Raw genomic sequence first — 72089 nt, forward strand, 5'->3', positions numbered from 1 at the left:
TATATATAAAAAAAAAGACCACCATCACCACTAGACCATCACCACTAAGTGCTAAGATTCTAAATATAATCCCTATAACAGACACTAACCTTTAGGGTTCTAAATAGAAACTGTTCTTAATGAGATACTTAAATCCGTCTTCTAAACTACTATTGTGTCAGGTGAAAAATCCATAAACACTAATAGCCTATCATTCCTCACATATATCTGAAAGAAATTATTGAACAACAAATTCTTTAAGTCTTACAGTTTATTAGATTGAGAACCACTCAATCCGTGGCTCTTTCAAAATACATGTAAGTTCAATTGGTTTACCTCTCGAAATATTTTCCCCCGTATCATGCTGTAATTGCAGTCTGCTTTTCAGTTCATTCCAACATAAGTATAGAGTATAATTAAACTAAATTTCAAGTCTTAATAATTGTTGGTGCCCTTCCCCTTCAGTCTGTAATTATAAGAAATAGAAATATGTTAGCTTCCTTCTTTGTAGTCTGAAGAAGCATTGCCTATGAGATCAGAAGTAAAAGGTCACAAACACAGGTGAAATAAATGGATTCTGGCGCAGTAGAGGAAGACTGAAATAGTTTTATCTGTTTTCACATTCAATAACCACAGAAAAACACCGTAAAGGGATATAATCAGTTGTGGATTCCATTCATACGGAAAAACTTTGGGGGAGTGGCACATTTGTAAACATCCTCCATTGAGTTCTAGTCTGGAAAAATGAGGTAATGGGAAATCTGTTTCGGTAGTAAAAGAAAGAAATGTTCAGACAGAGAGAGTGCAATCAAAGGATAACTACAGGCAGCCTGTGAAAGAATAATGCTACTTTTGTTCTGACTGTATGTTCCTTTGGGTTTTCTAAAGCCATTTCTCATTTGTGTCCTGATCTCTCCAACTGCTAGAGACTACACCTCGGCAGCTCTCTGGCAAGCTCAGCACTCAACACTGCTGTGATGGGAATGTTAGAACCTGAAATTATTTGCTGAGGGTTCAGCTTCTCACATTTGCAAGTCTGTCAAATGTTTTCATTCTTCTTAGCACTTCATCTTTTTTTAAGGAACGATATGACTATAATAGTTATTTTCATTATACAGAATATTATTTCCCAAAATTTCATTAATTCTTTAATCTTTCCTATTCAACATGGTTCTCTTAGTCTTCACTATGATTATGCCTCACTTTACAAGTTACTTTCTCTAATTTTTTAATATTAATTCACCCAGATTACTGAACACTTTAAAAGTCAGCACTGTGCTAAGCACTTAGAGGTGTCAATTCAATTATATGCAACTGATGAAGCACTAAATTCTACCTCTGAAAATAATAATACAGTATATATTAACTAAATTAAATTTAAATGAAGACTGAAAAAATATGAAAATAAGTACAAAAAACAAACAAACAAAAACCAACCAACCCTATTCATGTAAGCCTCGGGTAGCCATTACTTAACATCAAGAATAAAAAAAAACAAGTTTAAATAACTCAACATTTAAATTATGGAGGGGTGCCTCGTGGCTCAGTCATTTGAGCATCTGACTTTTGATCTCAGCTCAGGTTTTGATCTCAGGGTCATGAGTTCAAGTCCCTCATTGGGCTCCATGCTGGATATGGGGCTTACTTAAATACATGGAAAAGTTGAGAGTACTAAGAAAATGTTAGCATTGGGAACACAATATTTGTCATCTATGAGGTATACATATTCTTAAAAATAATATTTGAAAAATATTATTTTTTTCAAAATAGTCTTTATGCCTTATTTTTCTGATTATAAAAATTAAGAATCAGTTTTATATTTTCTGACTTCCTTTATACACTAAATACACTGCAAGCTTATTTTCCTTTCTGTCCCATGTAGTATTTAAATAATAATCGGTTATAGCCATTAGTAGTAAATATTTTGCTCTCTGAAGAAAGAAATATTAGTACTTTGTAAGTAGAGTTAAAAATTTTTAACAATAACCACTCAATAAAACATTTAAATATTAGGCAAACAGAAAGAACTTTGTTATGATTTTTTGCAAAATAAGTGACAGACTTTATGTCTTCTATTTTCTTCAAATGACTAATAGTACTGTTACATATTTTTGTGCAAGAATATTCCTTAAATGTGATGAAAAATAACTTGTTATTTTATAATAATCTTATTTATTTCTTTTTATTTTTAAAGATTTTATTTACTTATTTGACAGAAAGAGACACAGCCAGAAAGGGAACACAAGCATGGGGAATGGGAGAGGGAGAAGCAAGCTTCCTGCTGAGCAGGGAGCCTGATGTGGGACTCCATCCCAGGACCCTGGGTTCATGACCTGAGCTGAAGGCAGATGCTTAATGACTGAGCCACCCAGACGCCCCTATTTTATAATAACTTTAGGTTTTACAGAAAAGTTGGTGAATAGTACAATTTCCTTACATTCCTCACCTAGTTTCCTTTAATGTAATCATATGTTACCACAGTCAAAACCCAAATTACTGAACATTGATATATTGCTAATAAAGAATCTCCACATAGTATTAGAATTTCATCACTTCCTTAGTTAATATTCCTTTAAAAAAAGGTTTAATTGAGAATACGTCATGACATTTAGTCATCACATTTTCTTTGATCTGTGACACTTGCAGTCTTTTCTTGCAGCCAGATTGTATGTAAAATGCCTCTCAATTTTTGTTTTTCTAATGTTTCTCTAGTTTTCAGAATGGAGTTACCGGTTACTAGAATGGCAGTTCCAAAGGTGGAATCAAATCTCATCAGGGATACATGTTATCCACATGACATCACTGGGCTTATTAACGTTATTGCTTGGTTAATTTAGCATTTGCCTATTTCTACGGTAGAGTTAACCATTTTCTGCCTTCCATTCTGTGTTCTTTGTACAAAGTCACCAAGTCTTATCCACTCTAGGTGGCGTTAAGTCTCTTGGAAAGGTAGTATTTGAAATATGAAATTTTTCTGTAAAGATTTGTCTTTCTCCCTCCCATTTATTTCTCTTTCAATTATTAAATCATTTATAATAGCATAGGCTCATGGATATTAATTTTATACTTCCTTTATGATCGAATGCTCCTTTATTTGTTTTGCTGTAAATTGTTCCAGTTTTGGTCATTGGGAGGGTTTTCAGGTTAGCTCCTATGTGCCTTTGACATGCCCAAATCTGTTTATTTTTGGAATGCTTTCTTACTTTCTGGCATTATAAGATGCTCTGTGCTTACCCTGTTTTTCCTTTGCTCCATCCTTAGAATCAGTCATTTCTCCAAGGATCTGTAATTCCTTTTACTGATGGATAGTGTTTAGAAACCGATATCTGGTGCTGGGTGCCCTACTTGTGGGATTTCATTGCTTGTAGGTTCTTAGGTGGGCAGAGCTCCATGATAAACACACATATGTATATTTGTTTCTGTATCAAACCATCTTTATATATCCTAAGCTAAACATGAGTACATACTGACGTCTCTGACTGTGCTCTAGTGGCCAGCATTCACTTTCACCTTCTCTTGTTGCTTCTCTGTAAGTGTGCCTCTGAAAGTATGGAACTTGTTTTCCACCAGCCACCATTTACGTATTTGTTGAAACCTAATCTGTCATCAATACCACACTCTCTTGAATATAACTTTATATTAAATCTGAAGTTAGGTCATGTGCACTTCCCAACACTGTTCCTTCCCTTCAAAAATTAATTTGGTTATTTTAGTTCCACTGCATTTCCATACAAACTTTAGAATCAGTTTGTCAACTCCTACAAAAAATATGGCTGAGATTTTTACTGGGATTATGTTGAATTACAGATAAGATTGCAGAAAATCGACATTTTACTATCTTAAGTCTTCTAGTTCATCATCACTACCTTAAAATTGCATTTCAGCAGTGTATATCTCTTCAGTTTCTTTCTCATTTCTTAAAATCCAGAGTCAAGGTCACGTATAAATTACACATTTGCAATTCAAAGTAAAACTTTCCTCTGTCTTTTGTAATTCTCTTCCTCTCCAGATCCATCTTGTATTTTCAGGTCACACGTGGAGAAAATCCACTTAGTGGCACATTCTAGATTCTCAAGCACTAAGTTTAATCAAAAATATGTAGCACATACAGGGGCGCCTGGGTGGCTCAGTGGGTTAAGCCGCTGCCTTCGGCTCGGGTCATGATCTCGGAGTCCTGGGATCAAGCCCCGCATTGGGCTCTCTGCTCTCTCGGGGAGCCTGCTTCCTCCTCTCTCTCTGCCTGCCTCTCTGCCTGCTTGTGATCTCTCTGTCAAATTAAAAAAAAAATATGTAGCACATACAAACTTCGTATTGCTTATTAGGCTTTAGGTCTAGTTGATACTACATTGCACTAATGCTTGTTTTGGTAGGAAACAAGGAAAAATATGAAACACTGTATTCTCCAGAGTTACAGTTTGCTTTTCAAGTCAGAAATTCACCATACCTGGATCTTAAGGATAAATTATATTATTTAGGGATTCCTTAAGTATAAGTCTTTAAGAATACAATTTGAGAGAAGAACAATAGCTGGGTAATGTAGCTTATTAATTAGAACATATTTTTGATATTACTATTAGTCAAGTCTCACTGCTTAGCACATTATTCTCAAATACTTGATAGTACCATGCAAAATGTATTAATTAAAATATTAGTAATTTCTTTTTTTAAGATTTTATTTATTTATTTGACAGACAGAGAGAGATCACAAGTAGGCAGAGAGGCAGGCAGAGAGAGAGGGGGAAGCAGGCTCCCTGCTGAGCAGAGAGCCCGATGCAGGGCTTGATCCCAGAACCCTAAGATTATGATCTGAGCCGAAGGTAGAGGCTTAACCCACTAAGCCACACAGGCACCTCAAAATATTAGTAATCTCTTTAATAATTTCAATCAAACTATCCTTAGAAATTGATTTTTAATATTTTAAACCCTTCAAAAAACTTCCCTGGTGTATTTATAGGAGACATTGATTGGCTTCTAGGTCACTTTATGGACAATGGAAAATTATACTTTACTTTTCTTAATAATGATATTAAATAAAATCTAAAGGCCAAATGTCCTTTTCTTGCTGTCCATATGTAATATATCTAATAAAGTGTGATGTGAGGGGCACCTGGGTGGCTCAGTGGGTTAAGCCATTCGGCTCAGGTCAAGGTCCTAGGGTCCTGGGATCGAGCCCTGCATCAGGCTCCTGCTCTGCAGGAAGCTTGCTTCTCCCTCTCCCACTCCTCATGCTTGTATTCCCTCTTTCACTGCATCTTTCTTTGTCAAATAAATAAATAAAATCTTTAAAAAAAATGAAGTGTGATGTGAAACACTGAATATGCTTTTACCTCTTTCCCATGTATTTTTTCTTTTCTCTTGAATGCAAACTTTCCATTTTAGAATTAATCCCAGTTCTGTTTCACAGACCAAAATTTTCTGTGGTAAAACATGAATAAATGATTAAAAGATAATGATCAGGTACAAGAACAGTAACAAAACATTGGCATCAGAATTATTCCCAAGAAGGGAGCTTGACCTTGGGTGAGGAGATTCTCCTCAGAGAAGGATTTCCTGATAGGGTGACACCCACTGAATAAGGGCTTTAGTCCTGAAATGTAGAGCCAGATGGTGCGGTACAAAATCTGTGCCAGGAAGCTAGCCTATTCCATTTAATGAACACTTTGTAGGCCAACATTTTGCTAAATTTTATGGTTACATGTTGAAGGTGAAAAAGCTCTTTCCCCAAGAATCTGAAAATCTAGTAGGAAAAACCAATAATCATAAGTAATATAATGAGCTTCATTATCTATATCTATATTTATCCACGCATCATATAGATGCATTGCTTCCACATAAAGGATGACATTAATTTAATGTTTTTTAAATTTCCTTCAAGATTTCATCTTCTATTGATTATCATCATAGGGATTGGATTGTCACAGGAAATAACTGGACATTCTTGTACTTGGTATTTTTACTAACTGAATTTTTTTTTTTTAAGATTTTATTTATTTATTTGACAGAGAGAGATCACAAGTAGATGGAGAGGCAGGGAGAGAGAGAGAGAGGGAAGCAGGCCCCCCGCCGAGCAGAGAGCCCGATGCGGGACTCGATCCCAGGACCCCGAGATCATGACCCGAGCCGAAGGCAGTGGCCCAACCCACTGAGCCACCCAGGCGCCCCTACTAACTGAATTTTGAGAAAAATATACAGAATCTTCCCTGGGTTTCTGATGTAGATGGAGAAATAACTGATGGTGGGTGTAACTGAACTGAATGAGTCTGCTCTGTGGTGAGTCCTAGGTAGAGACTACACCGGGTGGCGGTGTTTCACAAAGGAAGCTATTTGCAACAAATAAGGAGATCATGGGGGAATATCTTCCAAAACTGGGACTCTCCAAGTGTGAGAAAGTGGGTTTCTTTTATTTAGAGTTAGGATGAATATTGAGAGAAGGGAGTTTTGTCATTGCATATTAAGGCTGGCAGAAGGTTGCCCCTGTGTACACAGAAAACATCCTATACATGCATCCTATATTGTGTTAATTAATGAAGCTTATGCTCCTCTTTGGGTGAAACTTCTAATATAACAAGGTAGAAATAACTGTGGACACTCCATGGTCCACCTGCATAGGTGTGAGTTGGTGATCAGGCTCAAAAGATTTAGGCCAGCTGGAGCTCTTGTTGTTTGCCTCTGAAAAATAAGGTTAACAGTCTTGTGAAGGGGTGGGGGGGTCAGTGGGTGTCTTGCTAGTGACACTTTTAACCACATTAACCCTATGGGTCATGGTTTCATTGGTAAGTGAGGGTGGAGATTAGAAGGTAGGCAAGAGAAAAAAACTTAATATTTACTCCAAAATGGCATCTTTTGTAAAGCATAAGTCATATAATTTTATGTGCTCAGGAGCAACAGATTTTATTAAAGAAAACATTTCAAAATTCCTCTTCTGAAGAAGTGTTAACTTCCTCATTTTATTAAAGAAAACATTTCAAAATTCCCTCTTCTGAAGATGTGTTAACTTTATTTTTTAATGTGTGTTTTTTTACCTATTCTTAGTCATTTATACATTCCTAAACTATCAATAAAGCATTGCTGTATTTTATTGAGCATAATAGAAAGAACATATAAATTAGAAGGAAGATAATTTTAAATTTTCTGATCCATTAGAATTTTAGACATTATGAATAGATTGTATAGTGGAATTTTTAAATATTTTCGTCAGATTGAAAAAGTATTCTTTTTATCCCACAGAAGCTTTTCAGACTGAGTGAAGGATGTGTAAGACATGGTCACACATTGAAATGTATTGATGCAGATTTCAAGTAAATGTGATAGCATTTTTAAACTGTAAAGTGAAAATAAGGCTGATAATTCTTATTTTTATTTACCTGTATTATAACTTCACATTACTTATATCCTAAGCAATTACAGAACATTGGCAAAAAAGTATTATATCAGAAGGGGACACAACTCATTAGAATGAGCAGTAATTTCAATTTATTTGTTCCATTTTTATCAGTACTAAACAATACCTTTTAAGCACCCTATTGGGATTAGGGTAGGATGTCAGATAATATTCAGGATTCCCAGTGAAATTTGTATTTCAAATAAACTATGAACATTTTTATGGTGTAAATAGTCCTCTAAAATTTTTTTATCTATCTAAAATTCAAATTTGTGTCCTTTATTTTTATTTGCTAAATTTGAAAATGCTATACCTATACTATACTGGTCATTATAGAAATTAATGTGAAATGTTACAGTCTTTGCCCTTAAGAGGTGTATTTACAACATAGTCACATATGATAAGCATTATATAGGGATATGTGGGAAACTACCATCTTTGCCTTCACTTGGTTTATAATTCAGAACATTAACTGATGAAAAAGAACTTTAAGATATATATAGAAATTCCATTAACATCTAATAAATATTGAAAAAAAAAACAAATCTCAACTAAATTATGTGTTATTAATATTTGTTTTGTGAAAAATGATGAAATGGTATAATTCAAATGTCAAGCCAAGTTGTTGTTTTTTTTTAAATTTTATTTTTTATAAATATATATTTTTATCCCCAGGGGTACAGGTCTGTGAATCGCCAGGTTTACACACTTCACAGCACTCACCATAGCACATACCCTCCCCAATATCCATAACCCCACTCCCCCTCTCCCAACCCCCCTCCCCCCATCAACCCTCAGTTTGTTTTGTGAGATTAAGAGTCACTTATGGTTTGTCTCCCTCCCAATCCCATCTTGTTACATTTATTCTTCTCCTACCCCCTTAACCCCCCATATTGCATCTCCTCTCCCTCATATCAGGGAGATCATATGATAGTTGTCTTTCTCCGATTGACTTATTTCGCTAAGCATGATACCCTCTAGTTCCATCCACGTCGTCACAAATGGCAAGATTTCATTTCTTTTGATGGCTGCATAGTATTCCATTGTGTATATATACCACTTCTTCTTTATCCATTCGTCTGTTGATGGACATCTAGGTTCTTTCCATAGTTTGGCTATTGTAGACATTGCTGCTATAAACATTCGGGTGCACGTGCCCCTTCGGATCACTACGTTTGTATCTTTAGGGTAAATACCCATCAGTGCAATTGCTGGGTCATAGGGTAGTTCTATTTTCAACATTTTGAGGAACCTCCATGCTGTTTTCCAGAGTGATTGCACCAACTTGCATTCCTACCAACAGTGTAGGAGGGTTCCCCTTTCTCCGCATCCTCGCCAGCATCTGTCATTTCCTGACTTGTGAATTTTAGCCATTCTGACTGGTGTGAGGTGATATCTCATTGTGGTTTTGATTTTATTTCCCTGATGCCGAGTGATATGGAGCACTTTTTCATGTGTCTGTTGGCCATCTGGATGTCTTCTTTGCAGAAATGTCTGTTCATGTCCTCTGCCCATTTCTTGATTGGATTATTTGTTCTTTGGGTGTTGAGTTTGCTAAGTTCTTTATAGATTTTGGACACTAGCCCTTTATCTGATATGTCATTTGCAAATATCTTCTCCCATTCTGTCAGTTGTCTTTTGGTTTTGTTCACTGTTTCCTTTGCTGTGCAAAAGCTTTTGATCTTGATAAAATCCCAATAGTTCATTTTTGCCCTTGCTTCCCTTGCCTTTGGTGATGTTCCTAGGAAGATGTTGCTGCGGCTGAGGTCGAAGAGGTTGCTGCCTGTGTTCTCCTCAAGGATTTTGATGGATTCCTTTCTCACATTGAGATCCTTCATCCACTTTGAGTCTATTTTCGTGTGTGGTGTAAGGAAATGATCCAATTTCATTTTTCTGCATGTGGCTGTCCAATTTTCCCAACACCATTTATTGAAGAGGCTGTCTTTTTTCCATTGGACATTCTTTCCTGCTTTGTCGAAGATGAGTTGACCATAGAGTTGAGGGTCTATTTCTGGGCTCTCTATTCTGTTCCATTGATCTATGTGTCTGTTTTTGTGCCAGTACCATGCTGTCTTGATGATGACAGCTTTGTAATAGAGCTTGAAGTCCGGAATTGTGATGCCACCAACTTTGGCTTTCTTTTTCAATGTTGCTTTGGCTATTCAAGGTCTTTTCTGGTTCCATATGAATTTTAGGATTATTTGTTCCATTTCTTTGAAAAAAATGGATGGTACTTTGATAGGAATTGCATTAAATGTGTAGATTGCTTTAGGTAGCATAGACATTTTCACAATATTTATTCTTCCAATCCAGGAGCATGGAACATTTTTCCATTTCTTTGTGTCTTCCTCAATTTCTTTCATGAGTATTTTATAGATTTCTGTGTATAGATTCTTAGTCTCTTTGGTTAGGTTTATTCCTAGGTATCTTATAGTTTTGGGTGCAATTGTAAATGGGATGGACTCCTTAATTTCTCTTTCTTCTGTATTGTTGTTGGTGTAGAGAAATGCAACTGATTTCTGTGCATTGATTTTATATCCTGACACTTTACTGAATTCCTGTACAAGTTCTAGCAGTTTTGGAGTGGAGTCTTTTGGGTTTTCCACATAGAGTATCATATCATCTGCAAAGAGTGATAGTTTGACTTCTTCTTTGCCGATTTGGATGCCTTTAATTTCCTTTTGTTGTCTGATTGCTGAGGCTAGGACTTCTAGTACTATGTTGAATAGCAGTGGTGATAACGGACATCCCTGCCGTGTTCCTGACCTTAGCGGAAAAGCTTTCAGTTTTTCTCCATTGAGAATGATATTTGCGGTGGGTTTTTCATAGATGGCTTTGAGAATATTGAGGTATGTGCCCTCTATCCCTACACTTTGAAGAGTTTTGATCAGGAAGGGATGCTGTACTTTGTCAAATGCTTTTTCAGCATCTATGGAGAGTATCATATGGTTCTTGTTCTTTCTTTTATTAATGTGTTGTATCACATTGATTGATTTGCGGATGTTGAACGAAACTTGCAGCCCTGGAATAAATCCCACTTGGTCGTGGTGAATAATCCTTTTAATGTACTGTTGAATCCTATTGGCTAGTATTTTGGCGAGAATTTTTGCATCTGTGTTCATCAAGGATATTGGTCTGTAGTTCTCTTTTTTGATGGGATCTTTGTCTGGTTTTGGGATCAAGGTGATGCTGGCCTCATAAAATGAGTTTGGAAGTTTTCCTTCTATTTCTATTTTTTGGAACAGTTTCAGGAGAATAGGAATTAGTTCTTCTTTAAATGTTTGGTAGAATTCCCCCGGGAAGCCATCTGGCCCTGGGCTTTTGTTTGTTTGGAGATTTTTGATGACTGTTTCAATCTCCTTACTGGTTATGGGTCTGTTCAGGCTTTCCATTTCTTCCTGGTTCAGTTGTGGTAGTTCATAGGTCTCTAGGAATGCATCCATTTCTTCCAGATTGTCAAATTTGTTGGCGTAGAGTTGCTCATAGTATGTTCTTATAATTGTCTGTATTTCTTTGGTGTTCGTTGTGATCTCTCCTCTTTCATTCATGATTTTATTTATTTGGGTCCTCTCTCTTTTCTTTTTGATAAGTCTGGCCAGGGGTTTATCAATCTTATTAATTCTTTCAAAGAACCAGCTCCTAGTTTCATTGATTTGTTCTATTGTTTTTTTTGGTTTCTATTTCATTGATTTCTTCTCTGATCTTTATGATTTCTCTTCTTCTGCTGGGTTTAGGGTTTCTTTCTTGTTCTGTCTCCAGCTCCTTTAGGTGTAGGGTTAGGTTGTGTATCTGAGACCTTTCTTGTTTCTTGAGAAAGGCTTGTACCGCTATATATTTTCCTCTCAGGACTGCCTTTGTTGTGTCCCACAGATTCTGAACCGTTGTGTTTTCATTATCATTTTTTTCCAGAAATTTTTTCAATTCTTCTTTGATTTCCTGGTTGACCCATTCATTCTTTAGAAGGATGCTGTTTAGTCTCCATGTATTTGGGTTCTTTCCAAATTTCCTCTTGCGATTGAGTTCTAGCTTTAGAGCATTGTGGTCTGAAAATACGCAGGGAATGATCCCAATCTTTTGATACTGGTTGAGACTTGATTTAGGACCAAGAATGTGATCTATTCTGGAGAATGTTCCATGTGCACTAGAGAAGAATGTGTATTCTGTTGCTTTGGGATGAAATGTTCTGAATATATCTGTGATTTCCATCTGGTCCAGTGTGTCATTTAAGGCCTTGATTTCCTTGTTGATCTTTTGCTTGGATGATCTGTCCATTTCAGTGAGGGGAGTGTTAAAATCCCCTACTATTATTGTATTATTGTCGATGTGTTTCTTTGATTTTGTTATTAATTGGTTTATATAGTTGGCTGCTCCCACGTTGGGGCATAGATATTTAAAATTGTTAGATCTTCTTGTTGGACAGTTCCTTTGAGTATGATATAGTGTCCTTCCTCATCTCTTATTATAGTCTTTGGCTTAAAATCTAATTGATCTGCTATAAGGATTGCGACTCCTGCTTTCTTCTGATGTCCATTAGCATCGTAAATTCTTTTCCACCCCCTCACTTTAAACCTGGAGGTGTCTTCGGGTTTAAGATGAGTTTCTTGTAGGCAACATATAGATGGGTTTTGTTTTTTTATCCATTCTGATACCCTGTGTCTCTTGATTGGGGCATTTAGCCCATTAACATTCAGGGTAAGTATTGAGAGATATGAATTTAGTGCCATTGTATTGCCTGTAAGGTGACTGTTATTGTATATTGTCTCTGTTCCTTTCTGATCTACTACTTTTAGGGTCTCTCTTTGCTTAGAGGACCCCTTTCAATATTTCCTGTAGAGCTGGTTTGGTATTTGCAAATTCTTTCAGTTTTTGTTTGTCCTGGAAGCTTTTAATCTCTCCTTCTATTTTCAATGATAGCCTAGCTGGATATAGTATTCTTGACTGCATGTTTTTCTCATTTAGTACTCTGAATATATCATCCAGCTCTTTCTGGCCTGCCAGGTCTCTGTGGATAAGTCTGCTGCCAATCGAATATTTTTACCATTGTACGTTACAGACTTCTTTTCCCGGGCTGCTTTCAGGATCTTTTCTTTGTCACTAAGACTTATAAATTTTACTATTGGGTGACAGGGTGTGGACCTATTCTTATTGATTTTGAGGGGGGTTCTCTGCACCTCCTAGATTTTGATGCTTGTTCCCTTTGCCATAATAGGGAAATTCTCTCCAATAATTCTCTCCAATATACCTTCTGCTCCCCTCTCCGTTTCCTCTTCTTCTGGAATCCCAATTATTCTAATGTTGTTTCGTCTTATGGTGTCACTTATCTCTCGAATTCTCCCCTCGTGGTCCAGTAGCTGTTTGTCCCTCTTTTGCTCAGCTTCTTTATTCTCTGTCATTTGGTCTTCTATATCGCTAATTCTTTCTTTTGCCTCATTTATCCTAGTAGTGAGAGCCTCCGTTTTTGATTGCACCTCATTAATAGCTGTTTTGATTTCAACTTGGTTAGATTTTAGTTCTTTTATTTCTCCAGAAAGGGCTTTTATATCTCCCGAGAGGGTTTCTTTAATATCTTCCATGCCTTTTTCGAGCCCAGCTAGAACCTTGAGAATTGTCATTCTGAACTCTGGATCTGACATATTACCAATGTCTGTATTGATTAGGTCTCTAGCCTTTGTTACTGCCTCTTGTTCTTTTTTTTGTTGTGAATTTTTCCGCCTTGTCATTTTGTCCAGATAAGAGTATATGAAGGAGCAAGTAAAATACTAAAAGGGTGGCAACAACCCCAGGAAAATATGCTTTAGCCAAATCAGAAGAGATCCCAAATCGTGAGGGGGGAGAAAGGGGATAAAAAGGGGCTCAGAAGAAATTAAAAAAAAAAAAGAAACTATTAAAAAAAGTAAGCCGATAAAGAATATAAAAAGGAAAAAAAATATATATATTAGATAAACTATTTAAAAAACGTTAAAAAAAGAAAACGGTAAAAGTTAAAAAAAATTAGCAGAAGAAGGGAAGAAAATTGAAAAAGAATAAAAAATTAAATTAACTGCAAGGCTAAAGAATCATGGGGAGAAAGCCATGAGTTCCATGCTTTGCTTTCTTCTCCTCTGGAATTCTGCCGCTCTCCTTGGTATTGAAACTGCACTCCTTGGTAGGTGAACTTGGTCCTGGCTGGGTTGTTCGTTGATCTTCTGGGGGAGGGGCCTGTTGCAGTGATTCTCAAGCGTCTTTGCCCCAGGCGGAGTCTGGGGCCAGGCTGAGTAATCCGCTTGGGTTTGCTGGGTTTGCTTTTGGGAGCTTTTGTTCCCTGAGCGCTTTCTGTAGAGTTCCGGAGGACGGGAGTGAAGATGGCGGCCTCCCGGTCTCCGGCCCGGAGGAGCCGAGAGCCCGGGGCCCCACTCCTCAGTGCGCCCTCAGAGAACAGCGCCCAATGACTCCCATCACCCTGCCTCCAGCCGCGCTCCGAGCTGACCGAGCCTGCGACCGGTTCAAGGTAACCCCGAGTTTAGAGCTCACTCCTCGGCTCTGTCTCTGTAGCCGGCTTCCCTGTTCTAATACCGGTAAGCTCTGCGACACTCAGACACCCCCGATCCTTCTGTGACCCTGTGGGACCTGAGGCCGCGCTGACCCCGCCTGGGCTTCACCCCAGTTAAGCCTCTGGAGCGATGTCCCTCAGTGGAACAGACTTTTAAAAGTCCTGATTTTGTGCTCCGTTGCTCCGCCGCTCGCTGGGTGCAGGCCCCTCCCCCCGCGGTCTATCTTCCCATCGCTTTGGATTCACTTCTCCGCCAGTCCTACCTTGCAGAAAGTGGTTGATTTTCTGTTTCTGGAATTGTTGTTCTCCTTCTATTCAATCTCCCATTGGATTTGTAGGTGTTTGCAATCTTTAGATAAGCTATTTAGCTGATCTCCCGCTACCTGAAGTAGTCTCAGCCTGCTACTTCTCCGCCATCTTGACTCCTCTACCTCAAGCCAAGTTTTGATGAATTTTCCCTGATTATTAAAGTTAATAAAAAAATGCATTATAAAAAAAGCAGGATTTCTAGTTATTCTAGAAAGTTTTAATAGAAATAATTCATAATTATTCAAATTCAGAGTTCACTGTTAGTCTGGCTGGGACAAAAAAAATTAAAGTTAAGTTACTGCAGATACTTACATATCCTTAAGTTCAGAGTATATTAAGATCATTTGTTCTAATTTGTCATATTCTAGATGGGGAAGTTTGGCCAATGGCAACTGACTAAAAAAAAACTGATACATCAAAGCTACAAAACTTGGATGAGAATCCAACTATGTTGACTCCGGTACAGATTTTCTGAAACTATCCAGTGCCTTTTCCATTATATTATACATTTTTCAATTCAATTATTTTTAATCAGGAATGCCTTAGATTCTCAATCAGAAATGAAGAAATTCTACCATAGGATTTAGGACTGTGTATAACTAGAAAAAAAATGGGTTCTTTCAGATGACATTCTTAGCTGAATATAGGTCACAATTATTAAATATGAAAAGGTAAATAGGGAATAAAAGGCGGAATAAAAACAATGATAAAAACTATGATTCCTGAATGAAAAAGGAAAAAATGTATTAACAGAACAAAAGTTGGGAAAAAATGCCTATAGTTATATAAAAATGAATTGGTGAAGAAATGATATACTGATTTCAATTTTATTTAACAACTCAAGTATTATTTGTTTTTATATGTTCTATTAATGTAAAGCATGTCCCTTATAGAATATTCAAAAAATTAATTAGACTATAAAGAAAATAAGCAGCACCCATGCTATACTGCCCAGTGACATCTATTAGCAAGGTTTTAAAGTATATACTTCCAGGGGGAGGGAATTAAGATGACAGAGGAGTGGGGGGTCCCTGGGTTTGCCCTCCAACACAACTAGATTAACATCAAATCATTTTGAACACCTAGGAAATTGATGTGAGATTAAGAGAACAATCTGCACAGGGAAAGAATGTCTCAAACCTCAAGTACAGGTACATGAATTGGGGAAGAGAAAAGCCATGGTTCCATGGAGGAGAGGGAACTCTTTACATGGAGAGGAGAAAGAGAGAAAGAGAGGGGGAGAGAGAGCAGCACATTGGGTTTATGCAAGAAGAACACTTCTTCAAAAACATTAATGAGGAAGTTGAAAGGAACTGACTATCACAAGTTTTTGGAAGTAGCAGAACTCAAACTCCAAGCTTTTGGAAGTCCACCCCAATTGCTAGAGTTGAGTCAGCCAGGCATGGTATTGCTCCTGGGGAGAAGGAGGGTAGAGACCTGGGAGTGGACAGCATGGTGTAGGTGTCTCTTGGGCCACACTGGGAGAGAACGTTCCCCTTGCTGGAGTACATTTGGAAGAGGGCATATTGCCTCCAAAGGACAAAAGACCCTTTGGGTGATATTGAGTGGCTCTTCATTGACAGGGGACAGAGTGTAGATAATCTGGTTGCTGCTTTTCTCTGTGCTTTGCCTTTAACTCCAAGCACCTGCACGGGTGTGTGATTGCTTTTCTGGAGCAGTAAGATTCCAGACAGAGTGAGGATGCTCTCCTCTGGAGGAAAGGAGCAGGTCTGCACTATGCTGGGTCCTTTAAGATTTGGAGTTTTGAATCCCAGCTGCACCCCAGAGATTAAACATATGAGAGCTTTGGTACCATGCATGCCAAAGACCTGGGCTCAGACAAGGCATGGGCAGGGATCTGATTAAAGCCTGGGACACAAGAGGAGATTGCTTGCTTTTCTGTGAGGGCTTCCTGAATACGGATAGGCCCTAGCTCCCCTCTCTAGGGAGGAGAGAGCAGATCAATGTCATTTCCCCTCCCCACCTCACCGTACCCCTCCCCAGCCCACTGCTTCAGTGCCCCCAGTGGAGGCTGGAGCCACTTACACCAAACCCCACACCCCTGCACCTGCAAGTACACCTTTACTAGGGCAGATCTGACGTGAGCCAGTGTAGTGAGCCTCTCCCCAAGAAGACCAGCACAGGTCCTCCACACAAACCAAGTGTAGATCATGCAGTGCTCCAAATTGTCAGTTTCGCTTCTAGTGGAAATAGGACCAGGCTTTTTCTCTCTCTCTCTCTCTCTCATTCTCTCTCTTTTTTCCTTTGGAATCAGGCTTATGATTTTTTGATTGATTTTTCATTCCTTTTCCCTTTTTTTTTTTTGGATCAGGTTTCTTTTTTTCCTTCTTTTTCTTTGGAATCAGGCTTATAGTCTTTTGTCTGTTTTTTTTTTTGTTCCTTTTCCTTTTCTCTTTTTTTGGATCAGTTTTTTTTTAATGCTTATTTTAATAAACAAATCAAAGAACACCTGGTTAAAGTTCCAAACACTCCTCACTGCAAACTAAGAGGATCTCTGTGAGGACAGACCTGTGGGAAACAGCATTTAAAACACAACAGTAGAGAGTATACAGCAAACACAAGAAACACTTCCTGAAGCACCAGGCCCTGGATAGTGAAGGACCCCTCCTCATATAACATTACTCTCAGGAAAAGGAAATGTAACAAGCTTTCATATCTTGCCAGAGACAGAAACCTGGATCAAATGACAAAATGGAGGCATTCTCCTCAAAAGAATGATCAAAAAGAAATCAGCCAGCTATTTGCTCAAAACAGATAAAAAGAATATATCTGAACAAGAATTTAGAACAATAGTCATAAGAATACGAGCTGGGCTTGAAAGAAGCAGAGAAGACACAAGAAAAACCCTTGCTGCAGAGATAAAAAACCCCAAAACTAGTCAGGCTAAAATTAAAAAAAATTACAAATGAGTTGCAAAATTGATGATATAATCACAATGAGGATGGAAGAAGTAGAGGAATGAATAGAATGAATAGGTGATATAGAAGACAAATTATGGAAAATAGAGAAACTGAAAAGAAGAGGGAAAGAAAACTATTAGATCACCAATGTAGATATAGGGAATTCAGTGATTCCACCAAGCACAATAATACCCATATCATAGGAGACCCAGAAAAGGAAGAGTGAGAAAAAGGGGAGAAGATTTATTTGAACAAAATTATAGCTGAGAACTTCCCTAATCTGGGAAGGAAACAGGTATTCAAGTCTAGAAGGCACAGAGAACTTGTACCAGATCAACAAAGACAGGTCAAAACCAGGACATATCATTGTGAAACTTGTAAAATACAAAGATAAAGAGAGAATTCTGAAAGCAGCTAGGAACAAAATGTCCTTAACCTACAAGGGTAGACACAAATTGTTAGTATAGACATGTCCAGAGAAATTTGGCAGGTCCAAAGGTAGTGACTTGACATATTCAATGAGCTGAATGAGAAAAATATGCAGCCAAGAATATTTTATTCAGCAATACTATGATTCAGAATGGGAGAGATAAAGAGTTTCCAAGATAAGCAACAACTAAAGGATTTGAAAAACACTAAACTAGCTCTGCAAGAAAAATAAAAAACGCTTTGAGCAGGAAAGAGACCAAAAACCACGAGGACTAGGAAGGAACAGAGACAATTTACAGGAACAATGACTTTATAGGTAATACAATGGCACTAAATTCGTATCTTTCAATAATTGCTCTGAATGGGAATGGACTAAATGCTCCAAATAAAAGACATAGAGTATCAGAATGGATTGAAAAAAAAATTGCTGTCAATATGTTGCTTAGAAGAGATGCATTTTGACCCAAAGTCACCTCCAGATTGAAACTGAGGGGATGGAGAATGATTTATCATGCTAATGGACATAAAAAGAAAACCAGAGTAGTCATACTTATATCGTACAAACTAGATTTTAAACCAAAGAATATAATAAGAGATGAAGAAGGACACTATACAATGATAAAGAGGTTTCTCCAACAAGAAGATCTAACAATTGTAAATATTTATGCCTCCAACTTGGGAGACCCCAAATATATAAAACAACTAATGATAAACATAAAGAAACTTATTGATAATAATATAAAAATAATATATTATAAAATATTATATATATAATATATATATTATATATTATATATATATAATATATTATAAAATATTATAAAAATAATAGGAGACTTTAACAACCCCCTTACAGTAATGGATAAATCATCTAAGCAGAAGATCAAGGAAACAATGGCTTTGAATGACACACTGAACCAAAAGAAGTTAACAGATATATTTAGAGCATTTCATCCTGAAGCAACAGAATGCACATTCTTTTCAAGTGCACATGAAATATTCTCCTGAATAGAACACATACTGTGTCACAAATCAGCCCTCAACAAATACAGAAAGACAGAGATCATACCATGGATATTTTCAGACCACAATACTATGAAACTTGAAATAAACCACAAGAAAAAATTTGGAAAGACCACAAATACATGGAGGTTATAGAACATCCTACTAAGGAATGAATTGGTTAACCAGGAAATTAAAGAAGAAATAAAAAATAATACATGGAAGCAAATGAAAATGAAAACATGATAGTCCGAAACATTTGGAATGAAGCGAAGGTGGCATAAGAGGGAAGTATATAGCAATACAGGCCTTCCCAGAGAAGCAAGAAAAGTCTCAAATACCTTACACCTAAAAGGAGCTGGAGAAAGAACATCAAAATAAAGCCTAAAGCAGCAGAAAAAGGAAAATAATAAAGATTAGAGTAGAAATCAATGATATAGAAAAAAATAGGGTAGAACAGATCAATGAAACTAGAAGCTAGTTCTTTGAAAGAATTAACTAAATTGATAAACCATTTGCTAGATTTATCAGAAAGAAAAGAGAAAGGACCAAAATAAATAAAATCATGAATCAAAGAGGAGAGATCACAACCAATACCTAGGAAATTCAAACAATTAAAAGAGAATATTGTGAGCAATTACATGCCAACTAATTGGGCAAGCTAGAAGAAATGGATAAACTCCCAGAAACATATAAACTACCAAAACTGAAACAAGAAGAGGAAATTTGAACAGACCCATAACCAGCAAAGAAATTGAATCTGTGATTAAAATTCTCCCAACAAACAAGTGTCCAAGGCCAGATGGCTTCCCAGGGGAATTCTACCAAATATTTGAAGAAGAGTTAATGCCAATTCTGAAACTGTTCAAAAAAAAAGAAAGAAAGAAAAAGAAAAAGAAGGAAAAATTTGAAACTCATTCTGAGACCAGTATTACCTTGATTCTAAAACCAGATAGAGATCCCCATAAAAAGAATTACAGACCATTATCCCTGAGCAACATGGATGCAAAAATTCTCAATCTGTATTTTATACAGAGCAAATCAAATCCAACAGTACATTAAAAGAATTATTCATCATGGTCAAGTGGGTTTTATTCCTGGGCTCCTGGGATGAAGGTGGTTCATATCTGCAAATCAATCAATGTCTTATATCATATTAATAAAAGAAGGAATAAGAACTATATTATCCTCTTAGCAGATGCAGAAAAGGTATTTGACAAAATACATAATTCTTTCTTGATAAAAACCCTCCACCATGTAAGGATAGGGGGAATATACCTCAACATAATAAATGCCATATATGAAAGATCCACAGCTAATTTCATCCTCAGTGGGGAAAAACTGAGAGCTTTCTCTCTAAGGTCAGGAACACAGCAGGGATGTTCATTCTCATCACTGTTGTTCAACATAGACTGGAAGTCCTAGTCTCAGAAATCAGACAACAAAAAGAAATAAAAGGCATCCAAATTGTCAAGGAAGAGTCAAACTTACACTCTTCACAGATGATGTGATACCCCATGTAGAAAACCTGGAAGACCCTACCAAAAAATTGCTTGAACTGAAATTGATATAGAACTGATATAGAACTAATGAATTCAGCAAAGTCACAGGATATAAAATCAACATACATCTGTTGCATTTCTATGAACCAATAATGGAACAGCAGAAAGAGAAATCAAGGGAATCAGTACCATTTACAATTGTGCCAAAACCCATAAGATACCTAGGAACAAACCTAATCAAAGAGTTAAAAGATCTTTACTCTGAAAACTAGAGAACACTTATGAAAGAAATTGAGGAAGACACAAAGAAATGGAAAAACATTCCATGCTTATGGATTGGAAGAATGGATATTGTTAAAATCTCCATACTACCCAAAGCAATCTACAAATTCAAAGCAATCCCTATGAAAATACTACCAGCAGTTTTCACAGAGCTAGAACAACCAATTCTAAAATTTGTATGGAACCAGAAAAGACCCCAAATAGCCAAATGTTGAAAAAAAAAAAAAAGCAAAGCAGGAGAGATCACAAATTTGTACTTCAAGTTATATTACAAAGCTGTAATAATCAAGAGAGTAAAGTACTGGTACCAAAACAGGCACATAGATCAAATGGAACAGAATAGAGAATCCAGAAATACACCCACAAGTATATGGTCAACTAATTTTCAACAAAGCAGGGGAGAATATTGAATGGAAAAATGAGTCTCTTCAACAAATGGTGTTGGGAAAATTGGACAGCCACATGCTAAAGAATGAAAGTGGACCACTTTCTTACTCCATACATAAAAATAAACTGAAAATGGATGAAATACGTAAAGGTAAGACCTGAAACCACAAAAATCCTAGAAGAGAACACAGGTAGCAACCTCTTTGATCTCAAGCATAGCAACTTTTTACTCGACACATCTCTAGAGGTAAGGGAACCAAAAGCAAAAATGAACTATTAGGACTTCACCAATCAACCATTACAAATGGCATATTAGGGTTAGTATCCAAAATGTATAAGGAATTTATCAAACTCAACACCCAAAAAACCAAATAATCCAGTTAAGATACGGACACAAGAAGTGCATAGATATTTCTCCAAAGAGGACATACAAATGGCTAACAGACACATGAAAAATTGCTCAACACTCATCTTAAGAAAAATACAAATTAAAATCATGATGAGATATCCCCTCACACCAGTCAGAATGGCTAAAATTAGTAACTCAGAAGATGACAGATATTGGCAAGGATGTAGAGAAACCCTCTTATACCAATGGTGGGTTTGAAAACTAGTGCAGCCACTCTGGAAAACAGTAGGTTCCAAGTTAAAAATAGAACCACTCTATGACCCAGCAATTGCACTACTAGGTATTTATCCAAAGGACACAAAAATACTAACTTGAAGGGGCATATGCACCCCAGTGTTTATACCAGCACTATCAATAGTCAAATTATGGAAAGAACCCGATGTCCATTGACTAATTAATGGATAAATAAGAAGTGGCATATATATGTACAATGGAATATTACTCAACCAAAAAAGAATTAAACCTTGCCATTTGCAGCAACATGGATAGAGCTAGAGAGTATTATGTTAAGTGAAATAAGTCAGTCAGAGAATGAAAATTACAAGATTCCACTCCTGTGAAATTTAAGAAGCAAAACAGATGAACATAGGGGAAGGGGAGGAAAAATAAAATAAGATAAAAACAGAGAGGGAGGCAAACCATCTGAGACTCAACTACAGAGAACAAACTAAGGGTTGCTGGAGTGAAGATGGTTGGGGGGGATTGGCTAATGACTGATGGGCTTTAAGGAGGTCTTTTGTGATGAGCACTAGGTGTTGTAAGTAATGAATCACTAAATTCTACTCCTGAAACCAATACTACACTAAATTAACTCACTTGAATTTAAATAAAAAATTGGAAAAAAAATAAAACTGCTGCATGGTGTCTCAGAAAGAAAAAAAAAGGCAAACTAATTGAAACGGCAAGCGTAACGGTGGCTACCAAGGGCTGTGGAATGGAGGAAATGGAGAGATGTTGGTCAAAGGATAGAAACTTCCAGTCTTAAGAAATAAATTCTGTAAATCTAACGTAACAACATGGTGATTACAGTTAATGATACTGTAGTACAATACAGATATTATATACTTAAAAGTTGCTAAGGTAGTAGATCTTAAATGTTTATACCAAACAGAAATGATAATTATATGATGGGATGAGGTATTAACTAACTTCATAGTGGGAATCATCTTGCAATGTATAAATATATCAAATTAACATGTTGTACACCTTAAACTTACAAATGTTAAAATATATTAATAAAGCTGAAAAAAACAACAAAAAAATAAAGTTCATACTTCCATTCCCTTTCTATCTTTGTATGATTTTAAGTTTCACATTTTTTTCAGCTTTATTGATACATCATCTTTGGAAACATTTAAGTTCTACGGTCTTAGCAAATTTCAATTATATAATATAGTATTACCATATAAGTTCCTCAGACCTTATTCATCTTATAGCTGAAAGTTTATATTCTTATACCAACCTCTCCTGTTTCCTCCACTCCACAACCCTTGGCAACCAGTCTTCTACTTTCTGTTTCCATGAGTTTGGTTTTCTTTTTCTGATTCTATATAAGTTATATCATGCAGTATTTGTCTCTCTTTGTCAGGCTTATTTCATGTAACATAATGCTCTTAAGGTCCATCATATTGTGGTAAATGGCAGGATTTCTTTCTCACAGCTGAGTAATATTTGTATTGTATGCATGTGTTGTGTATCAGATCTTTATCCATTCATTTGTTGGCAGACTCTTAGGTTGTTTCTATGTCTTGGCTATTGTTAATAATGCTTCAGTAAACATGGGAGTGCAGTTACCCCTTGAGATCATGCTTTCATTTCCTTTGGATACATACCCAGGAGTGGGATTGCTAGATCATATGGTAGTTCTATTTCTAATTTTTTGAGGAACTTCTGTATTGTTTTCCATAATGGTTGCATTAATTTGACTTCCCACTAACAATACAAAAGTGTTCCTTTTCTCAACACACTGGTCAAAGTTTGTTAATCTCTTACCTCTTTGATGATAGCAGTTCTTAGGGCTGAGGAATTACTATGGGTTTTATCTGCATTTTCCCAATGATTAGTCATGTTGAGAACCTCTTCATGTACCTATTGGTCATTTGTATACCTTCTTTGGAAAAATATCTACTTAGTTTCTCTGTCCATATTTTAGTTGTAGTGGTTATTTATTTATTTACTAATGTACTCATTTGTGTATTTATTAAATTATTTAGTTATTGAGTTGTATGCATTCTTCATATATTTTGGATATTAGTCCCTTATAAGATCTATGATTTATAAATATTTTCTCCCATTGCATGCTTTGTCTTTTCATTTTGTTGGTATTTTGCCCCATGATGGAGACATTTTTTAATTTGACTAAAAGTCTTTTCATTCAGTCAATTTCTCCACATGAACATCTATGTCATAAAGTAGATTTCAATAAAATGATTATATTGCATGTATTGCTTCATTATATTAGCAGGGAATTAACCAATTCCTCTTTTATGGACACATTTTTTTCCCTGATATTTCTGGTCCTTGGATATAATACTGTTATGGGTATCTTCTAAGATAAAGTTTGTTCACAGCATGACTTTTTTCTTTACACTGAATGACTTTTCTTTTACTTCCCCATCTCAAACAGAAATTATTTAAAAACATGATAAATGAACACATGTATATAATGTGAAGCTTAAAATGGAGGAAATATGAATAATTTTTTCCTCTCTCTTAAAGTCTCACTTGTGTATTATGACCTAGTATAAATATTTTTTATGTTCATATGAATTAAATAAACATATTTACACATTATTTCTTCTTGTTTTTTTCCCCCCTTCTCCTACTTCTCTTGTTCCTCCACATTTCCCTTCCACTTGTCTTTTTTTATGCTGGACAAGTGCCCACTACTCTGCAACTTGGTTTTTGCTTCTAAATAACAAAACATGTAGAACTTTTCTTCTGGCTTATTCTTTAAAGTGTTCTCTCTTTAAAATGCATGGATATATATGGGGCACCTGGGTGGCTCAGTGGGTTAAAGCCCCTGCCTTCGGCTCGGGTCATGATCCCAGGGTCCTGGGATCGAGCCCCGCATCGGGCTCTCTGCTCAGCGGGAGTCGGCTTCCTCCTCTCTCTCTGCCTGCCTCTCTGCCTACTTGTGATTTCTGTCTGTCAAATAAATAAATAAGATCTTTAAAAAAAATGCATGGATATATAACTACTCAAGTGGAAAGATGATTAGTCATATCAAAAAGCTACAGTACAGTAAGTTTATTTATTCTTTTTTTTTAAAGGGTGAGCATGTTTATTGCAAACATGGCTTAAATAAATGCATAAACATTCTGGGGACAAATAATGAGCTTGGGGAAGAATGAGACAGTATGAAGAAAGTTCTTGGATCCATAGTTAGAAGTCATAAGAGGTGAGATCATTAGCATGAAGTTGAACTTTCAAGAACACAGTCAGTGATCTTAATGTTGGAAATTTATTTCATTCTAATAGAATGAAAGGATACATGAATGGAATATTATACATATCCATATGATATTCAAACATTAGGGATCAATGCTTTTTCTTTTTTCCCACTTGTACTTATTTGAATCCTTAACCAATGCAATGCAATCAGATTTTTAAATTTAAAGTCAGAAAATAAACAAATAAAAATGAAGTACAAGATGGGCAAAAAGTCAATGAATGGTTGTTTTTATTAAGTTTCAGCTCTTTCCATCCCTAAATTTACTGAGATCTTTGAGTGAACAGTAATGTTATAATATTTGCTTTAGCCAACCCACCTTACATTTCATATATTAAAAGATAAAATGCAATATATTTTTAGGATTTACTTGTAAGACTGATCTGAACTGGATATAGAAGAGTGGAAAACATGACAACTGCCTATGTCTAAGGTATCTTGTGTGGGTTGAACCAGACTGACCTAAATATACATTTGTTTCTTTGAGGTTATAACCCCAATGATGAGAAAGAGTCTTATGTCTATTTTTGTTTATGTACATTATCTACTTCTACTCACTACAAATATTGAGTCATGGGAGTCCAATAAATAGTGAACAGTAGATTGTTGGTGGTCACCCAAATTTATATCTTTAAATAGAACTTGTTTTTACTTGAAAAAAGAAAAAAGTTGGTGGAGAGGCGTGGTACGGAAAAACCTTAAGCCAAACTGTCAATATCTAGATCTACAGATTTTATTATGGGGTCTCTATCTTCAATAGCCATTTATTATAGGTTGTCATTTAAATCTCTCTTTAACAGATATCTGTTATTTCCAGTATTATTCCTTTTCTTATTCCTCTAATTGGCTACACCCTTAGATTCATGCACCTATGTCTTCCTTCAGTACATACTCAATTTTCATGAAAAATTTCACTATGAACTATCAATTACATTTTTTTATGACAGTGGTTTTTCCCAATTTATTTCCAGATTACTACTTGCACAAATCAGATGTTATTAAAAATCTTGTTTTACATAATTTAATTAAATGGGAATTTTTTTTTATTTTTGCAAAATGGTTAGAAATATATCCAGTTATTTTCACATTTCCTTTGTGGTTTTTACCAAAGTAAGTTAGTCTCATACAACTGTAAGTAGCTGCCCTACTTAGACTAGGTCTGGACTTTTCATCAAGTCTAGGAGGATAGTAGAGAACAAATCTCTTCCTTCACCTACCAGCATCTTTGTGGGCTCTTCTTCACTACGGGGATAAAGAAATCATCTAGAAGGCTTCATAATGTCCAATGCTTCAGACTCTGAGCTGCCTCCAGGTATTTTTTTTTTTAAATTCAAAATCCTATGCCATTTTAATGAAAGTAACATTTTAATTATCTTCATCTATCATTACTGCTGGTTATGAGTATAACAGGGGCATAAGTTCTTATATTTTCTTTAATATTTTTCAGACATATTGAAAGGATGCTTTTACATAAAATTAACAGAAATAATGATCTGTTTCCTGGCTCAACCTAAAGTGTAATCAATCATTTAAATAATTTTAGCTGAGTGGGCTCTTGAATGGAAATGTGGTTTGAATGTCTACTATTATAATTGTTTTTCCAGTAATTTTTAAAAATAGTTATGAATCTCTTAAATTAAGTTCTAATCTCAATTTATTTTCTATGCTAAAAGAAACCACAGAGCAGACAGAGACAATACCTATTGCGGACTTGGAACCATCTCCTGACCTTCCTCCCTCTCCTCCTTCTCCTCTTCCTCCTCCTCCAGAGCATGAATGGAGCCCAGTTTCTGAGCCTACCAGGATAAATGGTACAGTATACATAGCAGATTTTAGGCACTTATGTCCTCTCTTTGTTATCTTATGGTACTTCTTCATCTGATTTTACTTTTCTCTGTTACTATTTGGGAATTTTACAATTTAGAGAAAATATAGAGATATAAAAATTTTCAGAATGTATATGGAAGCAAAATAAAAGTGTGTTTTCTCACAAAGACATTTGAAAATTTCATACATTAAGGAAAATAGTCAAAGATTAAAAAAAGCCATTTGCCCAAATTTAGACATGTTTCCTGACATGAGACTGAGAGACTTAAACATGATCAAAATTCAAAATTTAAAACATGATCATGATTTAAATTTCAGCAAATTTGTAAAAAGACAAGAAAGATAGAACCCTACTATATGATTGCCTCCTTTTGATTATAAAAAAAACACATTTAGTAGAGCAAGATTTCTCAACTTCAGCACCTCTGGCATTTTGGGCTAGATAACTGTTGTGGTTCAGTGATTGTTGGATGTTTAGCAGCATCTGTGGCTTCTACTCACTAGACACCAGTAACACTTACCCCTCAGTTGTGACACCAGGAATGTCTCCAGACATTTACAAATGTCCCGTAGGGACAAAGTTGTCTCTGGTTGATAACCAACATTACTGTATTCGGAAAGTTGAAGAAATGATTTGGACATTAGTTATTAATATAATCATTCTCTTTGATGGCAGAATTTCACCTTATTTCAGAAGTATAATTCTTCAGAAGTACAAATACTTTTTTTTTTTTTAACACTACAGTCTATAGAAAAGACTATAAACAATGATGGCTGGAAGTTTGGTTTCCAGAACGTGGCAATATAACATATTATTGTAGTGAAACTGAAGAAATTACAGATGATGTTTCACCTAAAATCAAATATCATCCAGTTAAAAAATTCCATAAGATTTGCAGTCATCCTTTAGGAGAAGAATATAGCACCAGTCAGCAAGTTCAAATAAAGAATTCTATCTTAATAATAACAGAGATTTAAAATAATTAAGTACTTCCTCATCTGAATATATTAGTGAGGATAAGGTAATCTGAACTGAAATTTTATACCTGGTATTTAAGGGTATTTAATACCTGTATGTAAAATTTTCACCTGTGGTGGAAGTCCCTAAGATCATGCTCAGGTTTGATGATTGACTGGGAGAACTTGCACAGATACATGTACTTATAGCTAAGATTTATGACAATGGAAAGATACAAGCATAGACAGCAAAGGGAAAATGTACATGGAGTGAAGAATGGTGGAGAGTAGGGTCTTTTCCCAGTACAGTCCCATGAGTCACACGAATTCCTCCAGTAAGATGTGACAATGTGTATCAAATGTTGCCCTCCCAGGAAACTCATTAGAGAATTGGTGTTCAGGATCTTAATTAGGAGTGATTATATAGGCAACCTCTGGCTGACATGTAACAAAATTCCAGACTTCCAGAAGGAAAGTAGGTGTTCATCATTAACTATATAGTGTGCCAAACAGTTTAGGAATAGTTAACCATTCTTATCAATAACCGTGGTGGGAACCATCTTGAAATATAGGTTTCTAGATGCCAAAGGCCAACCTTACAAGCAGACCTTTCAAAGGATGTTAGTCAGGTCTGCTATGCTAACTCATTTCTGCACATCCTTTTAAGTGGTTTTTTTTTTCCCCTTCACATTCAGCCTAAAAGTTTATAATAATTCACACATTGGATAGTATCAGAAATTTGGGGATATTTTAAGAGCAATAACAAGTGGAAAATAATGGTGTTAATCTTTCAAACAGTAGAATCCCACAATATCCCTGATTATCACTTACTCTGTTTCTTAGCTTCCTCTTTTTCCTTTTCTCTGCAAGGAATTATTCCTGTGACCGTGGGAATCTTCAGCCTGCTGCTCTTGATGTTGTGTGGGTTCTTTGGATATCAGTGTAAGTCTGATTAATTAGGGGAAAACTTTTCTCAGATTATGTTTCTTTAAACCATCTTCAGGTAATAGCTTTTGGTAAATGTTTTGTTGCCATTGAAAAAAGAACGGGCAAAAAGTGACATGAAATTAGGTGTGCCTGGGTGGCTCAGTGGGTTGAGCCTCTGTCTTGGCTCAGGTCATGATCTCAGGGTCCTGGGATTGAGCCCTGCATTGGGCTCTCTGCTCAGCAGGGAGCCTGCTTCTCCCCCAACCCCCGCCTGCTGCTCTGCCTACTTGTGAACTCTCTCTCTCTCAAATAAATAAGTAAAATCTTTAAAAAAAATGACATGAAATTATCACAACATTTTTAGTATATGGAAGAATTTAACTTTGTAAGCTCTCAGTAACTACAATATTTTTCTAGGGAGGCAATACTATTGCAATTACTGTAGAGATCTTGATAATAACAATTATTATTATTACTATTTGAAAATTACAACTTGCTAAGAAATAAGGTCAATGAATTTACAACTGTATTTATTTAGAACTCAGAAAGTAACTTCTTTTATAATTTGTTTGAATTCTCAATATCTCCAGCAGCCTAAATTAGATCAATAGAATGCTTTCATTATTACTAACATTATTCCCAACTGGTGATTTAAAAGTAAATGTTCCTCTTTCATTGATAACACTAGTTTGATACTGAAAACACTATAATTTTGATCAGGGAATGAAATTCTACACATTAAATCAACACATTAAATCATGATGCCAAAAGGCTTATTCAACATGACCTTTGCCATTTTTGTTGTCTGTTTCAATTGAATTGGACCATTTTTCTATTAATAGAAACGTATTCAAACTTATAAGGAAATCATGGTGATATTTTAGATTTAGATGTGGGTTTAGAAATAATAGTGAATAAATGAGAGAGTATTTGGCCAAATAACTTTTTACAACTTTTGAAAACATTTATGGAGAACTTCAGTAGGTAGGAAACTAAAAAAAATATATTCTTTATAATTGAATACACTGCTGTTTCATAATTAAGCATGTGGCTTACATGTTTTGGGAATTCTTGTTCTTAGACTTTCACACTGTTGAGGCATCAGCAACCAAGATGAAGATCTTGAACGAATGGATTGAGTCTTTACGAAACAAAACTGAAAATTTTCTAAAGATCCAAAAAGTTCTTGACCGAAACAAAGGTAATATGAGAGCTAGAAAAAACTCTCTTTACAGAACGCAAGGTGGTTCTTACTACAGCCCTAAAATGGCTGATTGCGAAACTTAACAGGAGCTCTCTGACTCAGCAGCATGACAGTTTGGACGGTTTCTTGCTTCTTTTTCCCATCATCCTCTGAAACTGAGTCACACATATTGAGACACAGCCTCCTATTTTAATTAGCTTATTCACTCATTTATTCATTCACATCTGTTCAATGCACATTAAATGCCAGCCACCAGGCTGTGATCAGCATGACCCTTGCCCTTAGGAGGCTCAGGAGAAATCGTATAAACCGAAAATAAATCAAAGTGTCTAGGTGTGAAGCAGAGGTACGTGTAAGATATTTGGAGAGCATGGGGAATGGGAGAACTTAAATATCTGAAAACTCATAGTATTTTCATAGTTTCTAAATGTCTCCTAAGGAGAGAAGTTTAAAATACTAGAGTCATCATAAAGCTTTTTTTATGCTAGTTAATTATAATATAAAATAGTCTGTTTACCATAAATAAATATTTTACAAAAGCCCCGTATTACCATATTTGTTTCCTGGAAAGTATCAAATCTATATGGAATAACTGACTCAATCATTTGAGAGTCCTTTCATGATAGGTTCTGTTAAAAGACAGATTTCCTTATTTTTTTTCCTTATTTTATTGAGATATGCTTCACAATATAACATTGTGTAAGTTTGAGGTGTGTGGCATACTGGTTTAATGCATTTATATATTGCAATATGATTGCTACCATCATGTATCATGTCACATATTTATCATTTCAATTTTGTATTGAGAACAATTAAGATCTAGTCTCTTAGCAACTTTGAATTTATAATACAACACTGCTGACTATGACCACTATGTTCTGCATTTTAAAAGGCTGGTTTCTAAGCAATCAATTATTTCAGCTAGAGATGAAACTAATTCAGAAGAGAAGGGAACTAAACCAGAATTATTTGTATATTTGCCACTTGAGAATTTCATTATTATGACCCTTAAGATAGTAAAAAAGAAAATAATGTCATATAATGTGTATTCTCATCTATTAAGTCTTACTGTCCTATGTAGAAACCCTAGAGTGGCTCCGGAGCCAGAAGGATTATCTCATTGAGGCTTTACACAAACTAAAGGAAAAACAAGGTAATTTGGGGGAAATCGAGAAAATTGAGTCGATAATTCTTTTTTAAAAAAAATTCTTAATTCTTAATAATAATCTTATATATCTTAAAAGGGAAAGGTCTGAAGAAATAAGGCCTTGTTTGTGGGCTTTGAGGGTCTGTGGACTCTGAGCTATAATTATAATATATATATATATTATAATTATAATTATCTTCTTTCCTAGGAGTCGAGTGTGGACCTCTTCTGAAGCACTGGGTTCAGTACAAAGATCACTGCTACCATCAAACCATGGAAATGGTTTCTTGGTTAAACTGTTCTGATCTGTGTGTCTCTTTGAATGCTACATTTTTTAAGACAGAAGGGAGTAGATTGGAGGTGAGATTGTATTTTATTCTTTGCTTCTGGGATATGAATATGTAATAGGTACCAGTTAAAGGAACTGTTCACCTGCACCACTAAAACCAGAGAAAGCAATACCCATGCTTCGTTTTTCACTCATCTTTTCCTGGTATGCTCCACTTCAGCACACCTTTTCTTTCCCAACACACCAGGCATACTTTCCCTGTAGAAACATTGCATTTGCTGTTCCCTCTGCATGTAATGTTCTTCTCTCCTATAACCACGACTAACTACTTCACCTTCTTCAAGTATGCATTCATTCTGTTACCACCTTCTCAATGAGACCCACCCTGACAACCCCCATTTAAAACTGCAACTTGTGCATCAGTGCCCACCTTTCCTTCTACCCCCGACAGATGACTTCCTTTGTACTCCCAGTCCTTCTGACCCTGCTCTAATTTTTTTTTCTTTTCCTTGCCTGACCTTTAATTTCTTTTATTATTTTAGTTGCAGTATAGTTAACATACAGTGCTATAGTAGTTCCAGGTGTATGACACAGTGATTCGACAATTCTATATATTGCTCAGTGTACATCATAAGTGCACCTTTTTTTTCCCCCAAATTAACTTATTCTATTTAATTCAGTGACTGAAATAATGACATCATTATGTTTTGATAAGAGTAATATTCAATCCTTACCATCTAATTGACCCATCCCTCCCCTCCTCTATGGTAACCAACAGTTTGTTCTCCACAGTTAAGAGTAGGTTTTTGGTTTGTCTCTTTTTTTAATCTTTGTTCATTTGTTTTGTTTCTTAACTTCCACATATGTGTGAAATCATATGGTATTTGTCTTTCTTTGACTGGTGTATTTTATTAAGCATTATACCCTGTAGCTCCGTTCATGTTGCAAATGACAAGATTTTATTCTTTTTATAGCTGAGTAAAATTCCATTAGAGATATATATGCCACATCTTCTTTATCCATTTATCTATTGATGGACACCTTGGGCCGCTCCCATATCTTGGCTATTGTAAATAATGTGGAAATAGAAATAGGGATACATATATCTTTTCAAATTAATGTTTTAGTATTCTTTAGGTAAATATCCAGTAGTGCAGTCACTGGGTCATAGGGTAGTTCTATTTTTTACATTTTTTGAGGAACCTCCATACTGTTTTCCACAGAGGATGTACAGTTGGATTCCCACCAACAGTGCAAAACGAGGGTTCGTTTTCTCCACATCCTTACCAACAGGTGTTGTTGATTTTAGCCATTCTCACCAGCGTGAGGTGATACCTCATTGTGATTCCTTGCTCTAATTTCTTTTATAGGATTTGTCACCTTCTTACATATCATTTGTGTATATGATGTTTACTTCTATCTGGACCCAATCCCCTCAAATTGGGAATTTTCTCATTTTTGTTCAATGATATATTTTAATCTAGAAGAACAGACACAGAGTTTAATAAGTGCTAAAATGAGTTAAAAAAATTTATTTTTAGTGTGCAATGTCCTGCTGATTATTTTCTATTAACTATCTTTTAACTATTATCTATTAACTATCTTTTCTTTTTCTTCACATTTAATTCCTGGTTTGAGAAAAGCACAGACACTACAGAACTAAGTAATTTTTTGATGTTTCCTTTATCAGTGGACATATATAGACTGCAGTATTTTTATTTTTATGATTCTTTACTTCTTGCCTGACACAAATTACATATTTTTCATCTATAATGTGCTTTTAGTATTAATACTTTTGTATCTGTTTGTTCCATCCAGAATATCATGAAATTAATTACAGTAAATCATATTTGGCTTGGCCTGTCTTACAAGGAGGAGGACAATAAATGGAAGTGGGAGGATGGCTCCTCTCCTTCTCCTGAGCTGTAAGTTTCTAGTATATAACCCAATTCTTTATTCTTTTCTTAATGTCTTTTGCTTAAAGAGCTTGAGGAAATAGAGAAGATTACCTGGGACAGAATCTGGACATTTTTATTTCTTGCTTCTGTTATTTCATATTATACTGTCAGCAATTTTATAAATCATAAAGTTATTCAGATATTTTTTAATTAGTGTAAATATGCTTCTATTATTAGATGATCTGATTAATTACAATTTTAGATAAGAAATGTAATGTGGGGATGCCTGGGTGACTCAGCTGGTTAAGCATCTGCCTTCAGGTCAAGTCATCATCCCAGGGTCCTGGGATCTAGTCCTACATCTGGCTCCTTGCTCAGTGGGGAACCTGCTTCTGCCTCTGCCTGCTGTTTTCCCTGTGTGCGCTCGCTCTCTTATTCTCTCTCTCTCTGACAAATAAATAAAATCTTAAAAAAAAATAAATGTAATGTGAAGAAGAATATGATTATATATAAACTTTGGGACATCTCTGTTGTTCTTAGAAGTATAAAATTTCACTCTTTGGCCACAGAGTTTGTGTTCTTTTTATGGTTTTAAGCACATATTGGTCACTGTGATCCAGAAACATTGCATTAGACATCTACGGCAAGTATGTGTGTGTGCGTGTGTGTGTTTCTATATCTATCTATATATACATTTGTTTCATTACTGTGTGACAAACTTAGAATTTCAAAGTTTTGATAATTTTGATAACTCATTATTTTTATTTTGTTCTTTAAGGTTATATTCTTCTGATGTTTAGTGAAACTATTTTTCCTATAACCTATAATAATGCTTTTGACCATTTTATCCTATTTACTTTTTTATTTTTTGCTATACCTTCTTATATATTAAGTTTCTAACCTCTCTTTCAGACATTCTTACCAGTTTTTTCCTTTAGTGATTTGCTATTTAAGTTTATTTGCTTTTATTAAGTGAGGACAGAGTTAACATTTAGGCATACTGAGATTGTCTTTATACATTTAAAATTTGTTTTGACATAAGATGGAGAAAGTTGAAGCATGTACATGTGTATTTACATTAATTATAATTTTGTCTATCCCTAATATGTATATTTCAATTTGGGAATCAATTGTTAGAGTACTGTTTAAATGATTATTTTTTTCATCACTGAATTTAATGTCATATTTATCGTATATTAAAATTTTAATATTTAAATAACCTAACTCATTTCATATGTCATTTAAATATTTCATGGTTTGTGTAAATATTTCAACATGTGAACAACCTTGAATATTTTTCTGGACTTAACCTATACCATTGTGTTAAATTCTGAGTCTGCTTATTTCCTTGGTTGATAATTTTATTTATTACTTTTTCTGGTTTTAATAATGAATTTTATTCTTCTTCCTTTGCCAAATGAAATATCATATTGGCTTTGAAATCACATTCTTTCATTTTAAATTATAGAGAAAGGCAAGCTATATCTTTGACATTTTCATTATAAGTGCCCAAATAAGTTTGCCTTACAAGAAATATCATTTTCAAATTAACGATTATAAAAGATAAAGGGATTTAATATTTCCATCTCAAAATTCGTTTAAGTATACAATTTTTTTAAATGGAGGCTTTGGTATCATTATATAAGTTTTCCTTTTTTAAAAGATTTTATTTATTTATTTTGGGAGAAAGTGAGAGAATGAGAGAGGCAGCATGAATGGGGTGGGCAGCGGGGGAGACAGAAGCAGTGTCTCTAGCAGGAAGCCTGACATGGGGCTTGATCCTGGGACCCCAGGATCATGACCAGAGCCAAAGGCAGACACTCAACCAACTAAGCCACTTAGGTACCCCTTTACCAGGTTTCTTATGTGATCATGGTCTATCTCTTCATATAGGGTAATTACATTCCCACAATCACAGTAAGTTTCATCAATCTTCTAGGGAAGGAAGAATGTCACAAACATTATGACAATAAAAACATTTCTTAATAATTTTAGTAATCAGGTTTGCCTGGGTGGCTCAGTGGGTTAAGCCTCTGACTTCGGCTCAGGTCATGATCTCAAGGCCTTGGGATCGAGCCCCGCATCGGGCTTTCTGCTCAGCGGGGAGCCTGCTTCCCCCTCTCTCTCTGCCTGCCTCTCTGCCTACTTGTGATCTCTTTTTCTGTCAAATAAAAAAAAATAATTTTAGTAATCAGATTTAGGATGACATTAGATGTCATGGTAGATCATTTTATTTATTAGAATTTTGTAACTTGAATATTCTCCTCTGCTTCAAACCCTGTACAATGTTTGCTACACAGAATACTCAATAAGTATGTGGAATTAATGAATAGAAGAATGTATAAAATAAAATATTTTATTTTTCCTACGCAGTTAAGAATTTTTTTCTAATTTCTTTGACATTTTGAAAAAGAATGTATTATGCATTTAATAATTGAGTAGATAAGCTTTACTTTTTCCAGACAATACTAGACAACTAATTTTGCTGTAGATAGAGTTGATGAAAGGTAGTTTTACTGACAATACCTAAAATGCTCTAGATCTTTAGTCAAGGCTAAATTCAACCAGAGTATTTGATAGCATCTGCTGTATGTCATTTATGTCAGTGGTGACTTTGTAAATTGAAGAACTCATCAGAGCACAGGGAAAGATCCTGACATATTACACAGACACAGATATACACAGACACCAAAACACACATGTGTATGTACATATATACTAAATTTCATTACTAATATTGAGTATCTAACATAATGTTTTTATAAGCAAAATATCCCTCCTTCAACTGCAACTGTGCATGCATAATTGAATGGCTTCTATTATGCCAATCTGTACTTAAAACATAAATTTATATCCCAGGTCATATGTCCTTTCATGCTATTGCCATAATTTTCCAGCCAGATCATTCTCTTTCTCTCTATACTGGTATATATTTTACTACTTGTAAATAATTATCACATTTTGTGAAACTTATTTACTGTGTATATATTCATCTCTTCTATAAATGCATGAGTTCTTTATGCAAAAGAGGGAGAGTGTCTTTACAGCCTTGAGTTCTTGACAGCATTAGACATAATGAATTTCACATAGTGGTTTTTAAATAATATCGTTTAGAGTGAAGATGGTGAGTATGGCCAATGACTCGTGTTTTCTAATTTCTCAGGGGTTTGCCAGAACCAAGTCTGGATTTCCAGGGAAAATGTGTGTATGTAAATTCACACACTGTTGGTACTGATAACTGCACTAAATCCTCTTCATGCTTGTGTGAGAAGAGTGTCCTCTAAAAATCAGAAGAAGAAAGTTAAGAGAAAAGTTATGAAGCTCACACCTCAATAATATTACAGACTCAAGATCTGCCGGTCTTTATTTTATTGTTTTTTCATGTTATTTGTAACTTTTTTTTCATGGCAGAAAATGATAAATGACTTTGTAATAGAAGGCAAGATCTTAAATTGTAGCAGAAATCTCCAAGTAATACAGAAAGTTTAGAAATACAGAACCTGTTTGATTTTGTGAGAATTATATGAATGAACCAATAAACATATCACTTATTATGACTACTTAATCTTTCTGGGTCTCTTTTATATATATATTTTTAAAGATTTTATTTATTTATTTGACACAGAGAGAGATCCTAAGTAGGCAGAGGCAGGCAGAAAGAGAGAGAGGGGGGAGCAGGTTCTCTGGTGAGAAGAGAGCCCGATGCGGGGCTCAATCCCAGGACCCTGAGATCTCCACCTGAGCTGAAGGCAGTGGCTTAACCCACTGAGCAACCCAGGTGCCCTGGACCTCTTTTATATTTTAAAGTCTATTTATTCATTTATAGTTATGACCCTATGGAAATAAGCCTTTAGAACAAATACAGTGGGAAATAAAAGTAAATGATTTAACACATAACATACAAGAATGTAAAAAATACAGGAGTATCAACAGTAACAAAATCACAAAAAAAGAAAAAATAAATCAAATCTCTGAAATCATCTATTTCCAAGGTTGTTCACAGAAGTTTTCCTACCAGATTTTAAATATATCAGTTTCACTTATATCTTCAATTCCTTGCTTCCCCTTTTAGTGGAAAAGGCTACTTTTGAATAGACACTGGATTAGCTCCCCACAACTTCCCCTGTTCAAGTTTTATGCCATTAATCTTCCCATCACATACATGCAACCACTTCCCCTTAAAATAACTTACTTCCAAGACAGAAACACACTCATGCATCTGTACCCATCTGGTTCTACTCATGTCCCCTTGAATTAGCCCCTTATTTAGGCTTCTTTTCAAAGTAAATGTACTTGAGGGAAGAATCTACACAAATTATGTATTTTCTCACTTTCAAATAATTACTCAGAACACTGTTATTTGTATCTTCTTTTCTCCTCTTTATTGAGACTGCTTTTGTTTAAAATACTAATGGTCTGTTTGGTAGTCATTAATTTATTCATTCGCTTTGAATTTTTTTATATGTCTGTTTCTGTTTTAGGAAGTATGTTAAACTCATAAATCCAATATATTTCAATGCTTGTATTATTTGCTCTATCTACAGAATTTTACTGGATTACTTATTTCATTTTTCTTGGCACTTTGTCATTATCATCATCGTCTTTGGATACAGTATTATTTTACTTTGAACAGTTCTGCTCCATCTTGGTTTTCTTCCTTCCACTCTGCTCCTATAGTTTTAGTCTCCTTTACAGATCTTTTTAAAATTGCTCCCTAGTGTTTTGCAGTTGAAGTTTTCATTAGGGAACAGTCATTTCATTTAGGATGATGTTCAGTTTATTGACACAGATAAATTAATTGTCGTTACTACTTTCCTGTCCTTTTACCTGCTCTATAAGTCAGGTTGACTTCATTAATTACAAGTAACAGAAACAGGATTCAGGGGCATCTGGGTGGCTCAGTGGGTTAAGCCTCTGCCTTCGGCGCAGGTCATGATCTCAGGGTCCTGTGATCGAGCCCGGCATGGGGTTCTCTGCTCAGCAGGGAGCCTCCTTCTTCCTCTCTTTCTGCCTGCCTCTCTGCCTACTTGTGACCTCTGTCTGTCAAATAAATAAATAAATAAACCTTAAAAAAAAAAAAAAGAAACAGGATTCAATCTAGCTTGAACAAAATGGGAAACCTTTGGAAATGTACTTGGTTATTATGTCTAATTGAAGAAAAGTTTGAATGAACAAACCATAGGAAAGGTAACAATAGAGCTTAACCACAGGGAAAATAAGCCAGGAACATCAATTCTACCACCCACCTGTGATGCTTTTCTCTGCCTTTCTCTTTCCATGTCAGTTTTATTTATTTATTTTCATAATGATGGTAGATTTCTTCCATGTAATTGGAAACATAGATAATAACCACTCTCAGGCATCTGTCTTTTAGCTTTTATGATGAGAAAGTTTCCTATTTAATTTTACTAGAAAAAAATAATGTCATGGTAAGGGTGAGCTAAGCCATCAATATATGGGCACCTTAGGTATAGGCTTATGTATGGAAGGGGAAGAAGTTCTCAGAAGAATGGGTATAGTCTGACTGACAATAGCATGAATGCTCCCACAAACATGCACTGATTTTTCCTGTGCAAATAAAAGGTGCCACAAACCAAATATGTTCCTCAAGAAAGCCAGATTTTAAGAAAAATAAAATAAAATAATAGCAAGCATACATTTAGAATTTACTCTGTCAAGTGCAATTACAAGTGACTTATATATATTCATCAAATTTATTCTCAAACAAATAAGATAGATTGTAATATTTGATAGAAGAAAGAAGTGACTACATGAAGCTTTCCAAGGTTATAGAACTTGTTCGTGGCAGAGCTGGAATTTAAACTCTGATATCTTTTTAGAGATTTTTTTTTTTTTAATTTGACAGATCACAAGTAGGCAGAGAGGCAGGCAGAGAGAGACAGGAGGAGGAGGCAGGCTCCCCGCTGAGCAGAGAGCCCGATGCGGGACTTGATCCAAGGACCTGAGATCATGACCTGAGCCGAAAGCAGAGGCTTTAACCACTGAGCCACCCAGGCGCCCCTAAACTCTGATATCTTAATGTAAAAATCCAGGCCCTGAAACACACTAGCATATGTATTTTCTCATATACCTATTCAAAGAGGCACCTAACATAAACATAATATACCACTTAATGACAGGTAAGATTACACTAGAAGCCTTGGAAAATAGTAAATAAAAAAATTTAAAGACTCCATATTTGATACAAAATAATGGGGAATTCAGAAGACTATAAAAGAAAGACTATAAAAGAAGACTATAAAAGAAGCTTTTATAGTTTTGCAGTAGAATTGCAGTGACAGTTAAAGAGCATATTCTTTGGGAAGTACATGTAAGGGACACAACTCAGATTTAAGGGTGAACCGTGAGAGGAATCCTACGGGATTTCTAGAACTATATCTTGATATGTAGCAGAAGCCTCAAATTGCTCTTTGAATACATTGCGAGTCAGTTTCTAAGCGAAATAGTATCTGAGACAGAGGTTATTGAATCAAAAATGCTCTTGTGACCCGCACTTTATAGGAAAGAAGGACAATATTGGACAGAACAAGCTGCAATGAACTCACAACCAACTTAGAACTTCAGCCAACTTCATGGGAATTCCTGAAACTGGAAAGGTCCATCAGAATAATCCCAAACTGAAGTGAGGGCCAGGCCTTTATCTCTTTTGTTTCAACCATACATGGGATGTAGGTGTCCAGTAGGATGGGTAGTGATCCTGAGTGAATTAGATGTCTTTAGCTGAGGGCAATGCCTATGGGCTGAGATCTCCGAGCTGTCATGCATCAGCATCCCTGGCATCTGTGAGAACTTGTATTATAGTCCTGTAGGGGGAATCAGGGCACAGCACAGTAGCAATGATGGAATAAAGAACTTAAACCTGAAGGAGAAAGTGAGAATTGGTCAGAGGTCAATGTTAAGCATAAGACCTTTTCTACAGAGAAAATGGCACAGAGAAAGGCATACTCCGTGACCACTCAACTTCTGACTGAAAGGAGATGAAATAAAGAGGGGTTCTTCTTTACTCATTTGAATCAGTTGTTTAGGATCATGGATTAAGTCCAGTGATATCATAGGACATCTAGTTGGCTGATGACTCCGCTCAGTGGGGAACGCAGGAGAAAGGGTTTCTGGAGGTCCAGAATTGTAAGTTTTAGGTATAATAAGTTTGGTATATCTGTGAAACATCCACTGACTACATGCTCTAAAACCACAGCCTAGTTGGTTTAATGAGACTAGAATGCTCAGAACCTCCTAGTTTATAAATTTCGTTTTAACTTATACATATGCAATTAACAATAGAGCAAATTGTAGGTAAAAAAAAAATTCTCAGAAAATTAGTTCTGCACTTAACCTTTACATTTATCAGTAAAAAATAGATTTTAAAAAATATTCCCAAATGAAAAGCACTTTTGAAAAATCCTCTCCTGCAAATTCAGAATCACATTGTCCTTGATGCCTCTCAGCCTGTGAATGGACACAGAGAAAGTCAATAAACACACATGCAGCAAATAGTGTGGAAGTAAGAGAACACTCAGTAGTGTAGTTCTTCTTGTGACCTGCCAAGGGGTTTCATTGTTCTACCTGTGACTTGCCAAGGGGTTTTGTTGTTCCAGAAATGTCTGTGAAAAATGTAGAAAAAAGAAAGTTGGGGGATTGTGAGGAACTTACACCAACTCACATACTGTTAGCTGTAAATCAAGACATTTTCTCTTCTGCATTTCATTTCTCCAGTCACAGCCAGTTATATTAAAAATTCTGGTAAAGAAAATTTTAATCTAGGGATGCCTGGGTGGTGCAGTCAGTTGAGCATTTGACTCCTGATTTCAGCTCAAGTCATGACCTCAGTCATGAGATCCAGCCCTGTGTTGGGCTTCATGCTCAGTGCGGAGTCTGCTTGGGACTCTGTCCCCTTCGCCTTCTGCCCCTCCCCAACCCACATGTGCAATATTTCTAAAATAAATAAATAAATCTTTTAAAAAAGAGAAAATTATAATCTATTCTCCTTAGCACAGTAAAAAAAAAAACAAACCCACATTTAACAGCGGTTTACTGAAAACAGGAAACAGCAACAAGTGGGAGAGAGTAGACTCGAACATTTTGTGAGCATAGAAACATTTTGACTGTATTTACATAGTTTGCACATTTGGAAAGGACTGAAAACAATCATGTTTTAATCAGCTGGAGACCAAAATAAAAGCCACTATAACTGCAATATGTTCCTTTTATTTCTTTATGACAAGATGTCAAGTTCATACCTGGCTATTTACGTTTACAACTAACAGATAACTATTTTGCTGACATGATGTGGAGGTATAATACAATTTATATAAAACACAAAAATACAAAGTCAGCAATATATAGCTGACAATCGCCTTTTATTAATAAAAATTAGTAAAGCAGGATCATGCTGGAGAAGGAGATCTAGCACCATATGTGAATGTGTATTGAAATGATGTCAAATGGAGCCAAAGGAGAATGTTTTATTACATTGTCCTGTAAAAGAAAAGAATGCAGAAAAATTAATACCTCAGAAACTTTTGAGTATTTCTAGAATAATGAAGTGATAGGTTTAGCTACAGAGATGTTATTATTTGTGATCTTGGTTTTAGTAGCTTTAATGGGATAGTAGAAGAACTAAAGTTAGGTCCATCCATGTTTTTGCAAATGGCATGATCTCATCTTTTTAATGCCTTCTATGGGTTGTAAATCAGACTGAAGAAGATAAGTACCATATGATTTCATTCATATGTGGAATCTAAAGAACAACAACAACAACAACAAAAAACCCCAAAGAACAAACAAAACAAAAAACAATGAATAAAAAAAAGCCAGAAACAGACTTGTAAATATAGAGAACAAACTGATGGTTGACAGAGGGAGGGACGATGGAAGGATGAGCAAAATGGGGAAAGGGGAGTGGGAGATACAGGCCTCCAGTTATGGAATTAATAAGTCACAGGGATGAAGGGCACAGCATAGGGAATAGAGTCAGAGATGTTGTGATATGATACTATCATAACCTGTTTATCATAACACCACAGCTGCTGGCACTACTTGTGGTGAGCATAGCATACTGTATAGACTTGTGGGATCATTCCCTTGTACACCTGGAATGAATGCAGCATTGTGTGTCAACTCGAGTCAGATATTTTTCCCCTAAACATATTTTCATTACATAAAAATATGATGAGTAATACTCTTAGGAGAAGTTAAATAAATACACAGTGATGTGTTATAAGAAATTATGCCACAGTGCCAATAATTGCATGCTTTTAGTTAAGATTTGCAACATCAACCAAGCTTCCAATTCTTCAATGACTTAAATAATGTGTAAAAAAAGAAAAAAGGGTTAGGTCAAAGAGTCCATCAATGACAGACCATAAAATAACTACATGTGTTGAATTTCTGTCCCAGTACCAACTGGGAAATTGCGTTCCCGCCCCGCAATCCTTAATTTGCAGGCATCTTCAAACTGTTGCCAAATGATCCGGGCTTTAGTCTGTTTATATATAGCAAATTATTGCCTAGAAAATATGGCTAACTTTTTATTTTTATTTTTATTTTTTTTTTATGAGAACAAAACCAGCTTGCCGTGGTTTATGAGATGGAGAAAGGAAGTTTAGATTTTTTTTTTCAAGGTATTTAATTAAGGAGAGGTCGGGCAGTGACTGGAGAAGGTGATGAGCTGGGGGAAGGTTGACTTATTGGTTACCCAACATCCTCTCTAGTACGCAGAACTTTTAAACCAGTATGGTCACAGTGGTGTCTTTATTTTCTATCGTGAAGTAGTCACGGACTTAGTTTTAACACTTTGGCAAAGAGATAATATCACTGATGTGGTAAAGTACGTGAACAAAAGCAGCTATTTTAAGTGGAATTACAGTTGGTATGTCAGTATGACTGAGTAAATGTTTTAACTGAAAAACATTTACAACATTACAACAAACAACAGTTTGTTTCCCCTTGGGAATTTAGAGAAAGAAATAGATGTAACAGAATGGTCACATTAATAAAAAAATTCTGCACTTGTGCTTGCTTTTGTTTAATTGAAGAAATATTAAATGAATGTGTTTGACACCTTGGTTTAACTCAGTGCCTATAATGATATCTTGTAGATGACTCAAACCATCTTATTTACTCCTACGTTATTAAGCCAAATATACAGCTCCCATTTCTGCCACTTGTTTTTCTTTTACAGCAAAGATCATAGCTGCAATACACAGAGTAAAAATATTTCTCAATTGTATATGAAAGAGAGAAAGCAAAAAAAAATTAAATTCATTATGTGCCAAGAAATTAAGACATAATCAAATTGCCCAAGGATTTTTTAATACTGGTCTAGTGATATGCAGATAAGTTATAGGAAAAATTTTATAACCCATATTATATATTTGGCCTCTGCTTTTAAGCTTCTATGAATATACTTAAGTGAATAATGTTTTCTCTTCTCTATGTATTTTAATTATGTAGAAGGTGTTAGGGTCTGTGATCAAAAGAGCGAGACTGATACAAAGTGAAGGTCAAGCAAAGCTTTATTTCGCACCAAGCATCGAGAATCAAACTAACCGGTCAGGGCCGTCTCTTGCAAAGAGGCAACCCCTCCCAGCCTCACAGACTAACTTTTATAGAGGTAGTTTAGCCAGGCTATACACAGGTGGCCAATGAGATTGCAACACACAGAGAAAACTTCACAGTCATGTTAGGTCTGCAACACACAGAGAAAACTGCTAGGTTACACACAGGTGGCCAATTGAATTTCAATTTACCCTGGTAGATATATGTGCGCTTCACTGATAGGATGTCTTCACCTGGCCTGACCCGCCCTTGTATCTAGGCTTTGCAAGTAAGTTCCTCTGGGAGGCACAGGGTCAATCTAAGTTCACTGCATAAACACAAAATGACTCCCTCTGGCTAAGCAGGCCCTTACAGAAGGTAAACTCATGGAAACTAGAAAATTTTCATTTTAAAATGAAGGACCAAGTCAGCGAGTAGATCCTCTCAGTCTCCATTTTGCTTACCTTCGTTTTATAAGGTAATACAGAGGATGTGTCTGGAAACTGAGGCTATCAGACTGAACTAGCTGATGGTCACTACAAGTAAGAAAACTACAGAGATCTTCTCAGTTACTTCTGCTTCCTCAGTAATATGGATGGAGGACTCTCAGTCAGGAAGAAGGGAGTGGAAAAAGTCTAGTGCTGTAAGGAGTAAACACACAGTTGAAAACAAAAACAAACAAACAAAAAATCCCACTTTTATGGACATACAAAATTCTTCAAAAATAGCCAATCTCAGTGTGAAATTGAAGTTAAAATGGTAGCAGTGGGCTCTGTGGAACAGTAAAAGTCTCAGTATTTCAGCATACCATCTGCCAAGGAAAACTCATACCTTTCAAACTATTTAATCTATCATCTATCTATCTATCTATCTATCTATCATCATCTATCTACATACCTGCCTATCATCTATGTATCTACTTATCTATCATTTATCATGTATTCAGCATTATCATCAGCTAAGGACTCGAATCATGTCTGGCATTAAATGATCAGCTAAAATTAAATTTACTATCTTCTACATTATTATGCTTTCCCTACTATATTCCTTATATTTAACAACTTATTCTAAGGTAAGCATAAGAACTATACTTAACAATTTAACTGCATGTAAGTGACAAAAGGATGGATGATTTCCTCTTTGTTTTGAACAGATTGAAGATGTCTCGATGATGCTAAACTCTTTACTTTTTAAAAATTATTTTATTTCATTTTTCTAAACCCAGAACATTTATGCATGTTCTGTGCTAACAGATAAAAAATGCTAAAATACAAGTGAATGTTTAATATGAAAAAGAATTAAATTTCTATTTGAGCTTTCAACTAAGAAAGGAAAATGAAGGGGCGCCTGGGTGGCTCACTGGGTTAAGCCTTTGCCTTTGGCTCGGGTCATGATCTCAGGGTCCTGGGATTGAGCCCCGCATCAGGCTCTCTGCTCAGTGGAGAGCCTGCTTCCCCACCATCTCTCTGCCTGCCTCTCTGCCTACTTGTGATCTCTGTCTGTCAAATAAATAAATAAAGTCTTAAAAAAAAAAAAAGGAAAATGAATAGAAACCAAAAATCAAAGCTAGATAGCCAGTGCTATAACTATTGGTAGATTAAGACTCACGTGGGGGCCATTGAATAGTTTTAATAAGCTTTAGTTTAATGAGGGATGGGGATATTTACTTTACTCTTAACTGTTAATGCACTGCATCAAACTGATTGAAATATTTCTTATCACTCAATAAGTCTTCTGATTATTGCTTATGTACAACCATAGCAGAATGTGAGGCATCATGGAAGCATGCATTGGAAAGTGTTATTTTACATCTCATGTAGCTGTATGTATGTATGTAAAATGATTCAGCAACCCATCTTAATTGGGTTGTTAGAGAACTCTTACTAGACTTTTTTTATCATGTTACCCAAAAATTAAGAAACTGATAAGGATTTTATGTAGACAAATCTGCACACTTGGCTTTTGAGACTTAAATATCAATTTAATATAAACTAGTTAGGAGGTTTTTTTTTTACACATATACAAATTGTTTTATTCTAATTATTGCCTTATTCCAAATATTCCATTATTCCAAAGGTTTTTTAAATTTTTATTTATTTTGTTTATTATTTATTTATTTATTCATATTTTTATTATGTTATGTTGGTCATACATAACATTCATTGCAAACAATGAATCAAGGAGTTTGGTTTAGAGTCCATCTGGAGGAAAGTGAAATAGGTAAAAAAAAATTATAATGATAATAAGTGAAAATTTGTCTGATAGGGTTAAAACATTTTACTGTCATATTTTTAAATGAAACAGATTTATAAAAATATGAATTTTATTGTTCTTATTCAAGTGGCATTTTAAATAATTTAAGAAAGGACAGCTTATTTCATAACAATTGTATAATTTAGAAAATTATAGATTTACAAATTTCTTACATACTATATGTCAAAATATACTCAAAAGATGAAAGTAGATTGAGAAATATAAACTGAAAAAATAGTGAAAATGAAGTAACTGAATCAGAATGTGAAGGATTTTTTTTTTAAAGATTTTTATTTATTTATTTGACAGAGAGAGATCACAAGCAGGCAGAGAGGCAGGTAGAGAGAGAGGAGGAAGCAGGCTCCCTGCCGAGCAGAGAGCCCGATGCAGGGCTCAATCCCAGGACCCTGAGATCATGACCTGAGCCGAAGGGAGAGGCTTAATCCACTGAGCCACCCAGGCACCGCAGAATGTGAAGGATTTTTTAAAGCAAAAATTACAGAAAAAATTTTAGGAAATTTGTGATGGCTTGTAATTAAACTAACAACAATTAATTTTTCAAAAAGGAAGACAAGAAAAAATTGAAAAATATATTTATAAGGTGCATCATAGACATGCGTTAATATTCTTAACATCTAAATATGTCTTGTATAGATGTAAAAAAAAAAAGAAGTCGGTCATGTACCGTTCCCCCTTATCTGTGGGGGGAGAAGTACCAATCTTATATATACTGTTTTTCTTATGTATAATATCTATAATTGAGTTCAAGTTATAAATTAGATACAGTAAGAAATTAATAACAATAACTAGCATTAAAATAGAAAAATCATAATATAAAATAACAAAAGTTATGAGACTGTGTCTCAAAATATCTTGTTATACGGTTCTCATCCTTCTTCTTCTGCTGATTTGAGAGGGGAAAATGCCTAGGTGATGAGATGAAGAGAGGTGATTGATGTAGGCATTGTGACTCAGTGTTAGGCTACACTTGCCCTTCTGAAAATGTCAGGAGGAGGCTTGTCTGCTTCTAGACTGCAGTTGACCATGAGTAACTGATACCACAGATGGAGGGGACTACTGTATATATTTTCTGAGGCACTGGGTAAATATTGTGAAGTAACAGACAGAAGCATAGAATTATATTCTAACGATAAGAATCTTGATTAGAATCTCACAGTAGTGTAGTTTTTAATCTTTCTTTAAACATTTAAAGGACTATATAACAGTAGATATAGAGACTGGAGGACTAAATATTGGATAGGATACTACTTGCTAGAATGACACTTTCTGGTCAAGATTGAAGAAGTAAAAAAACAGAAGGAGATTAGTATGTAAATTTAACTAAAACTCTCTGCTTGGTAATATTGAAGGTGTTTTTGCTACTTTGTAAAATGCCGGACAGCGATCAAAGTTTTAGATTTTTTTACTTCCACTAGGCAACAGTGGAGGAACAATACTTGTTTTAATCAAGATATTTGAACTCAGATGAGATGTAATTCCAGCAAATGTGTAAGTAAAAGGGATTCTTTACTACCTCCTAGAATCTATGCCTCCTGTAGTGACTTAGAAAATTACCTGAAGGGGCGCCTGGGTGGCTCAGTGGGTTAAGCCTCTGCCTTTGGCTCAGGTCATGATCCCAGGTCCTGGGTTCAAGCCCCACATCGGGCTTTCTGCTCAGCAGGGAGCCTGCTTCCTCCTCTCTCTCTGCCTGCCTCTCTGCCTACTTGTGATTTCTCTCTGTCAAATAAATAAATAAAATCTTTAAAAAAAAAAAAAAAAGAAAATTACCTGAAGTTGTACATAAAAGCATCGAGTTTGCATGCTTGTTTGGGTAAAGAGAGATAACATCAATGGTTCTTTTTTTTTTTTTTAAGATTTTATTTTTATTTGAGACAGAGAGAGAGAGAGAGAGACAGAGCACAAGCAAAGGGAGCGGCAGGCAGAGGGAGAAGCAGGCTCCTTACCGGACAAGTAGCCTGATGTGGGGTTCAATCCCATGACCCTGGAATCATGACCTGAGCCGAAGGCAGATGCTTATTGGACTGAACCCCCAGGAGCCCAATGTTTCTTGATAATAAAAATGCATTTCATAATCCAAGTTAGCTTAGTCAAAAAGGAAGCAGGTATATGTGTATTAAGTGGGGAGAGTGTTAAGCTATGTTAGACAAAATGAAAAAAAAAAAAAAGCAAAACAAAACAAAACAAAACAAAATCCCCACCTTTTCCTCTCTCCAAAATCCATTCATTGAAAATGCTGCATTGCATTCTTTTTTTTTTTAAGATTTTATTTATTTATTTACAGACAGAGATTACAAATAGGCAGAGAGGCAGGCAGAGAGAGAGGGAAGCAGGCTCCCCACTGAGCAGAGAGCTCAGAGAGGGCTTGATCCCAGGACCTGAGCGGAAGGCAGAGGCTTTAACCCACTGAGCCACTCAGGCGCCCCTGCATTGCATTCTTTTGACAGAAGAGGCCACCCTTGACCTAGGAATCCAACAAAGCACCCACCCCACCACTCCTCTCCATGAAAAGTATGTTTAACGTATTTTAAGATATTACAGGAATAACATAGAAAATGAGAATCAAAACATTTCAGCTGATGAAAATTCTCCCATAAAAACCAAACAGGAAGCATAAGAAAACTGTAATACAACACTCTAAACTGATTTAAATATCCAAAAACAAAAAATGAACACCTGAACCAAAAACTCACAAGTTAAGGAGAAAAGCGAAGTAGAAAAAAGTACAATTCTTCCTTCTTTCCATTTTTACATACTTATATTGTAGGGAATTTTATCAACTAAATTATTCATATCAGTTAACGAAGCTTCCAATTTAGTAAATGTAATAAAGAATAAAAAAAAACCACAAAACAATGTAAAATGAAAATGAAAGCAGAAATTGAAAATAAATCAGGAACATAGTAAACCAAAAGCAAGTTTTTAAAAAAGACTAATAACGTTGACAAATCTCTAGAGAGACTGACCAAGGGGGAAAAAAGAAAGAAAATCAGAAATGAAAGAGAAAACATGGCTACTGACACTACAGAGATTAAAAGGAAATAATATCTGTCAAAAGATAATCAACCATAAGTCTACTGTTTTTTCTTTTTCCCTGCTTTTATTATCCTGTTTCATTAATCTCTTACGGCTATCCTTTATGTTAGTGTCCCATTGTTTTTATGCAATCTGTGCTGACACCTCTTCTTTCATTTTTGATGTTGGTAATTTGTGTCTTCTATTTTGTTTTGTTTTGTTTGTTTGTTTGTTTTGGTCAGCCTGACTTGAATTTTATCAGTTTTATTAATATTTTTAAAGAATCAGCTTTTGGTTTCATTGATTTTTCCCTTTTGCTTCCTGTTTTCCATTTCATTGATTTCTGCTCTAATTTTTATTACTTTCTCTCATGGTTTTGTGATGTCTTTATTTTTCTTACAGTTATTTAATGCTAGAAGTTTTTGAAAATATATTTTCTCTTCAGACATCTTTGATGCATTTGTCTTTATAAGGGTGCTGTTTAAGCTTCAGCAGTTTGAGCATTTCTCAGCTATCGCTTGTTGTTAATTTCTATATTAATGTAATTGTGGTCTATGAAGATACCGTGTATGATTTCTATTCTTTTAAACTTGTTAAGGTATGTTTAATATAGTTGTTCAGATAGTATATATAATTTTAGGGCTATGTCTATATGGTGAAAGGATATTTGGTAATTGTAAAATGTATTAATATGTCAAAATTTTATCAAATGTTTGCTAATTAAAAACAGAAACAAAAGAATAAAAAAATTAAAAAAACAGAAACAAATGGATCATTTTTGCAGACTCTTTACTTTTAAGTTACACTTGCCATTTTAGTACTTCTTAACTGAATTCACTAATTTGACTGTAATTTAAAATTAGCAGTTTTTAGTTTGAATTGCAGATGGGGTCTACCATGGAGGGGAGTTGTCTATAAAAGCAGAAAAGGTGAAATTCAACCACTTAAATTTTTCCAATAGGTTTATTTAAAAAATATTATATTCTAGTTGCTTACATTTTATGTCTTTCATGAACATTTCTCTCTCTTTTAAAATTTTTATTTAAATTCCAGCTAGTTAACACACAGTGTTAAGACACACAGTGTAATATTAGTTTCACGTGTACAATATAGTGATTCAACACTTCCGTACATCAGCTGGTGCTATTTTTCTTCATTCACTTCAAAAATGATGACTGGCAGAGGAGGGAGGAGTCAAGATGGCGGAGAAGTAGCAGGCTGAGACTACTTCGGGTAGCGGGAGATCAGCTAAATAGCTTATCTAAAGATTGCAAACACCTACAAATCCAACGGGAGATTGAAGAGAAGAAGAACAGCAATTCCAGAAACAGAAAATCAACCACTTTCTGCAAGAAGATCAACGGGAAACCCAGCCAGGACCAAGTTCACCTACCAAGGAGAGCGGCGGAATTCCAGAGGAGAAGAAAGCAAAGCACGGAACTCATGGCTTTCTCCCCATGATTTTTTAGCCTTGCAGTTAATTTAATTTTTTTTTCTTTTTCAACTTTTTTTTCTTTTTCTCTTCTTCTGCTAATTTTTTTTAACTTTTACCGTTTTCTTTTTTTAAAGTTTTTTTAAATAGTTTATCTAATATATATATATTTTCCTCTTTTTATATTTTTTCTTTATCGGCTTTCTTTTTTTAATAGTTTCTTTTTTTTTTTCTTTCTTTCTGAACCTCTTTTTATCCCCTTTCTCCCCCTCACGATTCGGGATCTCTTCTGATTTGGCTAAAGCATATTTTCCTGGGGTTGTTGCCACCCTTTTAGTATTTTACTTGCTCCTTCATAAACTCTTATCTGGACAAAATGACAAGGCGGAAAAATTCACAACAAAAAAAAGAACAAGAGGCAGTACCAAAGGCTAGGGACCTAATCAATACAGACATTGGTAATATGTCAGATATAGAGTTCAGAATGACGATTCTCAAGGTTCTAGCCGGGCTTGAAAAAGGCATGGAAGATATTAAAGCAACCCTCTCGGGAGATATAAAAGCCCTTTCTGGAGAAATAAAAGAACTAAAATCTAACCAAGTTGAAATAAAAAAAGCTATTAATGAGGTGCAATCAAAAATGGAGGCTCTCACTGCTAGGATAAATGAGGCAGAAGAAAGAATTAGCGATATAGAAGACCAAATGACAGAGAATAAAGAAGCTGAGCAAAAGAGGGACAAACAGCTACTGGACCATGAGGGGAGAATTCGAGAGATAAGTGACACCATAAGACGAAACAACATTAGAATAATTGGGATTCCAGAAGAAGAGGAAACAGAGAGGGGAGCAGAAGGTATATTGGAGAGAATTATTGGAGAGAATTTCCCCAAAATCGCAAAGGGAACAAGCATCAAAATTCAGGAGGTTCAGAGAACCCCCCTCAAAATCAATAAGAATAGGTCCACACCCCGTCACCTAATAGTAAAATTTACAAGTCTTAGTGACAAAGAAAAGATCCTGAAGGCAGCCCGGGAAAAGAAGTCTGTAACGTACAATGGTAAAAATATTCGATTGGCAGCAGACTTATCCACAGAGACCTGGTAGGCCAGAAAAAGCTGGATGATATATTCAGAGTACTAAATGAGAAAAACATGCAGCCAAGAATACTATATCCAGCTAGGCTATCATTGAAAATAGAAGGAGAGATTAAAAGCTTCCAGGACAAACAAAAACTGAAAGAATTTGCAAATACCAAACCAGCTCTACAGGAAATATTGAAAGGGGTCCTCTAAGCAAAGAGAGACCCTCAAAGTAGTAGATCAGAAAGAAACAGAGACAATATACAATAACAGTCACCTTACAGGCAATACAATGGCACTAAATTCATATCTCTCAATACTTACCCTGAATGTTAATGGGCTAAATGCCCCAATCAAGAGACACAGGGTATCAGAATGGATAAAAAAACAAAACCCATCTATATGTTGCCTACAAGAAACTCATCTTAAACCCGAAGACACCTCCAGGTTTAAAGTGAGGGGGTGGAAAAGAATTTACGATGCTAATGGACATCAGAAGAAAGCAGGAGTCGCAATCCTTATAGCAGATCAATTAGATTTTAAGCCAAAGACTATAATAAGAGATGAGGAAGGACACTATATCATACTCAAAGGAACTGTCCAACAAGAAGATCTAACAATTTTAAATATCTATGCCCCTAACGTGGGAGCAGACAACTATAGAAACCAATTAATAACAAAATCAAAGAAACACATCGACAATAATACAATAATAGTAGGGGATTTTAACACTCCCCTCACTGAAATGGACAGATCATTCAAGCAAAAGATCAACAAGGAAATCAAGGCCTTAAATGACACACTGGACGAGATGGAAATCACAGATATATTCAGAACATTTCATCCCAAAGCAACAGAATACACATTCTTCTCTAGTGCACATTGAACATTCTCCAGAATAGATCACATTCTTGGTCCTAAATCAAGTCTCAACCGGTATCAAAAGATTGGGATCATTCCCTGCATATTTTCAGACCACAATGCTCTGAAGCTAGAACTCAATAACAAGAGGAAATTTGGAAAGAACCCAAATACATGGAGACTAAACAGCATCCTTCTAAAGAATGAATGGGTCAACCAGGAAATTAAAGAAGAATTGAAAAAATTTATGGAAACAAATGATAATGAAAACACAACGGTTCAGAATCTGTGGGACACAACAAAGGCAGTCCTCAGAGGAAATTATATAGCGGTACAAGCCTTTCTCAAGAAACAAGAAAGGTCTCAGGTACACAACCTAACCCTACACCTAAAGGAGCTGGAGACAGAACAAGAAAGAAACCCTAAACCCAGCAGAAGAAGAGAAATCATAAAGATCAGAGCAGAAATCAATGAAATAGAAACCAAAAAAACAATAGAACAAATCAATGAAACTAGGAGCTGGTTCTTTGAAAGAATTAATAAGATTGATAAACCCCTGGCCAGACTTATCAAAAAGAAAAGAGAGAGGACCCAAATAAATAAAATCATGAATGAAAGAGGAGAGATCACAACGAACACCAAAGAAATACAGACAATTATAAGAACATACTATGAGCAACTCTACGCCAACAAATTTGACAATCTGGAAGAAATGGATGCATTCCTAGAGACATATAAACTACCACAACTGAACCAGGAAGAAATAGAAAGCCTGAACAGACCCATAAGCAGTAAGGAGATTGAAACAGTCATCAAAAATCTCCAAACAAACAAAAGCCCAGGGCCAGATGGCTTCCCGGGGGAATTCTACCAAACATTTAAAGAAGAACTAATTCCTATTCTCCTGAACTGTTCCAAAAAATAGAAACAGAAGGAAACTTCCAAACTCATTTTATGAGGCCAGCATCACCTTGATCCCAAAACCAGACAAGGATCCCAACAAAAAAGAGAACTACAGACCAATATCCTTGATGAACACAGATGCAAAAATTCTCACCAAAATACTAGCCAATAGGATTCAACAGTACATTAAAAGGATTATTCACCACGACCAGTGGGATTTATTCCAGGGCTGCAAGGTTGGTTCAACATCCGCAAATCAATCAATGTGATACAACACATTAATAAAAGAAAGAACAAGAACCATATGATACTCTCCATAGATGCTGAAAAAGCATTTGACAAAGTACAGCATCCCTTCCTGATCAAAACTCTTCAAAGTGTAGGGATAGACGGCACATACTTCAATATTATCAAAGCCATCTATGAAAAACCCACCGCAAATATCATTCTCAATGGAGAAAAACTGAAAGCTTTTCCGCTAAGGTCAGGAACACGGCAGGGATGTCCGTTATCACCACTGCTATTCAACATAGTACTAGAAGTCCTAGCCTCAGCAATCAGACAACAAAAGGAAATTAAAGGCATCCAAATCGGCAAAGAAGAAGTCAAACTATCACTCTTGCAGATGATATGATACTCTATGTGGAAAACCCAAAAGACTCCACTCCAAAACTGCTAGAACTTGTACAGGAATTCAGTAAAGTGTCAGGATATAAAATCAATGCACAGAAATCAGTTGCATTTCTCTACACCAACAACAAGACAGAAGAAAGAGAAATTAAGGAGGCCATCCCATTTACAATTGCACCCAAAACTATAAGATACCTAGGAATAAACCTAACCAAAGAGACTAAGAATCTATACTCAGAAAACTATAAAGTACTCATGAAAGAAATTGAGGAAGACACAAAGAATGGAAAAATGTTCCATGCTCCTGGATTGGAAGAATAAATATTGTGAAAATGTCTATGCTACCTAAAGCAATCTACACATTTAATGCAATTCCTATCAAAGTACCATCCATTTTTTTCAAAGAAATGGAACAAATAATCCTAAAATTTATATGGAACCAGAAAAGACCTCGAATAGCCAAAGGAATATGAAAAAGAAAGCCAAAGTTGGTGGCATCACAATTCCGGACTTCAAGCTCTATTACGAAGCTGTCATCATCAAGACAGCATGGTACTGGCACAAAAACAGACACATAGATCAATGGAACAGAAGAGAGAGCCCAGAAATAGACCCTCAACTCTATGGTCAACTCATCTTCGACAAAGCAGGAAAGAATGTCCAATGGAAAAAAGACAGCCTCTTCAATAAATGGTGTTGGGAATATTGGACAGCCACATGCAGAAAAATGAAATTGGATCATTTCCTTACACCACACACGAAAATAGACTCAAAATTGATGAAGGACCTCAATGTGAGAAAGGAATCCATCAAAATCCTCGAGGAGAACACAGGCAGCAACCTCTTCGACGTCAGCCGCAGCAACATCTTCCTAGGAACATCACCAAAGGCAAGGGAAGCAAGGGCAAAAATGAACTATTGGGATTTTATCAAGATCAAAATCTTTTGCACAGCAAAGGAAACAGTGAACAAAACCAAAGACAACTGACAGAATGGGAGAAGATATTTGCAAATGACATATCAGATAAAGGGCTAGTGTCCAAAATCTATAAAGAACTTAGCAAACTCAACACCCAAAGAACAAATAATCCAATCAAGAAATGGGCAGAGGACATGAACAGACATTTCTGCAAAGAAGACATCCAGATGGCCAACAGACACATGAAAAAGTGCTCCATATCACTCGGCATCAGGGAAATACAAATCAAAACCACAATGAGATATCACCTCACACCAGTCAGAATGGCTAAAATTAACAAGTCAGGAAATGACAGATGCTGGCGAGGATGCGGAGAAAGGGGAACCCTCCTACACTGTTGGTGGGAATGTAAGCTGGTGCAACCACTCTGGAAAACAGCATGGAGGTTCCTCAAAATGTTGAAAATAGAACTACCCTATGACCCTGCAATTGCACTGCTGGGTATTTACCCTAAAGATACAAACGTAGTGATCCGAAGGGGCACGTGCACCCGAATGTTTATAGCAGCATGTCTACAATAGCCAAACTATGGAAAGAACCTAGATGTCCATCTACAGACCAATGGATAAAGAAGATGTGGTATATATACACAATGGAATACTATGCAGCCATCAAAAGAAATGAAATCTTGCCATTTGCGACGACGTGGATCGAACTAGAGGGTATCATGCTTAGCGAAATAAGTCAATCGGAGAAAGACAACTATCATATGATCTCCCTGATATGAGGGAGAGGAGATGCAACATGGGGGGTTGAGAGGGTAGGAGAAGAGTAAATGAAACAAGATGGGATTGGGAGGGAGACAAACCATAAGTGACTCTTAATCTCACAAAACAAACTGAGGGTTGATGCGGGGAAGGGGTTGGGAGAGGGGGTGGGGTTGTGGATATTGGGGAGGGTATGTGCTATGGTGAGTGTTGTGAAGTGTGTAGACCTGGCGATTCGCAGACCTGTACCCCTGGGGATAAAAATATATGTTTATAAAGCTGTAAAAAAAAAAAAAAGAAAAAGAAAAAGAAAAAAGAAAGGATGAATACCCAAGTTTTGTAGCAACATGGACGGGACTGGAAGAGATTATGCTGAGTGAAATAAGTCAAGCAGAGAGAGTCAATTATCATATGGTTTCACTTATTTGTGTTGCATAACAAATATCATGGAGGACAAGGGGAGATGGAGAGGAGAAGGGAGTTGAGGGAAATTGGAAGGGGAGGTGAACCATGAGAGACTATGGACTCTGAAAAACGATCTGAGAATTTTGAAGGGGTGGGGGGGTGGGAGGTTGGGGGCACTAGGTGGTGGGTATTGTAGAGGGCACGGATTGCATGGAGCACTGGGTGTGGTGCAAAAAATAATGAATATTGTTATGCTGAAAAAATTAAAAAATTCAAAAAAAAATTATGACTGCCAGAAAAGAAAAAAAATAAATAAAAAAGATACTTAACTTGAGTTATATCCTAAACATTATTTTGTGCTTTTCTACCTGTGATACAGAATTAACAGAAGTTCTAGGAAACAGCATAAATTTCATCCCACTTATTTATTCACTGAACTCACACTATCGAGTTCACACATATGACTTGTACTGTATTATTCCTACATTGCGGAGATCGGTAAGCATAGTCCATCAAGACACTTGTGATCTATGGGAGAATGAGACACAGACATCATGGTGCAGAGCAGTAAGACAGTGGTTAAGGTGAGCCTAGACTATGTTGGCAGTTTATAAAAGGGTCTCACACCAATGTAGGCTGTGGAAAGTATTCTGACACTAATTTTATGTGATACTTTAAGATTTAACCAAATGCAAGGGAGTAAAAAATATTTCAGGCAAGACACAGCATGTTCAGAGGCAACACTGTTTTCTGTCTGTGTTTCTCACATGCTCTATCAAGTAATAAGAACAAAAAGGTAAAATATTTATTGACTCTCAGGCAATAATGAGGAATTGAAAAGAAGTGGTGGAACTCTACTCAGGAAGCACTTAGAAGTGCAATAAAATTGAATGTGCTCAAAAACTGAACATATGGATAGCAGAAGAGTGAGTGGAACAATCAGTATGAGCTTGAGTTGGTGAGTGTGTGCTGGCGTATCTCTGCTCACACCTGTAGATACAGAACAAGCTGTAACACTGTGGTGGGACCTCAGTGGCTTTCAGGGGACGTGTAGCTCAGCTGATGAGGTCAACATTGTTGGAGGTGCTGTTTACTGACTATGTGGTTGAAACGATGTCCTGCACTGAGTGTGAATTGCTTAATGGAAAGGTTTCAAATGAAGCTGTTTCTGTAAATATATTTCTTGACAACAGAAAGACTATGAAGAATAAAATAAGAAAATTTTCTGGGCAATAAAGTAAAATAAGCACAAGTGGAGAAAATGAGATTAATCTAAAGATATTCACAAAGAGAAAGAGGAAGGCTAATCTTCCATATTTATGAACACATAAAATTTGACCATGCCTACATATGCAGAGGGGATCTGGAAGCTTAGGATTGTGCTGATCCATTGTTTATTATTATTAATTATAATTAATGAACATGTTTATATTTCCATCATGATATCCCTCATTAATACTCTTATCATGCATCTCTTGAATTGCCTCTGGTGACTTGTAATTTGTATCTTCCTAGCCTTTCTTAAAGGTCAGTTTCATTTCTCTAGGACAACCAGTGGTATATATGTAAAACTTGAATCAGCCAATATCAGGTGATTTATGCAAACATTGCATAACCATTGCCTATGGATAATAATGAAGCAGTTTAAAGAGACACCGGATTGAGGGTGCATGCGTGGGTAGCTTAGTCAGTTGAGCATCTGACTCTTGATTTGGGCTCAAGTCATGATCTCATGTCAGATCTCAAGTCATGATCTCATGAAATTGAGCCCTGCATCTGGCATCTGGCTCTGCACTCAGCTGGGTTTGCCTTGAGAATTCTCTCTCTTCCTCTCCATCTGCTCCTCCTCCAGCTTATGTGTTCTCTAAAATAAATGAATAAATCTTTTTTAAAAATCTACAGGATTGTTCTTTACCTTGCTATGTTTCTGTCTTCAGTTCTTCTCACTGCCCTCCTAATACTAAACGCTTCCCTGAGGACCACTTGTTAGGTTCATGATTTCATGTGATTTTCTTTGTTTTGTCTCCTTTCCCCCTAAGTTGTGCCATTAACACTTAATAATTTCTCAGGACTCAAATAAGATACTATCTCTTAAAACACAACTGTTCTTAACCTCTATCCTATGCCAACCCATGCCAGAATTTGATTTTGTGTTTCTCCTTAAAGGCACACATCCCTATGTCACTGCCCTTACACAGTTACTTGTAATTAGTTCTATATATTCTTCCGGTAGGCTAAACCACTGTAATCTCAGTGACTGTCTCTCTTTAGTGTACAACAGAGACCTGGCTACCTTTAAAAATCTTAATAATTATTTGTTTAATGAATTAATTAATACATACCAAACAACATACATTTAATTAAGTCTGAGTATTTTTACTTCTTGTATGTCTCACAGGTCTGGAGAAAAGCTTTGGTATAAATTATAAGGTGTTAGTCATAATTGTGAGATGAATAAGTGAATGATTAATGAGTAGCTATTTAATAATTCAACCTCTGGCATGATGATATAGTTCAATATTATTTGTATTATAGCCTTTTAAGGGACACTTGTTTTTATCAGAGGAAATCTGTAGTTAAATTATTTATTTAAAAAGAATAAAATTGAATGTAAGAACTGGGGCGGGACTATAAGAATAATTAGTAGCAAATATCATTAAATACCTGTTCATAATGGGCTTATGAACTTTTTCCATGATGACAGAAATGCAATAATGAGGCTATGAGGAAAAGATATATGTAGATGTCAGATTAAGCAATAATTTTAAAGAGCAAAACTTGGGATGCCCTAAGCTTGCAGTGTTTGTGATTGAGACAGAAACAAGGTAACCACATGGGGGATCAAGCCTCCATCCCCCAAATCTTGTACAATATGAAAATAATTTTTCAGAGATATTTGAAAATGGAGAATCTGAATGACATATACGTGGGGGAGGCGGTCCATTTGCCCTTATCAGTCCATGTGTCTTACATTCTGAAAGTGTGATAAATAAACTGACTTCAAATAGCCAGCTGTGAGAATGTCCTGTTCAACGTTAATGGATGTATTGATGAGAAATCTACTTTTTCCATGCTTGCCTCATTCTGGGCTTTCAAAAGGAAAATCTGTGAAGGTCACAGGTAATGTGTATTCTTGTCCTGGATTTAGGTTTAAGTTTCTCCTTTTATACCCCAGCTATTGCAGGCCTGTAGGAAAGTAACCTGGCCTCCTCCCAAAAGAGGCATGACTTTCTGGCTGACAAACGTACGTGTCACTACTCTTCCTTTCACTAGCTACCTTATTTAGTGGGAGATTTCAAATGCTGGATAGTGTGCATCTGAGGTACCAACTATATACAATCAAATCACAGAGAACATTGGTGTTTTTATTAAATAATTCAGGGGCAAAAAATATCCATAAAATATAAAATATGTTGAAGATTTCTTAAAGTACTCAAATATTGTCTGTAGGAAATGAATCAAGTGCACACACACATTCATATTTGGGTTTGTAAATAAAATATAAGTTAAAGTGAAACCCACAAAACATCATGACAAGGAACATTAATTTTGGATTTTGTAATCAGTACAAGGTGTTTTTCATATACTAATATGCTAAGGTACATTTTGCTCCACCTTTATAAATAAATTCTTTAAAAGAAATTTGTTGCATGATAAAGGCCAAACATAATTCCTTATTGTATTACCTAGATTGAATAAAATCAGGTTGATTTTCAATAAAAATCAAGATACAGTAGCTTCTGTAAAATGCTAATTTAAATTTAATTGTAGGGACACTTGGGTGGCTCAGTGGTTAAGCATCTGCCTTCCTCTCAGCTCATGATCCCAGGGTCCTGGGATCCAGTTCCACATTGGGGCTCCTTGCTCAGTGAAGAGTCTGCTTTTCCTCTGGCCTGCTGCTCTCCCTGCTTGTGCTCTCTCTCTCTCTGACAAATAAAATCTTTTATTTATTTTTATTTTATTTATTTATTTTTTTATTTGACAGACAGAGATCACAAGCAGGCAGAGAGGAATGCAGAGAGAGAGGGAGGAAGCAGGCCTCCCTGCTGAGCAGAGAGCCCAATGCGGGGCATTGATCCTAGGACTCTGGATCATACCTGAGCCTAAGGCAGAGGCTTTAACCCACTGGAGCCCCCAGGTGCCCCTGACAAATAAAATCTTTTAAAAAATAAAAAATAAAATAATTATAGAAAAGGACTTTTAGTATATTTTTAAATTATTCGAGAGAGAGAGAGAGAGAAAGAGAAAGGTGGAGAGGGGCAGAGGGAGAGAGAGAGAAAGAATCTTAAGCGTCTCCACACTCAACACAGAGCCCGGTGTAGGGCTCTATCTCAGGACCCAGAGATCATGACCTTAGTCAAAGGCAGAGGCCTTAACCTACTGAGCCACCCAGGCACCCCCTTATGATTTTCTTTTCTTCTTTTTTTTTTTTTAAAGATTTTATTTACTTATTTGACAGAGAGAGATCACAAGTAGACAGAGAGGCAGAGGAGAGAGGGGGAAGCAGGCTCCCTGCTGAGCAGAAAGCCGATGCAGGGCACGATCCCAGGACCCTGAATCATGACCTGAGTCGAAGGCAGAGGCTTAACCCTCTGAGCCACCCAGATGCCCCCTTTATGATTTTCTTAATAATATATTTTTTCTCAAGCTACTTAACTTTAAAGAATATAATATATAATGCTTATAACATACAAAAATATGTGTTAATCAACTCTTCATGTTATCAGTAAGGGCTTCTGGTCAACAGTGGGCTATCAGCATTTGTCATCCTTTAAATAAATAAATGTAAGCCACTAAATAAATGTGATGTAGTTAGTCCACGTCCTGAGTACTAACTTCATGCAGGTATTTTTGAAATTTTGTAGTCTTGACCAACAACTCATGAAGCATGTATGCCATAGCATATTTGAAAGATTACAATGGTAGATACAGGTTTGGGGTCAAAGTTTATGTATTGGATGCCCTATGCATTGGGGTTCTCTTGTATGTAAACTTTCTAAATAATTGTCTCCATGCATCCTGTCTCTGTTTTATTTTTCTTCCTGTAGATCATCTCATACAGAATGATGTTCCTGTAGAACAGAATGATGTTCCATCATCTCTGGAAATGCTCACTGATGGGATTCTAGGAATAATCTTCCTTATCTTGATGTCATTGTGGTAATAATGATAGATGTTATTCTCTGTAAGTAAATTTTTGAAGGATTATAAAGGAACTTTTCATTTAATGATTGTCAGTGCCTCAAAATATTTCACAATATTACAGAATAGAACTTTCATTTAATATAGTCTTTTAGACTAAATGTGGAATGGTTAATCTGAATTTTTCCAAGGTATAAATAATAGAATGACTATAGAGAAAATAATATATATGAGAATATCATACATATATATTCAGATTTTATAACTCAAAGACATGCTTTAGAAGCATGTCTTTGAGTTATAAAAGCTTTATAAGCAAAGACATGCTTTAGAAATTTAGCATTTCTCGATGCTTTATTGAGAAATAAAAATTAATTCCCGAGATGGCTAAAAATGATATTATAAGAGATGGTAAAACTCTCTGGGATTTTGAAATACTTTTACCCCCAATTTTCATTTCTTTATTTTTCCTTGGTAAAATCTATTTTATTCCAGATTATTCTAATCCAAAATAGTACACAAATTTCAAGCTAAGAAACCAAAATTATTAAGATTTATTGAGATCTATATTAATTTTTACGGGGATTACTTTTTTTTTAGCTACTGTAATAAATACTGCAGCAGCAGAATAATTCCTCCCTGGTAACAAAGATCCATAAAGGTATATAATGATTTTCAAAGTTCTAATATTAATACAGTTTATATTTTATATTTATATTATTTTACTTATATATTATATTAAATATATATTTATATACTTATATATTTGTATCTCTCTTACACTAGGCTAAATGACAGATTTTTTTTAGGAAACATAAAATATAAAATTAGGCAATGAATGTTGATAAATAGTGATTACCGAAAATAATTCCCTCATGTAAAAATACAAGGAAACATTCATTTAAAATTATTATATCCATTGTTGTCAATTGGCCCAAATTTCCTCCTTCTGTAATATGATAAAGAAACTTACTATTGTAAAAATGTGGTTCTGTTCAATAACTTTCAGGACATGAAAAAATGGGTATTTTTGTGTTTGTTTTATACGATCACATAAATTAGGAGATGAGGCGCTGACTTTTCTCTGGGAGTGTGTGTGTGTGTTTTGTTGTATAGGCACTAGCCTATGAGGGTACATAGATAGCTATGTTATGTACATATGTTTATAAATATACTTATAAATTTATAATTTATGATTTATAAATTTATAAAATGTATAAAAATACAATGCTTATAAATATCAATTTTATAAAATTTTTAAAAATGAATTTTATTTTTTTAAAATTCACACTGTTTTGGGATAATAATTCATGAACATTCTTCAGTGTATCATAGTAGTCATTGTCCAAAGGAGTGGTTGACATATTCCAAGAGTTCCATGCTGAGCCTGACCCTTCTTCTTAGGGCCTGGAGCATGCGTTCTATGTGCTGGTGTGAGAGATTCAGCAGCACAAGGTGGGAAAGCTGAGTCCGTCCAATGAGGATGGGCCAGACCTCATGAGCCACAGGTGCCTGCTTTCCTGACACCCCTTCCTTGGCCTCTCCGACCTGCCCACTGCCGTCTCTGCCCCAGGAGCACAGGGACAGTGGGTGGAGGTACCAAATGCCAGGAGGAGGCATGAATGGAGGATGGAGGAGGGGAAGGGAGGAAGGAAGCGCCACTGGAGCCCAGCCAGCCCAGGCTCCTCAGACCGCAGACCTCCCAGGATGCTTTGCACACACTGTCCTGAACTGATACCATGAGGACCCTGGCTGTCGCTCTCCTCCCAGCCAGGTCTTGGCCCTTTGGGCACAGGCTGAGTCGCAGTAAATTATTTGATGGTCTTGACCCTGGCATCTGGGCGGTTTTGGAAGGCACAGGGACCCTCAGCTTACTCTGCCTGAAGTCCCCTGTGCAGGGGGACTTGGCAGGGGCTGGGCAGGTAGCCTGTGCCATGCCACCCTTTCCTTTCTGGGTGGCTGTCCGGCCCTTCTTGCACAGAGCTCTGGGCTCTGTAGGAACAGGCTGACTTTTTAACACAAACGCTTTATTGAATTTTCAACAGCAAAGAAAGTCTCTTGAGTCAAGGGTTTGTGCTTTTCCCTTGGGACAGAGCCCTTTTTTTCCTTTAGGGGTGCTGAAATCACAAGGGGGTGTGGGAGCTAGAAACCCCCACCTTGGCAGACTTCTGACTCCACGTGACAGCACATTTCCTGAGTTTGGGGTCCCCGAGAAGCAGTTGCTGAGGATGGCAGAATGATGGTTTCGGCCTGCCTGGTCCAAACCTGCCAGCATCCTCAGGCCTGACCTGGGACCGCAGCTTTTGGGGTCCCAAGCAGGCCCCTGTATATCAGCCTGGCCTTGGCCTCTGCCTCCTTGGTGTCCCTTGGTGCCAGAACACTGACTGCAAGATGCCCAGCCCTGGAAAACCTGCCTCCTTGTGCAGGTGAGTGTGGGTCCCACCTGCCTGTGCTGGCTACCCCTTCACTGATGTAACCTGTTGCTCCCTGTGCCGCCCTAAGTCAAGAAGTGGGTGTGTGGGGCGTACCTAGGTCCACCATACAGCTCTGAGAGTGCATGTCCAGCTTTGGGCTAGAATCCACGACTGCTAGGGTCATGGGGTAGGGGCTTGGTCTTATCATTTTCGTTCTTATTGGTGGGGGGGGCTCATGTCATCTCTACCCACTATCCTGGAGCCCAGGGCCAGGCCATGCCCCTCTGGCTCAGGGACTTGGCCTTCTGTGGGGTGCTGTCCTGTAGGAAGGCCAATATGCCGGCTGAACTGGAACCTCAGGGTCCCCGTCCTCGGCTTGTGCCTCCTCCAGAAGCAGGTGAGCATCTAGCTTCTCTGTGGACACAGAGGCCAGAGGGCTGTGCACATGTGCTGAGCCCTGGGGCAGCTGACTGAGTGCTGCTCCGGCTCTGTCTTGGCTGTGCAGAAAGTGTTGAGGATCCACCCAGTACCCTGAGAGGGGTATGGGCTGTGGTGGCCACAGGGCAGGAAGGGCATCCTGGGCCCTACAGCTTCATCTTTAGTGGGCTGGGTAGAACCCCTCACAGGAATCCGGGTGGGGTCCTGGGGACAGCTCTGTTGTGTGGCCCCTAAGGTGGCCCAGGCAGGTGATGAAGGGAAGGGGAACCAAGTGTTCTGGCTTCAAGGCCACATCTGGGAGCCACCTGCCTGTACCTTCCTAGTTCACTGGCAAGTTGGAGAGGGAATTCCATCACTGTGGGGGCAACCAGGCCAGCGAGGGGTCCTGGGCTGGTGGCAGATAGGCTCAAACCTCAGCCTCTGAGGCGCCCAGACACAGGTGCACAGCTGTGGGCTCTGTGGAGGTTCCCTCCTGAAGCTGCTCCTCGGCCTTGAGGATGACTGGCTAGGAGGGGGTCCAGGCTGCTCATGTTGGGTGGCTGGACCGGGGGAGGCCAACCCGTCCACTCTGGGGGAGTGTCTCAACGCTAGGAGAAGGGAGGAGAGACCTGGGAGCTTGGGACACTTGCTGCAGGCCCGAGAGCATGATGGCGGCGAACTCTTCAGGTTCCACTGGAAAGAGGCAGACTGGGTTAGCATTCCCAGAGGACTGTTTGTCTCCAGCTGGCGGGGCGCCAGGGAGTCCTCATGGCTCTCCACATGGCCACACTGGCCCAACAGTGACAAGAACCCCCCAGGTTGCTGACCCCAGCCCCCAGCCGCAGTGAGCGCCCGGATTCCCGGCCCTGGCCTGGTTTTCCCAAGGTTGGTGCAGAAGAGGAGATAGAAAGAGACGAGGAGGAAGGCCCCAGAGGCTCTGTCCACTGTCCACTGCCTGAGGAAGGTGAATCAGGAGGGGTCTGGACCTTGTGTTCACCTAAGGGAGACAAGGTCACACTGCATCCTTTGCAGCTGAGCCACGGAGGTCTGAGTGTGCCTGAGCACCCCTTCATCCTCCAGGGCCAGGTCTGGGACAGTGTGTCCTGCAGAAACTTCTGAAGATCTTCCCGCTTCAGGGCAGCTTCAGGAGATGTTCTGGGCAATAGGTGTGAATCAGATGCAGAGAGGCCCCATGTTTCCACCCCAGGGCACCTCCTGGGGATAGCTTCTGGGGGTCCAGCTGTGCCCAGGAGCTCTGCAAGCAGTGCCATAGCAGGGGGAGGCCCTATGCCCGATGCTCCTCTGCAGAGGGCTCTGCCCAGCCAACCCTCCCTCCTCCGAGGCCTGTGCACCGGTTAGAGCAGTGGGCCGTGGCCCCGCTCCCCACCTTCATACATACCTGGGCTCCCGTGAGCTCACTTGCTGCTGTGCACCTTGAGGATCGTGTATGCCATGGCTGTGAGCACATGCTTGCTGTCCAGGATTTAGGCATCCCAGAGCTTCAGGGGAGCAAGGAGGCGGTCTCTGGGGACAGCAGATGTGGAAGAAACTGCTGGACTCTGTCCATACTTGGTAGTAACATGCTCCGACGGGACCCCAGGCTGGCTGCGGAAAAGGCCAAGGGTTTGTGCGCATCCCGGGCTGAGCTGGACTTCTCTGGGGGAGCTGAGGCAGACTGCCAGACCCCCAGAACCTCCTCAAGAGGGACTCTGGGCTTCTCCAGGATGGGTCTGCACTGCAAGCCTCAGCCCTAGTGACCCAGGATCAGGCCTGGCTTCTCTGGAGGGTTGGGCTGAGGTTGGCCCTCACTAGGACCCAGGGGCAGTGAGTGGGTCAGGGGACAGTGGGTGGCCTTACCTGGGCAATGAAATACTGAAGGAACCACTTTATGATGTAAATGTCACTGCACATCTGTTCCTGGCCTGGCAAAAGGGCAGAAAGTGTTGAGGACCCACCCAATGCCCAGAAACCTCCTAGTGCCAGGGCCCCAAGGAGCCAAGAGGACACACTTCTCATAGCCCTGTTCCACCCCAAGGGTGCTCCTGGCCCAAGCAAGAGAAGGAATAAGACACCAAACCCTTGTCAGCTGTGGAAGGGTTCTGCATGCCCCCCCCACCCCAGGCCATGGGGACAGTGCATCTGGGGTCCTTCTACTGCCATGTGTTTCCTCAGCTTTGGGAGTGCTTTGCCTGGAATGTGCTTATGATGGCCCCAGAATCTCAGCAGTTCAGGGAGCCCTGGAATGAAGAAGCCTGAGAAGGCCCCAGGCCCCCCAACAATCAAGGCCTTCTCCCCCACCAGGATGGGGGTGAGTTCTGTCAGGTGCCTGCTCTCCCACGCCCTGACTCCAGTGTGTGCCCACAGCCTTCTTGAGCCCTGGCTAGGCACATGCTTCCCAGAGAGCAGGACTGCCTTCCAGGCCTGGGACGGGGGGACAGGGGCAGAAGACCCTTCTCCTCACAGAGACCCAGCTGGATTGGTGCCCTGTGCTGAGGACCCAGCACCCTCTTTCCTGCACTGGCCACAGTAGGGGACAAGGGGTTCCCCAGTACTGGGGGGCAGTGAGTGTGATGGGCGTGTGGGGGTAGGCATGGTCATCTCCTGGGCTTGGGAGTCAGGCTGGGGGCACACAGGAGCAGGACATGAGGCTACCTGGGCTTCCTCCGGCTGTGGGCTGGCAGGGTGCCTGAGCAGTCACATATGTAGCCAGACCAATGCCTCAAGGACCAGCGGGGATGCAAGAATGGTCTGTAATTGGTGAGGCCAGTGGCCATGGCTACAGGGCCCTGAAGGTGACCTGGGGAGGCAGGCAGGGTGGAGGTCCCCACTGGTCCCACTGCTGGAGCAGCCCTGCAAGGGGCTCTCCTGAGCTCCAAGTCCAGTCAGTGTCCCAGCCGACCTCCTACCACGCATGGCATGGCTTTCTTTGGGCACCAGTTGAGCCGGCGCCCAGAAGGCATCCTTCTCACTCAAGAACAGCAACAGGATGGCTGAGATCTGGTTCGTGCCCTGGCAAGAACCAGACCCGCATGGAAGGTGGCTGCCCCTAGGACACCTCTTTGCCCTCCCCCAGCACTTGCATCCAGCTCCCAGAGCTTCCTCACAGTCTGGTCTCACAGAGGGCATCCCCAGAAGGAGAGTAGAGTGGGGTGCAGGGTCACCTAGACAGCTCAGGCACCAGTACCACACATCCTCTCTACTGAGCCTTTTGGGAGTCATCCCAGGGTCTCCTTTCTCAGATGAGGGGGAAGTGGCTTAGTTAGGTGGGCCAGGGTGAAGGGGACCAGCGAAGTCTGGAGACCCCAGTATGAGTGCAGCGGGGGGCCTGTGGCCCATAGGAGGGTCCATGAGGACAGCGGGGCCGAGACACCACCATGGAGCCTGTGGATTATCTGAGCTGGTGCTCCTCGAGGGAACCTTCTGGAATGCGTGGCAGAGTAGGAGCAGGCTCCCTGGGAGCCATGTTCTGGTCTGCCACACTCTTAAAGCAGTTCAGGGTAATGGCAACCTTCCTCTTTGCCAGGTTTCTGATTACTAGTAAGGAACCTTCTGGGTCCAGACCCAAGTTTTACCACAACAGCAATACATGCTGGGACACCTAGCAGCCCCAGGATTCAAGGACTCAGCTTCTGTCCCTCCCCAGGGGTGAGGTCTGCACCTAGCCCTCACCCTGGTCCGAGATCTGAGAGTCCTTCTCTTGCCTCTCTGCCACAGTGGGAGCCAGAGTCCTAACTAGTAGGTCAGATTTGGTCACCAAAAGGACAGCTGTGGGGCACCAGCCCTGGCTGCAGGGACACTCACAGTGTATACAGGGAATAGGCTGAGAGCACGTGGAACAGGGCTTGCTGCACAGGAAGGGGGACAGCAGGGTGTGTTGGCTCGATCTTTTCTGTCCAATCCACACAGTGAGGCTGGCCAGGCTAAGAAACCAGCCACGCGGTCCCCGCGGTGTTCAGGGCACGTCAGTGTGTGACATTTCTTTGGGGTCAGTTCTACACATGGTGAGATGCAGGTATCTCAGACATACAGTGCGATCGATGGGTGTTTATCTCCATTCTGTTTTTTTTTTTTTTTTTTTTTTTTTTTCTGTTTGTCGCCATTCAAACTCACACTGTAGGATGTGCAGCTCTTGAGTTTTCATGGGGCATCCAGGCACCCTCCCCCCCAATCTCTGGAGCACCTGAATGTCCCCTGTGTAGCCAGGCATTCCCACTGCACCTGCTCAGCAGCCCCTGATGCCTCTCCTCCCCATGGTCTGGCTTGCTCCAGATGTCCTGTGAACTCAACCACACACAAGTCTGGCTTCCTTCATTGAGGAAAATGCACCAAGGTGCGTCCATGACCTTGAAGCATGGATAGCTAGTTCCTTTGTGCTGAATTGTAGTCCTTTTTACAGATTACAGGTGTCTGCTCATCCAAGAGCATCTTTGTTGTTCCCCAGTTTGAGCCATCATTAATAAAGCAGTGAATGTTCATGCGAGGTTTATGAAGATAAAGTTCTTCAGATCAGCTGGGTCAATATCTATGAATGCTTTGGAGTGTACGATGAGGCTTGGTTCATCTTCGTAAGAAGCTGCCAAACTGCCTTCCCGTATGGCCGTGTGACTGTACTCCAGCTCCTGCTGCCCACGTGGGCGCCAGCACTGGGTGCCTGCAGCCTCCCTGACAGGTGTGTGCTGGTGGGTGCTTGTGGCAGTGTGAAGATCTGGCATGTTTTCATCAGGTGCTCTGTCATGCATACATACCCTGTGTGAACGCACATCTCTGTGTGTGCGCATCTCCTTTGCTCAAGTGTCTGCTTAGATCTTATGCCCATTTTGTGCCCCATCCTGTGTTAGATAACCAAGGTGCTTGTCCTCCATCTACAGGGGCCCCACATTTAGAGGCACAATTCGAAACCTCCCTCCTGCTCTGTATATTTCCTTCTTGCTCTCTGAACGGTGTCTTTTGCAGAGTGCAAGTTTTTGATTTAGATAAACTCCGATTTGTTGATTTCTCTTTTGTCCAGCCTCTTCCTCCCCATCGATGGCCTAGCCTTCTTCTGGCCTTCTGGTTTTCTGTGTCCTGAATAGGTTACAGCGTCCCTACAACGTGGTTAGGGGTTGAACATGGAGTCACACTGGGATGCAGCTGGGCCAGCATCCCCAAATGGAACAGCCTGCTTTGGAGGACAGCAGCAGATTGTGCTGACTGGAAAATATTTACCCTGTGACCCATATAGAAGACCTCATCTATCCTGTGCCCAGATGTACCCCAGGGTAAGGCCTACCCCTCACATCAGGGTCAGTCTCTGAGAGGTGCATGGAAAATTGGGTAGTGACTGGGGCTTCAGGACTGCTGGAGGCTGGCCCGTCATGGACCAGTTGTCACAGGTCAGCCATGACCCACCCACACTCTGAAAGCCAAGATTTTCCTAGGGGCCACCCAGGATCAGGGGTACAAGGCACCTCCCTCAGTGAAGGAGCATGGATTATCATCCTGAAACAGCTCCTCAGTGCCAGGCTTGGCGGCCCTCCAGGTCAGCATCTCTGAGGACCCAGGCTTTGAAGCACACCACCAGCCACTGCCCTCTGCACACAGACAGAGCTCCATCTCCTGCTGCCATCCACCTGCACCCTAGCCTGGCTGGACACACTGTATTCCCACCCCTCCAGCTCAGCCCCTCATACCATCAGGTTCTTCACTGGCACCTGGGGACTCAACCTGAAACCTGGACTTCTGATGAGAACAGACCTTCCAGAGAACCCCAAGGTGGCCATGGAGGCATGAACACAGGATGCACAGTAAGGATGTGCATTAAATCCTTGCAGGGTGGTGATAGTGCCATGGGCATGCATACAAAGGGGATCCCTGTTTTCCACGATGCCTCTGGGGACATCTCCAGAAAGAGTAGACCCAAGGTCTCGGTTTGTTGTGAAGCTCTTGCCGCTGGCGACATGTGTGGTGAGCACAGAACCCTGGGCTGGACCCAGTGGCGGTATTTTGGGGTTCATCATGCTATTTATCTTTACAAATGATAGAAATTGTCTAAAATAAAATGGAAAAAAAAATCAGACATAAATAAAAACACCAAGAGTGGGGATCATTTTGACTGTCCGACCAGCATTTGGTCCATGTGTGTCCTTGCCCAGCCCTATCTGTGTTGATGGCCCAGCTGCCCTTAGTTCCCTCCAACATGGCCCTCACCCTCTACCCCTCTGGCCACCTCCACAGGACACTTTGGGCTTCAGCTTACAAATCGACACCAGGAGCCCCTTGTCCTGTTGCCCTCCCCATCTCTGCAGACCCTGGCGTGAGACATGTGGGTCGTTCAGAGCCCATTTACTATGCAGTAGTATTTTGTGTGCTGCTGTCAGTTCCCTTCTCCTTAGACACCCTGTGTTCCCCTTTGCGTCTCCTGCCCTTGGGGTCCCACAGGTCCCTGCTGGCTCAGCAGCCTCACCTGACACACAGTGATCCCAGAGCATGATGTGTTGCGCCGAAGGTCTGGTTCACTCCAGGCCGATCTGCATTATGTCCTGGGAGAAGAGCCTGGCCTGCTCCTTCATTTTCAGTGGGCAGAACTGGTGAGGATGAGCCAGCCTCAGGAGGAACACAGAACCCTAACTGCCACCAACTGCCATCCTCAACAGCGAGTTCTGGCAGCTGCCACCTGAGTGTGTCCTTCAGGAGCCTGCTTCCTTCCCTTGTCTCTGAAGCCAGGGGCAGTCACACGTGCCCATCTGCCTGTGATATCTACATCAGGGCTCCTGCTCGGCAGCCCTGGGCAGGGAGAGGACCTCCAAGAATCAGCCTGAGGCTCCTCCCCTCCCCAGCACAGGTGCCAGTCCAGGACTGAGCCCCAGTTTGGACCCTGAGCCTGCCCCCTGGAGAAGCTGCTCCCCGGAATGTGCTCCCAGAGTACAGGCCCATGTCAGGGCACTCAGGGAGGCAGAGCGGGTCGTGCAGACTTCTGTTCCTGATACCTGCCTCAGTCCTACAGCCAGGAAGGTGGGTGCGGCAGGGGCCAGCCATCCTACCATTCCCATTCCCCGCTGTGAGCTCATTCAGTTTTGCCAAGCAGGAATCTGGCACCAGCCCACCTGGTAGGTCTCTACTGTGGGCTCTGGGGACAAAAGGGCTTCTGGGGGCTCCAGACCCATCCAGGAATCTGGCTCCCAACTCCCTGATGCTAATCTTGCCCTGGAGGAGCGCAGAGCTCACAGCCAAGACACCCACATGTTCAAGTCCCTGTTCCTGAAGGAAAAAATATCCTTGGGGCTCTGCATAGAGCTGATACATTGGTTTCCCCATTTTAAGTTTCGTTTGCGTCTATTGAGAAAACCCTCAACCTCTGCATGGTATCCTGTACCCAGCCATCTTCCTGGGTTCCTGTCCTGATTCTCATTCATGGGGGTTTGAATCATGTCCTGAGATTTCCAAGTGCAGGATCATACCACCTGCAGGGGAAGCTCATTTTTTTGTTTCTTTTTTCCTGTGTAATACCTTTATTTTTTCGTCTGATTTTTATTAGCAAATAGTACCCAAACCATTGAGTACCAGGGATAATAGCAAACATCTCTGTTTCTGTCTTCCCTGTTTTAAGAGAAATGGCTTCAGCATTTCATGGTCTCTCATGATATTTGCTGCTTTTCTTTTTTTTTTTCTCAGATTTTGACTATTTTTTTTTTTTTAAAGATTTTATTTATTTGTCAGAGAGAGAGGAGAGCGAGCGAGCACAGGCAGACAGAATGGCAGGCAGAGGCAGAGGGAGAAGCAGGCTCCCCGCCAAGCAAGGAGCCCGATGTGGGACTCGATCCCAGGACGCTGGGATCATGACCTGAGCCAAAGGCAGCCGCTTAACCAACTGAGCCACCCAGGCGTCCCATTTGCTCCTTTTCTTACAAAGTTTTTTTAAATGTTTGGTTTCTTTCCTCTTTCATTCATAATTTTGTTTATTTGGGTTCTTTTACTTTTCTTTTTGATATATCTGACTAGGATTAGAAGATTTTGCTATTGTAAATAGAAATACAATTGAAGTTTATATGTTCATTTTATATAGCATGACTTTACTGATTTTATGTATTAATTCTATCATTTCACATATATATATTCTTCTGGATGTTTTATATACACAGCTATTTCATCCATAGATAATCATACTTTTATTTCTTCTTTCCAGGTGCAATTATCTTTTTTTCTTGACTTATTTTCACTGGCCAGCATTTTATTTCCAATGTTGAATAGAAGACAGAGTGAAGATTCTATACACACCCTTCCTTAGTTTAGAGACAAAGCTTTCAATATTTTTATCATGATGTATGAAGTTTGTTTTAAGATTTTTTTTCTCTAAAGATTTTAATTATTTATTTGATGGAGAAAGAGAACACAAGCAGGGAAAGCAGCAGAGGGAGAGGGAGAAGCAGGCTCCCCTCTGAACAGGGAGCCTGACATGGGGCTCGATCCC

At 38.3% G+C, this 72089-nt stretch overlaps 1 protein-coding gene across 3 annotated transcripts; it reads left to right on the forward strand.

The window, feature by feature from the left end:
* The first annotated feature begins 25778 nt into the window (after positions 1-25778).
* On the forward strand, positions 25779-36348 carry LOC125107587 (NKG2-D type II integral membrane protein-like). 3 transcript variants are annotated; one of them, XM_047742829.1, is made up of 8 exons: positions 25779-25893; positions 26252-26392; positions 28236-28307; positions 29374-29493; positions 30578-30649; positions 30852-31003; positions 32751-32857; positions 35994-36348. In XM_047742829.1, the coding sequence occupies exons 1-8, from the start codon at positions 25860-25862 to the stop codon at positions 36112-36114; spliced, it is 819 nt and encodes a 272-aa protein (XP_047598785.1). In that variant the 5' UTR covers positions 25779-25859; the 3' UTR covers positions 36115-36348. The 3 variants fall into 3 exon arrangements, with proteins under 3 accessions (XP_047598785.1, XP_047598787.1, XP_047598786.1); XM_047742830.1 differs by having other exon boundaries at positions 25829-25893; positions 26255-26392; XM_047742831.1 differs by lacking the exon at positions 28236-28307.
* The last annotated feature ends 35741 nt before the right edge of the window (positions 36349-72089 follow it).

The sequence above is a fragment of the Lutra lutra genome, chromosome 8 (assembly GCF_902655055.1).
Source record: "Lutra lutra chromosome 8, mLutLut1.2, whole genome shotgun sequence".
In the NCBI taxonomy this organism is placed as follows: Eukaryota; Metazoa; Chordata; class Mammalia; order Carnivora; family Mustelidae; genus Lutra; species Lutra lutra.

Bases quoted from the DNA above. Each gene is read 5' to 3' on its own strand.
- LOC125107587 (XM_047742829.1), top strand. From the start codon at position 25,860: ATGTCCAATGCTTCAGACTCTGAGCTGCCTCCAG. The intron at 26,393-28,235 runs GTACAGTATACA...TTTCTCTGCAAG, and splicing joins TGAGCCTACCAGGATAAATG to GAATTATTCCTGTGACCGTG. The intron at 30,650-30,851 runs GTAATTTGGGGG...CTTCTTTCCTAG, and splicing joins CAAACTAAAGGAAAAACAAG to GAGTCGAGTGTGGACCTCTT.